Genomic DNA, 63,064 nt, shown 5'->3' on the forward strand with positions numbered 1-63,064 from the left:
CCATCTCTGATCATCTTCTACCTTTCCAAACGTATATAAGTACTATCCCTGAGAACTTTCTTTGCCACTCATGTTAGACTCATTTGTCTGTGTAACCTAGCCAGTTCCTGCAGCCCTCCTTAAATGAAGGGATGTTAGCTCTCCTCCAGCCTTTTGACTGCTCACAAAGATGCAAAAATCTCTGTCTGAGGCTGGGTGGTACTAAGCTGTGAGGAGGATGCAGTTGGATTTGGGACAATATAGACAAGCTAATCGGTATGTTGAAATGGGGTGTGGAGTTGTTATTTTTCTTCTAAATAAACTTTCCTATACTGGCTTGCATTTTTGTATAATCATTTATATACATGTTAATTTTTCCGGTAACTACAGTGGTTGCTTCTATATTTTTCTAGAAGTTTATTGGTTTTCAGTAGCAGGTGTCACTGTACTTGAATCTGGCTATTTTATAGTTAAGTATCATTGCAATGTTTGGTTATCTCCAGGCTGAGACAACCACAACTGTTTTTTTTTCCCTTTGACTGTTCTTTCTTCTCTCAGCTCTGTGTTCAGTGTTTGTTCTTGTAACATTTAATAAAACAGCTGCAATGAACAAGTTTGATGCCTCATTCTTCTGAAGAACCTTTGGACCACAGAGCCATCATGATCCAACAGGTGAGGGCATGGCAGGTGGAATATAATGCAGGAAATTATCACATGACTTACTTTGGTCGGGGAAAAAATTAAAAAGTGGAAAGCAACAGACTCAAAATGCTGGAGGAACTCAGCAGGTCAGACAGCATCCATGGAAATGAATAAAGAATCGACATTTCGGGTAGGGGAAAGAGGCTGGCTGGAAGATGATTGGTGAAGCCAGGTGGGTGAGAAAGGAGAAGGAAGAATCTGATAGGAGAGTGGACCATAGGAGAAAGGGAATGAGCGGGGGGTGTCCCAGGCGGAAGAAATAGGCAGGTGAGAAGTAAACAATCAGAGTAGGGAAGAGAGGAGTGGTGGTGGAGGGGGGGGAATTTGTTTACTGGAAGCAGAAATCAATATTCATGCCTTCAGGTTGGAGGGTACCCAGACAGAACATAGGGTGCTGCTCTGAGAGGGGCCTCATTTTGCCACAAGGTGAGGCCACGGACCGACACATTGGAATGGGAATGGGAAGTAAAATGTTTACCCACTCGCAAGTCCCACATGTGGCAGTTGCTGCTCGATGAAACTCTCCAAGTTATGATGGGTATCAGCAACGCAGAGGCTGTATGGGAGTACCAGACGCAATAAGACGGCCCCAGCAGATGCACAGGTGAAGTGCTGCCTCACCTGGAAGGACTGTTGGGGCTGAATGGAGGTGAGGGAGGAGGTGTATGGACAGGTATAGCACTTAGACCGCTTGCAGGGATATTCTCAACAGGGGTCCATGAAGCTGACAAGGCACCTAATAAGGCTGGTAAGGAAGTGTACGAGGTTGCTGCCTTAAAATAGGAACACTACATATATCAATCTTGGTAAATCTATCCTGAGAACAGGTCACAATTTCAGTTGAGCATTGATGACAAGTTCACGTTAGTCATTGCCATGCAATTATGCAGCACAGGAGACAAGCCCTTTGACCCAACTCATCCGTGACAACCAACGCTGTGTATCTGAGCTAGTCCCATTTGCCTGCTATTGGCCCATATGCCTCTGAACCGTTCCTATCCATGTACTTGTCAAAATGTCTTTTAAGTGCTATAATTGTACCTACTTCACTCTAGTGTCCCTCATCCTTCCCTTTCTCGCATGGTCCACTCTCCTCTCCTACCAGATTCCTTCCTCTCTAGCCCTTTACCTTTCACCTATCACCTTCTAGCTAGCAGTCCTTCACCCCCCACCCCACACCAACCACCCTTCTATTCTCTTGTGTTTAATCACTTGCTATGTACACTGTTAGGAATTTACTTTGTCATCTCACCTGCTCACGCACCAGAGATTGAGAGATACCTGATCAGAGCATGTGGAAAAACTGCCTGCAGCTAGAGAAACTATCAAACATTCGGGCTGTGAGAGGAGTCCCAGCGATCAAAAGTAGATTGTCACAACTGTAGTTGATTGTTCCTAAGTACTATAACGCAGCTATTATAATGGCTGCCTCTGAGTTCACTACTGAACCCGATGCCTGTGATCACTACTGAACTCTCCTGCTTTGTGTGTGGGGCTTGCACACTCAATGAGCAACTGTATTTCCTCAGGGTGCTCCCGTTTCCTTCCACATCCCAAAGACAGCAACTTGGTTAATTGCCCACTGTGGTTGCTCCTAGAGTGTAGATGGGGGTGAGGGTGGGAGCTGATTTCTAAATAAGATATGGGGGTGGTGGGGGGGGGGGGGCTATGGAATCTAGTGGGCCAGAGGACTAGTTTCCAAATCGTCATGGAGCATTACAGCACAGAAAGAGGCCCTTCGTCACATCCAGTCCATGCTGAACTGTTATCATGCCTAGCCCCGTTGACCCTCACCTAGACCATATCCCACTCGCATCCACCACGTACTTATCCAGACTTCTCTTACACTCTGAAATCGAACCTGCACCCACCACTTCCACCAGCAGCTCGTACCACCCTCTCAATGAAGAAGCTGCCCCTCAGGTTCCCCCTTAAATATTTCACCTTCCATCCTAAATCTACGTTCTAGTCTCATCCAACCTCAGTGGGAAAATGCGAACACGCGGAACTCTGCAGATGCTGGAAATTCAAGCAAAACACATCAAAGTTGCTGGTGAACGCAGCAGGCCAGGCAGCATCTCTAGGAAGAGGTACAGTCGACGTTTTGGGCCGAGACCCTTCGTCAGGACGAACTGAAAGAAGGTCTAGTAAGAGATTTGAAAGTGGGAGGGGGAGGGGGAGATCCAAAATGATAGGGGAAGATAGGAGGGGGAGGGATGGAGCCGAGAGTTGGACAGTTGATTAGCAAAAGGGATATGAGAGGATCATGGGACAGGAGGCCTTGGGAGAAAGAAAATCGGGCGGGGGGGGGGGAAACCCAAAGGATGGGCAAGGTGTATAGTGAGAGGGACAGAGGGAGAAAAAGGAGGGAGAGAGAAAGAATGTGTCTCCATCTTCCCGCCACCCCACTAGGAATAAGGTTCCCCTTGTCCCCACCTACCACCCCACCAGCCTCCAGGTCCAACATATTATTCTCCGTAACTTCCGCCACCTCCAACGGGATCCCACCACTAAGCACATCTTTCCCTCCCCCCCCCTGCATTCCACAGGGATGGCTCCCTACGCGACTCCCTTGTCCATTCGTTCCCCCCCCCCCCATCCCTCCCCACCAATCTCCCTCCTGGCACTTATCCCTGTAAGTGGAACAAGTGCTACACATGCCCTTACACTTCCTCCCTTACCACCATTCAGGGCCCCAGACAGTCCTTCCAGGTGAGGCGACACTTCACCTGTGAGTCGGCTGGGGTGATATACTGCGTTCGGTGCTCCCGATGTGGCCTTCTATATATTGGCGAGACCCGACGCAGACTGGGAGATTGTTTTGCTGAACACCTACTCACTGTCCGACAGAGAAAGCAGGATCTCCCAGTGGCCACACATTTTAATTCCACATCACGTTCCCATTCTGACATGTCTATCCACGGCCTCCTCTACTGTAAAGATGAAGCCACACTCAGGTTGGAGGAACAACACCTTATATCCCGTCTGGGTAGCCTCCAACCTGATGGCATGAACATTGACTTCTCTAATTTCCGCTAACGCCCCACCTCCCCCTTGTACCCCATCGTTATTTATTTGTACAGACACATTCTTTCTCTCTCCTTTTTCTCCCTCTGTCCCTCTTACTATACCCCTTGCCCATCTTCTGGGTTTCCCCCCTCCCCCTTTTCTTTTTCCCTGGGCCTCCTGTCCCATGATCCTCTCATATCCCTTTTGCCAATCAACTGTCCAGCTCTTGGCTCCATCCCTCCCCCTCCTGTCTTCTCCTATCATTTCGGATCTCCCCCTCCCCCTCCCACTTTCAAATCTCTTACTATCTCTTCTTTCAGTTAGTACTGACGAAGGGTCTCAGCCTGAAACGTCGACTGTACCTCTTCTTATAGATGCTGCCTGGCCTGCTGCATTCACCAGCAACTTTGATGTGTGTTGCTCAGTGGGAAAAGCCTATTTGCACTTACTCTATCTATACCTCTGATAATTTTGTACACCTCTGTCATATCTCCACTCATTCTCTTATGCTCCAAGGAATAATGTCCTAACCTATCTAACTTTTCCCTATAACTTAGGTACTCAACATCTGGCAACTTCCACGCAAATTTTCCAAAACAGATTTTTCTGTCAGAAATCTCTATTAATAGCAATCTACTTCAATCATGATAGTCATATGATCTATTTCCTGTGTGGTCCAGAATGCTCCTTCAAACACATTTAATTAGCACACTATGATCTCTGAAAACAAGGTCTGTTTTTATTGTCACTGGGAACAGCCCAGTGGCCCCGAGGCACTAGTGTTCTGACTGACTTCAGTTGAACAGATTATAGACATTTTAAAGTTAAAATAAATAATTATAATTGAAGAAAGGCAGCTAATGGGTAGAGTATTGAATTTCCTGGCCTCTCTTGTCAACTCTCCTACCCCACACCCCAATTTTCCCTCACATCAAATTCTCTTTCACTCCTACCCGAACTTCTTCCCTACTCTCCCCTCCCCCACACTTTCATTTGCTCACCCCAATTCCTCTGACTGGAAACAGACTTTGCCATACCAATGGGAAAGTTGAAGAATTGAGCTGGAGTCACCCTCCATTCACTGTTCAGAGATATCAAACACATTCAAATTCATACTGATGGTTTTATTGATTTTATTCATTTTCCAATAAAAAATAAAGAGGATAGTGTCCAACTCAGATATTACACTGGATTTAGAGCCTTCTTATACTTCTCCCCAGTTCTGTTGTAACAAGCTGTGTGCGTTGGCCATACTTCACTTGTTGAACATACATGCTGCTTTACCAACACAACCACCACAGCCACAACTCTAACCATGCATGGTTGTGACTGTGATCACAAGGCTGTGTCAGTATCTCTCTCTCACACACACACACAGAAACACCTTCCTTGGTTCACATCATGGGTGAATGTCATCGGTTTACACGTCTGCTTTCATCGTAGTAATTAAAAATAGACTTGGTCTGAGAACAGGATGTTCCTTCAGTCAGTTAGAATTAGATACTTGAAAGCACAAGGCTGCTGATTCAGTTGTTTGTCAATTTGACCCTAAAAGCAGGGAAGAGCAAAGAGTGAGGCCCTTTAAAATGCACACACATTTCATACTCCCAGAGGTCATATTAGATAAATGTTTATTACAGGCAGACCAGGTAGTGAGGATATCACCACCCAGATAGGCCTCACTGCCTACTGCTGGTCACTGCTATAGGTATCAGTTAAACCAATTCAAATGTCTCCAACATAGTGTTCAGCATGCTGCTCTGTTAATGCAGCAATGCTGGTTACTGCTATACATACTAGTTATACCAGTTCAAATGTGCAGTGTTAAGTGTTCAGTGACGCTGCTCTGTTAATGTGGCAATGCTGAGAATTACTGGGGGGAAAGTGGGTACAAAAGACAGACAAAGGCTGAAGTCTTTGCAACTGGTGACTGTGTCTGGCAGATAGAGTCATAGAGCACGACAGAAGAAAAACAAGCCCTTCCATCCTCCAGTGCATGCCAAACCTATTAATCTGCCTAGTCTAGGCAACCAGCATCTGGGCCATAGCCCTCCATATCCCTGATATCCAAACTTCTCTTAAACGATCAAAATGAACCTGCATCCTCTACTTCTGCTGGCAGCTCATTTCACACTTGCACCACCCTCTGAGTGAAGAAATCCCTCCCCAGTTCCCTTTGAATATTTCACCTCTCACTCTTAACCCATGACCTCTAGTTCCAGCCTCACCTAATCTCAGTGGAGGAAAAAAGCCTGGTTGAATTTACCCGACCTATACCTGTCGTAATTTTGTATACCTCTATCAAATCTCCCCTCATTTTCCTACCCACACTCCAGAATAAAGTTCCTAAGCTATTCAGCCTTTCCCTATAACCTAGATCCCTATTTCCCAGCAAGATCCTCGTAAATTTTCTTTGTATTCTTTCAATCTTACTGACATCTTTCCTGTAGGTTGGTGTCCTCAACTGCACACAATATACTACCTCAGCTTCTTGTGTGATCTCCACTGATTAACAGCACAGGTCATAGCTGATTCTGCTCAGTTCACGGGATATTGGGATGCAAATGGACAAAATGTGGGCCATGGTCCTTGATCACATCCCAGTTTGTGCCAGAGCCAGCCCAGTCTCCAGGCAAGTTGCTCCAGTGCAGCTGGTGAGGGAGAAAGTTGTCCAGGTGTACACCTTGTTCATAAAGTAAGTTCAAATCCAGTCAGGACAATCATCATTTTACATACATTTAAGGGCTTAGGATAATTCTCCTCAGCTTCTGTTTGTTTCGATGGTGCAGATACTCAGTTACGATTAGTGATAGGGACGGCTATTTCATATCCAAGAACGAAGCAGCAAAGGGAGTGAAAAGGCCAAGTAACAATAAACGTGAAGCTCTGCTAGTGGCCACAGCAAAACTAACATTACACTTCCGGTCATTACATGAGGCATTCTTATAAATAATCCATTTGCTTTCAGGATATGACCTTGAAGTTAAACTGTGGATAAAGGTACGACTATGCTAGGTTGAGGAATCTAGGACAAGACGACACAATACAAAAATCACATCCAGGCTCTCCAGTATGACACTAGAAAACACAAGTACAAAAGGTAATCAAAAGGGAGATCAATTGTTAATTTTACTACCAATTACTTTTGATAACTGATGTGGAGGAAGCAGGTACGTGGAGTTAGGTCACAAACCAGCCACAATCTCCTTGAGGAAATCTGCAGATGCTGGACTACCCTGATGAAGGGTCTCAGCCCGAAATGTCGACAGTACCTCTTCCTATAGATGCTGCCTGGCCTGCTGCGTTCACCAGCAACTTTCGCGTGTGTTGGTTACAATCTCCTTGACTGGTCTAAACATGTTACCATTTGGAGCTTCTTTTACAAATAAGTTATATTATTAAGGCTAATAAATCCTCCACTTTCTCCTTGGCAGTTGACTGACAGTGACGTACATGATGCTGAAATGATTTCTGGAACATTTCCAAGACCACCTATTTCCACCTCGATTCAATCACCCACTTCCATCCCCGCTCTATAAACCGGAGGTCACTGAAGCTCTGTCCACAATGTCCGAATTCTTTAGATCCCCTTCACCCAGCATCAGATGCTTGTGAATTACAGTATCTACTAGTTAAGCACAGCCCTAAGTTTAAAATTCCCACTGATGTTTTATTATTTCCACATGGTGCTGGAGCAGTGCGATAGCATTATGGTCAGCACAGCACTTTACCATCCAGGCCATCTGGGTTCCATTCCAGCCCGCAAGAGGTTTGTACGTTCTCACCGTGATCTTGTGGGTTTCCTCCGGGTGCTCCGGTTTCCTTGTACGAAGACGTACTAGTTAGTGGGTTAATTGGTCATTGTAAATTGTCCCCGATTCGGCTGGGATTAAATCAGGGATTGTTGGGCAGTGTGGCTTGAAGGGTCTACTCCCCACTGAATCCCAGTAAATAAAACTCTCCCTCCTAGCTCCATCCAGCCCATAACTGTAAACTACTCCAAATCTGACCACTGAAATATCCCAAGTCTCAGCTGCTCCACCACCTCAACCCTCCAGGATGTACTCCGTGGAATTCCCTTTTGAAATCTCCACCTGATATCCCAAGCGTCACAAATGATAGTTTTCCTAGGTTTCTTTAAGAATGCAAGCTGTTGTTGCAAAACTAATTATAATGACTGAAAGCTTTGTATAATATCATTCCTGTAGATGTCCAAGATCATTTATAATCTTTTCAACGAGCCTCAAACTTCTGAAGTTCTCACCACCCTCCCCAGGATGAGTTTTATTATTTTTCAGTATACTAAATTGCATCTTAAAATTAAGCTTGGTCATGCACTTCCCTCAGTTTAATTCCTCTGTCAATGCAATGAAGGGCATTGTTTTCATCTCAGGTTCAACTGCTTGTCATGCAGATGATCAACTACCCTGTTAGGAAGTGGGCTGTGATCAGACAGGGTGTGCACAAGGTTGGATTCGCCCAGCCTTTCCCGATTTGGGGTATGTCCCGGAGGAGTCTGGCTTTCAGTGCAGGAACGGCAGAGAGTGAAGGACAGGACATGCAGATCATGGAAACAGGCCCTTCAGCCCATCTGCTCCGTGCTGACCAAGATGCCTACACAAGTCAGTCACATTTGGGGCAGAACAGCGCAAGCGATCGTTGACGGAGATTCAATTCTCACCACTGTCTCTAAGGAGTTTGTACGTTCTTCCCAGGGCAGCGTGGGTTTCCTCCCACATGCCAGACGTATGGGTCAGTATTGGTAAGTTCTGGGCATGCATGCCATGTTGGCGACACGCGGAGGCTGCCCCCGTGGCAATCCTTGCCGATCTGATTCGACACAAAAGATGCATTTTACTGTGCACGTGTGAGAAATAACGCACTTGGCTAATATCCCATCTCCTTCCCATGTCCCCATTCAAATGTCTTTAAATCATTGTTACAAGCTTTTTTTTTAAAAACTGCCTTTACCAATTGTTCCAGGAAAGAATTACGGAATACAGATAGCTGTTAATGACAAACAGGGCACTGCCAGACATTGGGCTCAAGGCACTGGATCACCCTCTGCCTAGCTGAAGGGTGCAGCGGGCTCTGTGACACACTCCTGCTCTCAACTTCGCCACCGCTCTGCCCAAACTGTGGCCGCACTTGGGTGATTCTTATTGTAAAGATCTGTTTGCTTGAGCACCACCCTGACTCTGACCAGAGGCTAGAGCAGCATCCTGACATTTTCCTGCTTCACATCTCCATATACAAACCACATTGACTTTCAGTGCAGTTGCAGGAGACCCAAGGAGAGAGGAGACACTCTTTAAAAGTACACAAACGACATCTGCCAGGGTTATGCTGGGACAAATGTATGTTCTCCATCGCATTACAGATTGGTGCAGGACAGCGTCCAAAGACCTACAGCCTCAAGTCAAATAATTTGCCAACTTGATTTAAGTTCCAAACAAATTCTGAAAACATTTATCTCATGCACCGAGGCATTAGATTGCAGGCATGTCCCAAGTTTCAGGAGTTGGATTATTTATCTTCCTGCCACCTTGTATCCTTCCCTTCCCCCACCTTCTTACTTTAGCGTCTTCCCCTTTCTTTCCAGTCCTGATGAAGGGTCTGGGTCAGAAACATCAACTGTTTAACCCCCTCCATAGCTGTTGCCTGACCTGCTGAGCTCCTCCAGCATTTTTTGTTCCTCTGGATGTCCAGCATCTGCAGAATCTAGTGTTTGAGATTTAGTTTCTTGTTCATTTTGTGTTAAATACAATTACTGAACAGACGACATTTACATCCCTGTGATGTTTTCAGGAGTGATTTTTCCTGTGTTGCCTCAACGGCAATATGCAGACAGTTTTGTGTTTACGGACGTAGAGCATGTTGTCAGTCCTTTTCCCTGATACCACACCTGGAGAGGCTGGGTAACAGGGCCTTGTCCACCAGTGGAACCGCAGGCACAGAAGCAACATGGTCTAGAGGGCTCAAGGACAAAAATCACGCAGACAAGATCATCAGCTAACCGCTTGTCATTGAACGACAGAAGCAAACACATGGTGTTGCATCCCTCCAGACCCCAGAAGATCCAGCTCGGTTACACGGAATTAACAAATGCAGAGTCTGAGGACTCTGCGAAGAGTGAGGTCCTGCTCAGCAAATACAGAAGAACTCAACTCTCTCAGTCACTTGTGAACTCGCTGGTGTCTCGTCAGGTGGGATGATCTAGTAAATCCCTTCTCACACACAGAGCAAGTGAATGGCCTCTCCCTAGTGTGAACTCGCTGGTGTCTCAGTAAATTGGATGACCGATTAAAGCCCTTACCACACAGCGAGCAGCTGAAAGGCCTCTCTCCGCTGTGAGCCCGCTGGTGTGTTTGGAGGTTAGATGACAGAGTGAATCCTTTCCCACAGATGGAGCAAGTGAATGGCCTCTCCCCAGTGTGAACACGCCTGTGTATCAGCAAGTCCTTTGCACTTTTAAAGCTCTTCTCGCAGTCAGAGCATTTGAAGGCCCTCTTATCAAAGTGAACAAGTTGGTGTGTCAGTAGGTGGGACGAATTTGTAAAACCCTTCTCGCACAGGGTGCAGGTGAATGGCCTCTCGCCAGTGTGAACCCGCTGGTGTGTCCTGAGATTGGAGGACTGTGTGAACCCTTTCCCGCACACGGTGCAGGTGAATATCCTCTCCCCCGTGTGTACCCGCTGGTGTGTCCGAAGATTGGATGCATGAGTGAATCCCTTCCCACACACAGAGCAGGTAAACGGCCTCTCTCCAGTGTGAACCCGCCGGTGTTGGATGAGATGTGATGACTGCCTAAATCTCTTCTCACAATGGGAGCAGCCGAACGGTCTCTCATCAGTGTGAACAAGTTGGTGTTTAATTAGGTCTGCAGAGATTTTAAAAGAGTTCCCACAGTCAGAGCATTTAAATGGTCTCTTATCACTGTGAACCCGCTGGTGCAGCTGGAGACTGGATGACAGAGCAAAACCCTTCCCACATTCGGAACAAGTGAATGGCCTCTCTCCGGTGTGACTGCGACGGTGTGTTTCCAACTGGGATGGGTAACTGAACCCCTTCCCACAGTCCCTGCATTTACACGGTTTCTCCATGGTGCAAGTGCCCTTGCATCTCCCCAGCGTGCCTGTGCCTAATCTTTTGAAGCCTTGATCACAGTTTGAGTTTCTCTCCGATGTGAGAAGTGTTAAGTTGTCCGATTTCCAATCAGATCAGGTCTTTTCCCACAGATCTGCACTTTGGAACGCTCTCAGGGGTGTGCATATCCCCGTCTCTCGGTGTTTTTCCAGCCAGCATGATCTCTGAAATGGTTCCCACGGCAATGATATTCAGATTGTGAAAAACCTCCAACAGGTGTGACGTTTAGTTTGGAATTCCTGACCACAAATCCTCTGCTTCTGCGGTCTGCAAGAGTTTCGAAAAATCATTGTTAATAATTCAAATCAGATAATTCTATGTTCCGTGGAACAGTTTAATTCCACAAATCTAAACCCAATCCACTAACTCCAGCTTTATGCTTCATTATTCTCCAAGACGTAGAAAATTCAATCTGAACGGTTCATACCATTTGCTCCCATCCTCTTTTCTTCATCAACATAACTACGTTCCTAATAAGACTAACTTTCGTGATCCTGAATTACACTGTATGACTATTTTCCGAGTAATTAAGTTTCTTCATACCTGCCCAACAGATATATCGACTAATAATTAACGATGCCGTGTCGTTCTACTCTTTGCCACTGAGTCTGCATTATTTAAATCATTACTTTTAATTTGAAGGCCTCTGCTATCGTACCCCCTCCATGTATGTTTAATAAACAAGTTTACCTTCACTCTCTAACCCTGCATTTCTAGTATCTTCTCCTGCAGCTGAATTTGATCCCTACCAGGACTCCGGTTCGCTTCTTCGCCCGCTGACTACAACCATAATACACAGAGACTACTCCGATTGAAGCATACAACTCGGCTGGGGCTCAACTCCACACCCACCATAGGTCAATGAGGTGATTCAGCCAATCACATTTCACGGAAAATACAGAAGTCCCGGCAACAGAACACGCGAACGATTACAGACGCGCATGCGCCCTATCAATTACTGCACAAAGATGGCGTACAGTTACGCATTTCCCTGCTAATGACCGACTCAACTCTTCACCGCTTTGTAACCGAGAAGGATATGCGTCCTCAGTTCGATCCTTATTACCGGCACTGAACATTTATAAAATTTCACGGTCCGCGCACCATTTCAATTCGTCCCCTGCGTCGGTCAGCTCCCTCTGCCAGCAATCGATCGACAACCTCAGTCCATCCCTACGGGTCCTAACACACATGCTCACAACACGACTCACACATGCGCCTTTGACAATGACGCTCAGAGCAGGCCTTCTTGCAGCGCTGCGAATTCTGGGAAGATCCACCGCCATTGAACTGCCCACCCCACTCAGGATTCCAGAGTTTGCTATAATGTCGATCTCGACCCCAGAAGGAACAAATCAACGCTAATCGATACACGTTACCGAAACATAAATTGTCCAGCCCAGCAATAGAAGCCAGCATGATTTCTATTTATCTTATCATCTACTGCTGCAGGATCATTTTTAGATGCTTCACCGAAAAAGTTGAGCACCCAGCAGGCACACGAGGGCTGTTTGAACTAATGGTTGACCATGTAGTAAAAGCCCGTCTGTCTCTTTTACCGTTCATGAACGTGACTGTTCCAACGCTATAATCAAATCCATTGACCTCATACAGCCTCAACAATATATCCTTGCTTTTATATTCTAGTACTCTTGAAACAAATACTAAAATAGCATTTGCCTTCCCACCACCAAATTAACCCTCAAATTAACCTTTAGGGAATCCTGCATAAGGACTCCTACATCCCTTTGCACCTTGGATTTTTGAATTTTCTCACCATTTAGAAAATAATCTAAACTTTTATTCCTTTCACCAAATTGCATCACCATACTCTTCCCAACACTATTCCATCTGCCACTTCTTTGCCTATTCTCCTAATCTGTCTAAATCCTTCTGCAGCCTTTCTGCTTCCTCAACACAATCTGCCCCTCCACCTATCTGAAGAGTGGAGTGATATTTGCAATTTTCCAGTCCTCCGAAACCATGCCAGAATTAATAGATTCTTGAAAGGTCATTACTAATGCCTCTACAATCTCTTCAGCTACCTGTTAGAACACTGGGGTGTGGTCTATCAGGGCCAGGCAACATTTTACCTTCAGACCTTTCAATTTCCCAAGCACCATTTCCCTAGTAATAGCAACTGTACTGACCTCTGTCCCTTGACACTCTTCAACTTCTGGCATACTATTTGTATCTTCATAGTGAAAACTGATGCAAAATACTTATTCAGCTCATCCGCCATTTCCTTGCCTCCTGTTATTAATCTTTCCAGTGTCATTTTCCAGCAGTCCAATATCTACTCTCACCTCTCTTTTATTCTTTATATATCTGAAGCTATATATAGCTTAACTTTATATTTCATCCCTCTCCCCATGGTATTTTAGTTGCCTTCTGCTGTTTTTTTTTAAATTTCCCAAATCTTACTATACTATATTCCCTCTCTTTTGCTTTTATGTTGGGTTCACCTTCCCCAGTTGCATCATCTTACTTTAGAATACTTCCTCTTCCTTGAGAAGTATCTATCCCATGCCTTCTGAATTGCTCAGAGAAACTCCAGCCATTGATGCTCTGCCATCATCCCTGCTAGTGACTCCTTCCAATCAACTTTAGCCAGCTCCTCTCTCATGCTTCTGTAATTTCCTTTACTGCACTATAATGCTGATACATCTGACTTTACCTTCTCTCTCTGAAATTGCAGGATGAATTCCATCATATTATGATCGGAGGGCGGTATCTAACTCCCATTAGGGTCTTCTTACCCTTGCAGTTTCTTAACTCTATCCACAAGGATTCTACATTTTCTAACCTCTTTCTAAAGATTTGATTTCAGTTTTTACCAGCAGAGTCACTTCTCCTCTTCTGCCTACCTGCCTGTCCTTTCGGTAGGGTATCACCTTTCAGTCATGACTCAGTGATACCCACGTTTTACCTGCCAATCTCTAATTGCACAACAAGGCAATCTACCTCATTTCATATACTGTGAACATTCAGATATAACACCTTCTGTATTTGTCACCCTTTTCAATTTTGACCACTTTTACACCACAACTCATTCCACTGGCTGCAATTCTGCCCTATCATCTGCCTGTCACTATAAACTACCCCTGCTTGTAAACCAGCGCCCCTGTCCTCAGCCCTATCACTCTGGTTCCCATCCGCCTGCCAAATTAGTTTAAACCCTCTCCAATTGCTCTAGCAAGGTTATGGCTCCCCTCTGGTTTGGGTGTAGCCTGTCCCTTTCGTACAGGTCATTCCTTCCCCAGAGTGGATCCCAATGATCCATAGATTTGAAACCCTGCCCCCTGTACCAGTTCCTCAGCCACACATTCATCTGCCGAATCTTCCTCTCTTTTCTTTCCAAAGTCATTGGTGTCAATATGTACCAAGGTGTCTGGCTGCTCACCCTCCCCATTTAAATTGATGTGGACATGATATGAGATGTCCCCAACCCTGGCACTTGGGAGGCAACGTACCATCTGGGATGCCTGTTGTGTCCACTACTCTTCTAACTATGGAATCTCCTATCACCACTGCATTCCTTCTCTGTCCTTCTGAGCCACAGCGCCAGACTCATTCATCAATGTAGCACAGTAAGAGTTGGAAAGCATTACCAGGTAAGGCTTGGAACATGGACTGTTCCACGTAGCCAATGAAAAGGAAGACATAGCTGTGAGACATGTGAGTGTCAATGGCTATATCTTGAGTTTGGAGAAAGTGGAAGGAGCTGAATGAGAAATTGATGAGGTGAGGACCAGTTTCGCCACACAGGAGGGTGACGGTGAAGGGGAACTGCTTGGGTTTGTTAGTTGAAAAAGAAGTGGAGAACTTTAAGGCATTCTTGATGGAGGACAGAAGCATATTGGGACTGGACATAAACATTTCCTCCAGATTTTTGTGTATTGCTCCAGATTTCCAGCGTCTGTAGTCTGTTGGCTGTTAATTTCAATCCATTTTTTATCGACATATAAAAGCCACGAGATACAAGTGGCTAAAGACTGCGTTATAAATTTTAAAAATAATAATATTCATAGTCATAAAAATTGTGAGATACTAATTGTCATGTAAATGCAGGGATCTATTATTGTGGTAATGACTCCTGGAAAATAATACAATTGGCAGAGATAATGCAGATTCACGAAAGGGAAAGCTAAATTTCAGATATAAAAGCTTTTTGATCAAGTAGCTGGTGGGGTATAAGGTGGAACAATGGGATTTTTTGCACTTGGATTTCCAAACGCCATCCAATAAAGCCGCAGTCGAAAGGTCATGACGAAGGAATCGTGGAGATGGAACACAGTGGTGTCACTTATACAACCACTCCAGTGCCAGTGACTTGGGTTCAAACCCAACCTCAGGTGCTGGCAGTGTGGGATTTGCATGTTCACACTGTGTCTACACGGGCTTCCTCCACACAAAGACATGCAGGCTGGTAGATTAACTGACCACTCTAGATTACCCCCAGTGTGTCGGTGAGTGGTAGGCTCTAGGGGAAAATAGAACATACAGCATTACAGCACAATGAGCCCCTCTATTACTCGGGGTCGACCATGGATGTTGCAACCCAGCTGCCTACGTGATACACAAACCTTGGAGATCAAGCTGTTGCCCATGTAGCAAACCTCTCCTCTCCATACATCTGATGAACCCAAAGGAATGGCAGAGACCTATACGGTTTGGCACGCGCAGTGTTGCAGGAGTTGCCAGTCAGCATCAAACTCAACACAGGATTGCCTTGAAGACTCCAGCTCCAGATTTTTTGTTCCTCAGAGTTTAGTCCCGAATCCTTCTCCATGAGCGGGTACAGTCACAAGGCAGCGGAGGTTTGAGATCAGAGCTTTCCTTCTCGTAGACGAGCTGCCAACTACGGCAGACGAGCCCCTTCAGCCCAAAGCAACCTGTTTTAAAGCGCCAGTAACCCACCTTTGCCCCTTTTCCTGGCAGAAGAAATGGTTCCACCAAACTTAGTAGCTAAGCCAGACATAAAGGCCAAGAGTGGACTTGGCTGTCAGAGGCTATTTGAGCCGCACATCATTGGGAGTATTTAATAGGTAGTGGCTGCATATCCTCACTACTGCCCCCAGTGATAACAACCTTAAGGAACTGTACAGTACAGTCCCTTTATCCCATGATGTTGTACCAAAATTTTAACCTACTCTAAGAAAAATCTAACCCTTCCCTCCTTCATTTTCCTTGTGGTGGTTGAAAGTGCTCCAGACACCTACCACTTTCGGTGTAAAACAACTATCTCTAATATATCCCTGATACTTTCCTCCAATCACCATAAAATTGTCGTTCTGACGTGTCAGCCCATGGCCTCCTGTTCTGCCACAATGAACCACTGTCAGGGTGGAGAAGCCACACCTCTTATTCCATTCCAGTAGCCTCCAACTTGACGGCACAAACATTGATTTCTCCTCTGGTATTTTTTTCTTTCTTTATTTCATTTTCTGACCCCCTTTCCTCTTCTATTCCCCACTTTGGCCTCTTACTTCTTCTCTGCCTATCACCTCCCCCTACTACCCCTCCTTCTTCCCTTATTCCCATGGATCATTCTCATTTCCCATCAGGTTCCTTCTTCTCCAGCCCTTTACCTTTCCCACCCACCTAGCTACACCCCTCATCTTCCAGCTTGTCCTCCTTCCCCTCCTCACAACTTTTTATTCTGGCTTCTTCCACCTTCCTTTCCAATCCAAGTGAAGGGTCTTGACCTGAAATGTTGACAATTTATTCATTTCCATAGGTGTTACCTGACCTGCTGAGTTCCTCCAGCATTTTGTTATGTTGCTGTGGATTTCCAGCATCTGTAGAATCTCTTCTGTTTATGATTTGCAGCTGCACTGTGAAGTGTCTTCAAGGTATGCCTATCCTGAAGAAGTTTTAATCTTCTCTTTGTCGGGGATTCATTAAAACCCTCTCTCTCTGTGATCTCTGCTGCCACCAACCCTTTGTCTGTGTGCTCACCACCATCTTGTTCCACATGGCTCCCAGCTCCCTTTTCAGCTATCCCAGTTCAAACCCATCGATGATCCCAGGTACCTGCATTCAACTGACTACTCCAAATTCTATTCCCCACCCTCTCCACTATGCAGACACCTCCAGGCCTCTCTCTCGTCTGCCTGCCATGGACATCTCCGACATTTCATCCCCGCCTGATCCGGGCCTTCAACCACCAGTTCTGTGCCTTCCTCGCATCCTGGTAGGATCAGAAAATCACCCATCTCCAGATCGCAGATGCCACTGTTTCCAATGACCACAGATGCCTTCAGCCCATGAATTACGTGGCCTTTAACTCCAGCTCCAGCCTGAACTTTGATTTCCACCACTTTCAGGTCAAACAACTAATGTGCAAAAGACAACAAACTACAAATACAAAAGGAAAAAAAAGCAATAAATGTCAGGAAAATGAGATGAAGAGTACTTGAAAATGAGTCCATAGGTTGTGGGAACAGTTCAGTGATGGGGCAAGTGAAGTTGAGTGAACCTCTGGCTCAAGAGCCTGATGGTTGAGGTGTAATAGCTGTTCCCAAACCTGGTGGTGTGGGTCCTGAGGCCTCATCCTGATGCAGCAACAAGAAGAGAGCATGGCCTATATGGTGGGGGTCCTTGATGATGGATGCTACCTTCCTGCGACAGTATTCTGTGTGGATGAGTTCAATGGTAGGAAGGGCTTTACCCGTGGACTGGGCTGATTCCACAGGATTTTCTATACAATATTTTTGATGTCATGCCTTCTTCATAATGGCACTTACTGGAAACAGATCCTCTGACATGATAACATCAAGGAATTTAATATTGCTGAATCTCTCCACCTGATGCCCTGATGAGGTCTGGTTCATGACTTTCAGTTTCATCCTCCTGAAGTCAACAATCACCTCCTTGGTCTTGCTGACATTCAGCGAGATTGTTGTTGTGGCAAAACTCAGCCAGGTTTTCAGTCTCCCTGCTGCATGCTGATTTGTCACCACCTTTGATTCAACCAACAACAGAGGAGCCACCAGCAAACTTAAATATGGCTTTGGAGCTATGCTTAGCCTCACAGTCATAGGTGTAAACCCTCAATAGTACAATGAGAGCTATGTCATAAAGTCATACAGCATGGAAACAGGCCCTTTGGTGAAACTAGGAACCACGCTGACCAAGGCATCCATCTAAGATAGACCTATTTGCCCATATCCCTCTAAATCTTTCCTATCCCATCCAACTCTCTTTTAAAATGTTGTTAATATACCTACCTCAACCCCCTCCTCGACAATTTGTTCCATGTACAGTCGTGCCAGCGAGGTAGGCACATGTCATAATAACTTTTGTTGAGAGGAACATTATTAAGAAATGGAAAAATAAGCAGCTGGATTTTGATTTCTGATGATATGGAAGGCAGAAAATGGAGAGTGTTATAAAAGTGCAATGTTGGGTAAAGAAGAGTCATCCAAGTACACATTTCAGTACAAACTAGTAATCAGGTACAAAAAAATTCTGATGGAATATTCACATCTAAAGTAAATGGAGAACTTTTATCTTAGCTATCTAAAGCCTTGTTTACATCTTATTTAGAATGCAAATGGAGCTTAACGCACATTCACTGGAATGAAAGCAGGCGCTAATGCTCTAATTTTGAGAACAGATTAGATAAACTGAGCTCATTGCCCTGAATATTGATACTGGTTTATTTCAGGGATTTTGTTTTGGAGGGAATTCATAGGGTGGATGGAAACTTTAAGCACCAGTAAGGAAGTAAACCATTACAACAAACCAAAGAGATTCTGCAGGTGCTGGAAATCCAAAGCAACACACAAAATGCTGGAGGAACTTCCAGTGAATGAGGAGTGCAATAGAACAGAGGGATCTGGGAATAGATCTACAATTCCTTGAAAATGGCATCACAGGTAGATAGGGTCATAAAGCGTGCTTTTGGCACATTGGCCTTCATAAATCAGAGTATTGGGTACAACAGATGAGATGTTTTTGTTCGGTGGTAAGAAGTTGGTGAGGCCATATTGGGAGTATTGTGCACAATTCTGGTCACCTACCTACAGGAAAGATATGGTGCCACGATAGCATAGTGGTTAAAGGAACACTATTACAGCTGGGAGCTCCAGTTTCCTCCCACTGTCCAAAGACCTCCTGAGTAGGTTAACTGGTCATTGTAAGTTGTCCGTGATTAGGGTAGGGTTAATCGGGCTTGTTGGGTGTTCCTGGAGTGGCCTGGCTCGAAGGGCCGGAAGAGCCTACTTCATGCTCTAGTGCTAAATAAATAAATGCAACCAGACTTCCTCCACTGAGGTAGAACTAGAGGCCATGAGTTAAGGGTGAAAGGTGACATATTTAAGGGGAACCTGAGGAGGAGCAAGTGTGGAATGAGAGGCCAGGGGAAGTACTGGTTATGGGTTCCATTGCAGCATTTAAGCGCAGTTTGGATAAATATATGTGTGGGGAGGGGGTATGGAGGGCTATGGACCAGGTGGGACTACGCAGAGTAACAGTATGGCACAAACTAGATGGGCTGTTTCTGTGCTGTAATGCTCTATGACTGACTCAGCAGGTCAAGCAGCATCTATGGACGGGGAATAAACAGTCGAGGTTTCAGACAAGACCCTTCAGCAGGACTGGAAAACAAGGAGAAAGAAACCAAAATAAAGAAGTTGAGGGAGGGGAAGGAGAACAAGCTGACAGGTAAAACAAGGTGAGTGGGGTAAGGTGGCTGGGGGGAGGGATGAAGTGAGGCGATGAGCACATGAGGAGAAGAGGTGTGAGGGGAGCCAGAATGGGGAATAGAAAATGACAGAAAAGGAGGAAGGAAGAAATTGCTTCATTGACTGTGAAGATCTCCCATCCACTACCACCAGCCTCCTTGTTCCCCCGTGCTGCAGTGCTCCTTTCTACCTCCTACTCACGACCCACAAACCTGACTCTCTGGGTGGGCCCATTGTTTCTGCCTGCTCCTGCCCCTGCCCCATTGAACTTGTGTCTGCTCACCTCGACTCTATTTTGTCTCCCTTGGTTTAGTGCCTCTCCACCTACATCTCTGACAATTTACACACTCTCAATCTCTTTAGTTACTTTAAGTTCCCTGGCCTTGATCGCCTCATTTTCGCTATGCATATCCAGTCCCTCTCATCTCCTATCGGGAAAGCCTCAAAACTCTCCAGTTCATACTGGACAACAGACATAATCATTTCTCCTCCACCACCATCCTCCTCTATCAGGCAGAACTGATTATCACCCTCAACAACTTCTCTTCCAGTTCCTCCCACTTTCTCCAAATTCTTGGGAACCAGCACAAGCCCAAGCTATGCCTATTTCATCCACTGATACAGAAGAGTCCATGCTCCAAGCCTACATTGCTGGGCTCCCTAACTCTTCCTACACTAAATTAGCAATTGCACTGGTGTTGCTTCCCACAGCCATGTTGAGCCCAACAATTTCATCAACTTTACCTCCAAGACCCACCATGCCCACAAATTTACTCGGTCCATTCCTGACATCTCTTTCTCCCCTTTCTCAATCTGTCACCTACTCTGGAGACAGACTATTCACTAACATCTTTTATAAACCTATTAACTCTCACAGCTATCTTGACCTCTTCCCACGCTGTCACTTGTAAAATGCTATTTCCTTTTCTCAGTTCCTCCACCTCCACAGCATCTGTCCTCAGGATGAGGCTTTCCATTCCAGAACATCTGAGATGTCCTCTTTCTTTAAAGAACAGTGTTTCCCTTACACTGCCACTCATTCTGTCCTCACCCACATTTCCTCCATCCTCATCCCATCTTCCCACCAACATAACAAGGTTAGAATTCCTTGTCCTTACCTACACCCCATAAGCTTCACATCCAGCTCATCATTCTTCGTAATGTCCACCATCTTCAAAGGGCTCCTACCACCAAACACATCTTTCTCTCCACATTCCCCACCCTGGCCTACACTCTGCTTTCCACAGGGATCACCATCTATCTAACTCATTTGTTCACTGATCTCTCCACTCCTGGTACTTATCCCTGCAAGTGGGACAAGTGCTGCACCTGATCCTACACCTTCTGCCTCACCAACACTGTCCTCCCAGTTGAGGTGACACTTCTGTGAATTTGTCGGGTTCATCTGCTGTATCAGGTGCTCCCGGCGTGGCCTCCCCTATATCGCTAAGACAAGACAGAGATTGGGGGATTGCTCCAGTCACAACAAAAAGGTGGAAGTTCCTGGTGGCCACCTTTTAAAATTCTATTTCCTACTCCCACTCCAACATGTTGGTTCATGGCCTCCTCCTCTACTGTCACAATGAGGTCACTCTCAGTTTGGAGGAAAACACCTCATATTCTGTCTGGGTAACTTCAAACCTGAAGGCATGAAGATTGTTTCTCTGACTGCTAGTAACTTCTCCCCCTCCTCTTTCTCTCTTTTCCATTCTCCATTCTGGCTTCCCTCTTAACCCTTCTCTTCTCCTCACCTGCTTCTCGTTCCCTTCCTCCTTCCTTTTCTCTCATGGTCCACTTTCCTCTCCTATCAGATTTTTTCTTCTTCACCTGTTCCAGTGTTGGGCACATGGCCAAGTGGTTAAGGCATTTGTCTAGTTACCTCAAGGTTGCTAGTTTGAGCCTCAGCTGTGGCAGCGTGTTTGTGCCCTTGAGCAAGACACTTAATCACACATTGCTCTAGTCTGTGCGAGGAGTGGCGCCCCACACAGACTTCCAATCTGCGCCTTGTAAGGTATGAAAATGCCCGACGCGGGCCTCTCATGAGTTCGTGTCCCCCCCCCACCTGTTCCGTCCTAGCCTTCATTCCCTCCCCCCCCCCCCACCACCTTCCTCCTTATCTGGTCTCACCTATCACCTGCCAGCTTATATTCTTTCCAGTTCCCCCACCTTCCTATTGTCTTCTCCTCTTTAGTGCTGATGAAGGATCTTGGCCCAAAACATCCAACTCTCTATTCTCCTTCATAGATGCTGCCTGACGTGCTGAGTTCCTCCAGCATTTTGTGTGTAAAATATAATTTTGCTTACAGGGCAAAAAAAAAATCATCCCTTGCTCAAGTTAAAAATAATGAAATAAGGAACCATCTACTATGAAAATCAATTGACAACAAAGTAGTATTTTTAAAAAGAAGACCAGTTGATTTTTGTTCAGCATAAGTTAAAATATGTATGGCTCCAAATCAGATGAAGGTAAGACACATATCAGCTGTGATCTCAGTGAATACTGGACCAGGTCATTTTCTCCTGCTCTTATATTCGGTCTCCTGGATCTGACTGAGCCTGCCCCAGGGTACTGAAGGAAATCATCTGCAGAAATATGCTGCAATTCATCATAGATGAAAGAACAGTTAAATTCTTCTGAATTCATTATAGTTAGTCAATGTCGATTTACAAAGTTAGCGTAAGAAGGCATTTGGTATGTTTTCTTTCTTTGGCATTGAGTATAAAAGTTGATGCAGCATGTTGCAATTGTACAAAATATTGGTTAGATCACACTTAGGGTATTGTGTACAGAAATTAAATTCTTCATTTAATTTCTTGGTCACCACATGGCAGGAAGGAGCAAGAGAGAGTGCAGAAGAGATTCACCTGAACTGCTGCTAGAATGGAAGGCTATAGTTGTAAGGAGAGATTGGATAACTGGATTTATTATTACAAGAATGTAGTAAGCTGAGGAGTGACTGTACAGATTGTACAAAGACACAGAGAGGACAGTCAGAAATGTTTTACAGGGGGTTCTACAGTGGAAAGCATGGATTTAAGGTGAGAGTTAAAAAATGTAAAAGAGATTTGTGGAGTAAGTTTTCGTACTGAGCGTGGTGAATATTTGGATTGATCTCCCAGAGGAGGTAATGGAGTTGACAAAGTTATTTGGACAGATACTTGATTAGAAAAGAAGTAGAAGGATACAGGTTTAATTCTGAAAACTGGGGTTAGGCATCATGATTGGCAAGGATGAGGTAGCTGTAAGGACGCAGTTCTGTGCTATATATTTCTATAATTCTAAGATTAACATTTGCCTAACTGACAAAGAACATTACAGTACAGGCTCTTCAGCCCATAATGTTGTTCTGGCCACTTAACCTACTCCATGATCAATTTTACCCTCCCCCCCTACATCGCACTCCATTGTTCTATCATTCATCTAAGAGTTCCTTAAGTGCCCATAATGTATCTGCCTCTATCACCATTCCTGCCACCACTGCACTACTCTCTGTAAGAAATTTACCTCTGACATACAGCCAGTCACCTTTGTATTAACCAATTCCATCATGGAAATAAAAAGTCTCTGGCTATCAACTCGATCTATAGCTTCCACCATCGTGTACATCTCTATGTCACTTCTCATCCTCTTTCACTCCAAAGAGAAAAGCCCTAGCCCTCAAAAGCAGCTGTTGCTCTGTTTCTGCGATCACAAACTAGTTGATTCAGGATTATCAATAGACTTCCAGCAAAGTTCAACAAAATACTAGTGATAATAGCAAAAGCACTCAAAATTTAGCATTTACTAACAAAATGAGTTGTACTTCCATCATGATTGAGGTCCTCACAAAGCACTTCGCAGGTTTGAATGGGCGCATCTGTAATCTAGAACTGCAGCATCACGCCCTTATCCCTCTGACTCTTCACCTTACCTCTCCATGCTGTGGCGAATCCCATATTCTCACCCCATTGAACAAATTCTTCCTTTAATTTCTTGCTGAATGTCTTGATTCAACAGTTTCCAATTCTGTTTGTGCTGGAAGAAGCTCTCGTCAACTTTGCCAAGTATTCTGTAATTTTAAAGGCTCGCAATTTTGTACTTTAATAAAGAAAAGAGCCTCGGATTGTGCTGACTGATTAACAGTAGGAGATACTGGCAGAGGGAACTCAATTATATAGTAATTTATAAGTATAATTAGTGAGAGTTTTGGAAATGATGGAACAATGGCATTTTGACACAAATACTGCAATGCTGGAGCATACAAAACCAGATAGTAAATTGGCTTCTCTTAAGTAGGTGGAATAATGCTCAGTTCACACAGAATCTTCAAAAATCTTCTGGAGAACTATGTTCATTTCTGGTATTGATCTTCAGATGATACACTGGGTCCAGTGAACCTTTGCTACATTAATATCAAGGCTTGAAATACCCAAGCTGACGTGGTGATGCACTTGCATTTGAATGACAGAGTCTGATACAGATATCCACAACAACAGTGATTTAACAGTGTAGAAAAAAACATTTTTGACATTATATGAAGCTTAAATGAAAAGTTATGAGAGAATAAAAACATATAACAAATAAACTCTTCTCCGGCATCAAACCGGGTATAGATATTGATTATAACTGACGTATTGATGGCAAACTCTGCCAGCTTCTTCAGGGATGAGGCCTGTACCGGGCTTGAAGCCTGAGAAGAGTTTATTTGTCATATATGCTGGGAAACCATTAGATCCTTTTTCAAAAACATGTAACTTTAGATATGCCAGAAGAGAGATTAGTATGTATCCTATTGTGGATAGCTCTCTTGGATGAGAGAAATTTTTATCCCATTCAATTCAAACATCTTAAAGACCCAAATTTTAACAAGTTGTGACATTCTGAGATAGAAACCACTCACTTCATCTTCGGGACATAAAGGTCCAACATGTTATTGAAAGGAAAAGCAATTTATTCGCCAAGTACAGTGCATCAATAATGTTAACAGTTTAACAGCAACACAATCAAATGCAGACTGTCAGAGTGATAAGGGAGCAACAACCAGAACTGAACACAAATTCAGCAATCATTTATGAACTCGTTGGTGTGTCTGCAGATTGCATAAACGAGCAAATCCCTTCCCACACACTGAGCAGGAGAATGGCCTCTCTCCAGTGTGAACCCGCCGGTGCATCAGCAAGTGGGATGACTGAGTGAAACCCTTTCCACACACAGAGCAGGAGAATGGCCTCTCCCCTGTGTGAACTCGCTGGTGCACCAGCAAGTTGGATGAACAAGTAAATCCCTTCCCACACACAGAGCAGGAAAAAGGCTTCTCCCCTGTGTGAATTCGCTGGTGAGTAAGCAGGCTGGACGACTGGGCAAATCCCTTCCCACAGATGGAGCAGGTAAAGGGCCTCTCCCCCGTGTGAATTCGCTGATGCATCAGCAGGTTGGATGAACATTTGAACCCCTTCCCACACATGGAGCATGTGAAGGGTCTCTCCCCGGTGTGAACTCGCTGGTGTTTGAGCAGATGCGATGACTGACTGAACCCCTTCCCACAGTCCGAGCAGGAGAACAGTCTCTCTGCAGAGTGAGCTCGCTGGTGTCTCAACAGGTCCTCTGAGCTCTTACAGCTTTTCTCACAATTAGAACAATCAAAAGTCTTCCGGTCACTGTGAACCCGTTGGTGGGACTTTAAGTGGGAAAGCTGTGCAAACCCCTTCCCACAAACAAAGCAGGAGAACGGCCTCTCCCCGGTGTGTGCTCGCTGGTGTGTCAGCAGGTTGGACGAGCGGGTGTACTGCTTTCCACACACTGAACAGATGAACGGCCTTTCCCCAGTGTGCACCCGCTGGTGAATCAGGAGGTCGGACGACTGAATGAAAGCCTTCCCACACACCGAGCAAGTGAATGGTCTATCGCCAATGTGGTCTCGCTGGTGTCTCAGCAGGTTGGAAGAATAAGCAAACCCCTTTCCACAGAGGGTGCAGGTGAACGGCCTCTCTCCAGTGTGAAGTCGCTGGTGTGCCACCAAGTTGGATGACTGAGTGAATCCCTTCCCACACACTGAACAGGTGAATGGCCTCTCGCCAGTGTGAACTCGCTGGTGCCTCAGCAGGTCAGATAACTGACCGAACTGTTTTCCACACATGGAACAGGTGAACCTCTTCTCCTTGCTGTGAGTGCGCCGATGGGTTTCGAGATCAGATGTGTCACTGAATCCCAACCCACAGTCCCCACATTTCCAAGGTGCCTCCATGATCCAAAGTCCTTGTCCTTCTTCAGGACAAACAATCAAATGAAGCCTCGTCTACACAGACAGTACAGTTTCACACTGCTGTGAATGGTTAGATGATTATCAGGCTCTGTAACAAGCTGATGTCCTTTCCACTGAGTGCATTAAATGCTTCTCACTGTTTTTCCAGTAACATTGATGTCTGAAATCTTTTACCAGAAACAGGACAAATTAAAATTTCTCCCTTTATATTCAAAGAGTGATAAGATCGAAAGTCAGTCATATTTTGATGTGAAGTTTGGGTCAAGTTTTCCATCTGCAAATTCTTTGCTTATTATACCCTGCAAAAAGGAGTTAATGAAAGTCATCACTGTCCAGAATTAAGAAATAAGAACAGACAAGCCTACATTGTTCCCTTGCAATCTCCTGTAACAATTAATCCATATCTCATATAATTACTTCTCCCTACACTGAAATTCAAATTTTTACATAATTTCCTCCACTCTCAGTTCACTTCCCACTGCAGAAGGCATGGCTGGTTCTGTTCCAAACTCATCACAGTTCAAAAACCAGCAAAGGTATTCAGGAATGAGAGCACAATCCACACCATCTCTCTTGGTACAAAGTGAATCAGACCACCAATAATGATTAGAAACTGGTCTTGTACCAATCCAATGCAGAGTGCAAGCACGAATGGGTTCATGGTAACTAAACTGATACCTTATGAACTAGCCATTATTAAACACGAAAGCAACATTCCAAAACTGTTACATCACAGCAGTCTGGAGGTGGAAAAGCATCAGTGAGGGATTCATCAAGAAATATTTTAAAGCAGAAGTAAGAGGCCATTCTATGAAGTTGAAATATTCACATTGAACCTAAGGGAGACCTTCTTCACTCAGAGGTTGGTGCGAGTGTGGAACGAGATGCCAGCAGAAGTGGTGGATGCAAGTTTGATTGCAACATTTAAGTTTGGATAAATGCATGGATGGAATGGCATGGAGGGCTATGGTGCAGGTTTGAGCTGATAGGACCAGGCAGAATAATACCAGCATGGGTTAGATGGGCTGAATGGCCTGTTTCTGTACTGTAGCACTCTAAACTTGATTAGGAAGCTGAGAAGTTCAGTATGTCATCAAAAACTTTTACAAATTTGTATAGATGTACAGTGGACAGACTCTAACTGGTTGGATCCAAGCTTGGTACAGAGGCTCCACTGCACAGGACTGCAAGAGGGCTGCAGAGGATTGTAGACTCATCTAGCTGCATCACAGGCACAACCTTCCCCACCAGTGAGGACATCTTCAAAAGGCATGCCTCAAGAAGGATCCTCATCATCAGGGACATGCCTTCTTCTCATTACAGCCATTGTGAAGGAGGTACAGGAGCGCAAAAACCCATACTCAGTGATTCCAAAACAGCTTCTTCCCTTCCATTATCCGTATCCATGAACGCTATCCTGTTTTTCTTGTTTTGCAGTACTGTATTTATTTTGTAACGTATCGAGATTTTACACCTTTGAAGTGTACCTCTGCTGCAAAACAAATTCCACATCGCAGGTCAGTGATAATACATCAGAATCTGATACAAATATATCTTCTGAAAGTACTTTTGTTGTGAATATCTAATAAAACCGCCAGCAATGCAGTCCAGACTTTAAGCCCAATCGTTCGCTGCATAAAGATGTTTCCCCTCATGTCACTTCTGCTTCTTTTGTCCTTCACCTTCATTTCAAACCCTGTTTCTTGACCTTTCCACTCATGGCAACAGCTTCTTTCTGTCTCATCCAGACCCCTGATGATTTTAAATATCTTTACCAGATCCCACCTTAATCTTTTCTGTTCCAAGAACACCAGTTTCTCCAGTCCATCCATATAACTGGAATCTTCCCGACAATCAGATTTTCTGAACTCTCTTACTGACCTGCAACTCTCATAAATTCCACAATATGACAGTTTTAAATGAACTAGTTGCTCCCCCTTTCTTTCTCCCGAGGCCTCCCGTCACATGACCCTCTCCCTTCTCCAGCCTCGTATCCCTTTTGCCAATCAACTTTCCAGCTCTTGGCTCCATCCCTCCCCCTCCTGTCTTCTCCTATCATTTCAGATCTCCCCCTCCCCCTTTCAAATCTCTTACTATCTCTCTTTCAGTTAGTCCTGACGAAGGGTCTCAGCCCGTAATGTCGACTGTACCTCTTCCTATAGATACTGCCTGGCCTGCTGCGTTCACCAGCATTTTCTCTGTGTGTTGCTTTTATACATTTCTTCCTTGTTTTTGCATTTGAGGCCACTGTTCAGAAATCAAGGTCCCGTTTCATAATCTTCTCTGCCACATTTAACACTTTATCCACTTATACCTCTTTCTGATCTGGTTTATATAGCCTCTCCTTATTCTTCCTTCAGATTGTAACCACCTGCATTTTTCTCTCTTTTTAACCTAACTCCTAAAGTCTGAGATTCAGATTCATTAATCACAGGTACATCAAAACCATGTGTCAATTGCGTTAACAATCAACACAACCCAAGGATGTGCTGGGGCAGCCCCCAATGCCACCTCACAATTAAGTGCCAACACAGTATGCCCACAATGATTATTCTATTGTTATCCACTTCTCAGTTCTCTTGCCTTCAATGATATTATTTGATGAAAATTTGATAATTGGGCCCTGCTACACCTAAGTCCAAGTCAACAGAAGTCGTAGTTTGGGGCACACGGTAGCATAGTTGTTAGTGTAGTGTTATTACAGAGCCAGTGACCCAGGTCCAATTCCACCACTGGGCGCAAGGAATTTGTACATTCTCCTTGTGATCACATGGTTTTCCTACAGATGCACCAGTTTCCTCCAATATTCCAAACACATATGGGTTAGTAGGTTAATTGGTCACATGGGCTGCAGACTCACTGGGCCAGAAATGCCTGTTACTGTGTTGTATCTCTAAAATAAAATGTACTAACCCCTTGGGGTCAATACTTCAACTGGATAATTACATCGATTATTTGGATAAGTACATGGACAGGACAGGTTTAGAGGTATCTGAGCTAATCGCAGGCAAATTGGAATAGCTTAGTGAACAGCATGTTTGGCATGGACGAGTTGGTCCAGAGGGCTTATTTTCATGCGGTGTGACTCTACGAGCACTGTACGCTTCCTTCTACTCCAAAGACACTGCTTCATAACTACCCTATTTCCTGTCACTTGGGGCAATTTTCTGTGATTGTTGCCACTCTGCATTTATTCCATATTTATTTTAGCAACCCCCCCCCACACCCGTGGTTTCTCCTGCTCTGCAGTACACTCTTACTCAGCCTTGCTACTGCAGCCATCTGTCATTCCTTAATCTGTAAGTCCATTTTATTCCATGATGGGTTTACATGTCTAGGGAAGCATTTTGGATTTCCATTTATGCTTGTTAGCAATCATTTTTCTGATATTCTCTTGGAGTTTTACAGTACATCTTTGATTCCAATTTATGCAGTCCTGATCTGACCTCATCCATTGAAATGAGCCCTTCTCCAATAGAACATACTTTTGTTCCATCTCAGAGGAGTCCAAATCCTTATCCACAGCTGTTTTTCCTACATCTTCCCCTTCTTAGTCTACTTCTTTCCAAAGGACACCTGAAACACCTCCTCCCATACTAGATTCAAAATTTACTGGTCAAAATTTAATTTCCTGAACATATTCAATGCTTCCTCCCCATGAATTTCACTTGACAGAATAAACTTTGATAAAATTAGGCAGCTCAATCACGGGTACTAGCCTCTATAGCATCCAAGACATCTTCAAGGAGCAATGCCTTAGGAAGATGACGTCCATCATTAAGGATCCCCATCACCCAGGACATGCTCTCTTCATACTGTCGGGAAGGAGGTACAGAAGCCCGAAGGCACACACTCAGCGGTTCAGGAACAGCCTCCTCCCCTTGGCCATCCGATTTCTAAATGGACATTGAACTCATGAACATCACCTCACTACTCTTGTATTTCTGGGGTTTTTTGCACTACTTGTTTTAACTTTAACTATTTAATAGACATATACATACTTACTGTAATTCCGTTTCTTTTCTCTATATTTATTTATCATGTATTTCATTGTGCTGCTGCCATAAAGTTAACAAATTTCACAACATATGCCGGTGATATTAAACCTGATTCTGTTCTGCCATTGAACTATTTGGAAATCCTGATGGTTCAGAATCAGGCTTACTGGAGCCTCAGAGCACGTTCTTCCTTCCGACCAGATCCCACGCTCCCCTCTGTCTCACTGTTCCCACACATCCTTCCATTGCACTGGTGCCTGGTTCCAGCACTCCTTTCAAAGGTATCCAGTTCACTTGTAAATTTAATACAAAACAATGTAACATCTAAAAAAAAGTAGCACAAGAGACTGCAGGTGCCGTCATCTGGAGTGTAAAAAAAAGCTACTGGAGGACCTCAGTGGGGGTAGGCAGAGGGATGGCTGATTTTGTCAGGTCAGGTCAAGTCAAGTGTCAAAATATCGTTCATCCTTCTGCCTACACAAATGCTGCCTCCCCACTGAGTTCCTCCAGCAGATTGTTCTGAATTAAAATGTGTTGGGGTATCACTAGGTTTAACATACAATGGCCTGGAAAATCTAGTAGCATTAAAGTTTCAAGTGCTGAGTTACTAAACTTTGTAATACTGTACTATTCCAAACAACATTTGGAAGTTATCACTATTGCTCAGCTTTTTTAACACCTGTTTCTCTGCAAATTTGCACTTCTACATCCTTGCACGAACAGGCATTACATAGGATATCTCATTAGTATAAAACTACACTACTGCTTCTTAATTCTCATCAGATTCATTACTTCACAAAACCATGAAAAAAAACACACCTTTGCTGAATTCCCCACTACAGGAAACATCGCCTCCGCGTCCAGTCTATACTCTTGATAGGTTTCAATGAGATCTGCCACATGTGTTATATGCTTTCTTCACCAGTCAGTCTGCCTACTTCACTTCTGTATGTACTTGTACCCCAGGTATCTCTATTCCATAACACTCCCCTGCGCCCTGTTATATCCTGCCCTGGTTTACATTATCAAACTTCAACACCACAAAATTAGGTTAAATTCCATCTGCCATTCCTTTGCCCACTTCCCCAGTTGAGACATTCCCAACGGGCAAGACAATAGAAATAGACTGAGTCAAATGATGATAGGTAGAAATGGCCAGTTAGAGTGAGCTCCCTAAGGTTGGAGAATTCGATACTGAGTCCACAAGATGGCAACTTGCCTGGATGAAAGAACTGTTGTTTATCAAGCTTTTAGTGACTCTTCCAGTGGTCACAGTCTGAAAGGTCAGAATGAAAAGTGCGATGGAGAATCACAATTGTAGGCAACTGGAAGCTCAGGGTCACTCCTGCAAACTAAACATAAGTATTCCACACAGGAATTCAAGTTCTCCAATGTATACACAACATTGTGACACCAAATGCAGCCCTGTAGGCTGGAAGAAGTTGGATCTCTTGTGGCTGCATGGGAAAATGCAATAAGGTGAGGAGTGGTTGGTGGGTTCGGAAGAGTAGACCAAGAGACGGAAATTCTGAAGGGAGAAGAACATGTCTTGTGATTTCAGTTTACATCATCTGAGTGCAACATCTCATTTCAACAACCTTCCCACTGGATTGGGCAAAGCTATACTGCCCATGGGAAATGCACGCTCCAAAACCCAGCTCATGTCAACCTCAGTCACTGAGCTGCAGTATTCATGTGACATCTGTGTATGTTCAGGTCCAGAAGCATTATGTCTTTGTCAGTGTCAACTGTTCTGCTGGAGCAATGGGACTGTGGGTCTCATCACTAAGCAGAGTCTTCCCCAAACTGCCTCCTACAATAAAGGTGCAGAAGACTCTAGAAAACATATGGACGGACAATCTGCCACTCCCAACTCTCTTCAAAGGCTGACATCAATGATGAAATTCACTACAGCTTTTATTGCACCAGCAAAAGAACGCTTGAAGAAACCACGCAGAAGGCAATACACCATGTTGCAAGGTGTTTGATGCTTCCCAAACCAGGCGTCTGAAAGCACTGGAAAATGCTGCAAATGCTTTTTCTACAAACCCTCCAAACCCTCTGCAGGGGATGTGAACCAAAGTCCGTGCCTCTCTCAGTAGTGAGCTTCTGTTTATATTTAACCAGCTCCAAAACACAGGCCATGTTGTTCACATGCCTGACATCAGATTCCCAAAATTAAACTCTCTACCCTAAGTTTGCTCACGCCAAACGAATGCTGGGTGAACAGCGGAAATATGCAAGGTGTTCTCAGCAACTCCTAGAAAACAAAATTAACATCCACATCAACTGTTGGAAATTAGTTGCGCCTGACTACTTTAAAACGGAAGGGCAGCAATCAGGCCATTGTCAGGAAGAGAAACGTCCTTCAGAAGAAGTACACCAACTTCCAGCACTCGCAAATAACTCTTGCCCCTCACACAGGTCAGTCTGCAGATCCCACAACGACCTCATCCCCAGAACTTACAAGTCATCCTCCACCTCAGACAACATCACCTGTTTCTTAAACTAAATAGATAACCTTCTTAACATTTCTCTCAGCAGCACTGCAGTATGCACTTGAATCGATGATCAGCTCTCATCTTTGCCCCCTTACCTTGCTCTGCATTTAGCATCGGTCCTTTTACTTTTTAAATCAGCTCTCCATCACCAGCATCTGAATACGTCCCAACAGCCACCACCCAGCTTCACCCCTCTCCCAACACCTGCCAGCATGTACTCCTTCCCCATACCCCACCTTCTTATCCTGGCTTCTTGCCCCTTCCTTTCCAGTCCCGATGAAAGGTCTTGGCCTGAAACAGTGATTGTTTATTCCTCCCATAGTTGCTGCTGAGCTCCTCCAGCACTTTGAGTGTGTTGAACTAAATGCTCTTGCAGTTCTCCCATCATGTTTAATATTCTTTGCAAATGTACTTACATGCCATGCACTGTAAACTACTGTATCTAACACTTGCAGTTCTCTTCAAAAGTCTTAGGCACGTATATATAGCTATGGTGTCTAAGACTTTTACACAGTACTGTATCTGTCAAACTGGAGTGGAAAGCGAGTTTGTAAATCTGGCAGGAGGAAAGGATGTTGGGAATGATGAGGATGGAGTGCTGCAGGAGGGGTGTGGAACAGGTGGCAGTGCCAGGGCTGGAGGGTGGTGCAGATGCAAACACACCCAGCCCTGAAACACCTGACCAAGGGCATCAGCCTACCCTTGCAACATGCAGGATGGTAAGTTAGTTGGTCACTGCAAGTTTAAGGTGAGCAACAGAATCTGGGGTGAGTGGGTGGGGGGTATGGAGTTGGAGAGAATAAAAATGGAATTTTTGTAGAATTAGTTAACTGTGTGCTTTACAGTCAGTGAGGTTTCAGTGGACAGGAATAACCACAGTGTTCATGCTGTATGACTCTATGACATTCAGGCATGGCTGATAATTGACTAAGCACATTCATGCCATGCTATGGGTATCTCAAAGAGGGAGAACCCAATCACTATTATCAAACCCCTGAATCAGAGACTGAGAGTGAACTGCTGAGGTAGGCCCTAACCTTAACCTGTAACAGAGGTCAGAGGCTGAATATCCTGTTTTGAGTGCATTGCCCCTGCCTTCCCAGAGCCTTTGCAGTATCAAATCACAAGTCATTAGGAATGCTCTCCATCTTCATCATCCACCACCAACGATGCAGGCAGAGTAGCTGAATCCAGGCCCAGACAGACCACCACCACTACAAATACCTATTCCTTCCAGCAACAATGTACTCTGGTTGTAGTCTGTACATTCGGCAAAATCCACCATAAACGAAACACGCTACCTGCAATACTAAAGCCACAGCGGCAACTGAGAGGTCAGAAGGGCAGACGCATGGGAAGGCACCAGTGCAGCTCCCTCCCCAAGCCACGCACAATCTTGACTGATATACGTTGCTAATGCTCCATCATTGCTGCAACTCACCAGCCAAAAATGCAGTGACAGAACCTCCGACTGAACAAACAAGAGGTTAAGAAAGGCTCCATACTCTCAAGACAAGCTTGGGGTTGGGGACAGATTGGTGAAGGGACATAAAAACCCAGCCTTACAGTCTATCAATGCAAAATAAAACATTTTCTAACATTTCCCACTGAACATATCAATTATGACTTACACATCTTCTTCAACACTTTCATCCATCATGCTTCATTTATCTTTCATTTTTATACATTTAGTTCCCCACTCTTTCTTCCGACAAACTTCATAACTCATGACTTTTTTTCCTCCATGCATTTCCAATCTATCTCAACTTTTCTTCCTTTCCCTGCTTCTTACCAGCTGCCTTTCCCCTGAAGCTCCCAGCTCTAATATATTCTGGACTATTTATTTTAGAAAACATTGTCTTGACCTTTTAGTTACATTAGTTCAAAGTAAATTTATTATCAAAATACATACGTCACCATATACAACCCTGAGATTCACTTTCTTGCAGGCTTACTCAATGAATGTCAATGGTGTCTTCAGCCTTATCTTAAAAAAAATTGAGATTTACAAAGGCAGAAAGAATCAAAATGAAGAAATTTGGGTAAGGAATTTTAGATTCTGTATTATCCAAAAGCTAAAACCCTATCACTTGTTAAAACGCCATCCACTTCTCTCAGTTCCTCCGTCTCCATCACACCTGCTCTCAGGATGAGGCTTTTCATTCCTGAAATAATGAGATGTCCTCCTTCTTCAAAGAAAGGGGCTTTCCTTCGTTCACCATCAATGCAGCCGTCACCTGCGTCTCCTCCAATTCGCACATCTGCCCTCACCCCATGAGCGATAGGGTTCCTCTTGTCTTCATCTGCCATCCCACTAGCCTCCATTCCATAACTTCTGCCATCTCCAACGAGATCCCACCACCAAGTACCTCTTTCCCTCCCCCCACACTTTCCGCAGGGATCGCTCTCTACCCAACTCCCTTGTTCATTCGGCCCTCCCAGCTGATCTCCCTCCTGGTACTTATCCTTGCAAGCGGAACAAGTGCTAGACCTGCCCTTACACGTCCTCCCTCAGAACCCCAAGCTGTCTTTCCTGCTGATGTGACACATCACCTGTGAGTCTGTTGAGGTCACCTACTATATCCGATGCTCCCGGTATGGCTTCCTGTAGATCAGTGAAACCCAACGTAGATCAGACCATTTCGCCGTGCACTAGTAAAAGTGGGATCTCAATTTCAATTCTACTTCCCATTTCGACATGCCAGTCTGTGGCCTCCTCTACTGCTGCAATGAGGCCTCACTCAGGTTGGAGGAGCAACATCCTATGTTCTGTCTGGGTAGCCTCCAACCTGATGGTATCAATATCGATTTCTTGAACTTCCGGAAATGCACCCCCCCCCCCCGCCGTTTCACCATTCCCTTTTCCCCTCTCACCTTATCTCCTTACCTACCCATCACCTCCCTCTGGTGCTCCTCCCCCTTCCCTTTCTTCCATGGTCTTCTCCCCTCTCCTATCAGATTCCTCCTTGACCAGCCCTTTATCTCTTTCACCTCTTAGCTTCCCAGCTCTTTACTTCACCCCTCCCATCTAACCTATCACCTAGTTCTTCTTCCTTCCCTCCCCGCAACCTATTTTGACTCATTTTTTTTCCAGGCCCTAATGAAGGGTCTCAGGCCGAAACGTCAACTGTTTACTCTTTTTCATTGATGCTAACTGGCCTGCTGAGTTCCTCCAACATTTTGTGTGTGTAATACTCATTGATTTCCAGGATTTGCAGTTTTTCTCGTTTTGTGTGTGTTGAAGGGAAAGTCATGTTCATTTGTGAAAACGACGAATAAAGTATATTTGAAGTTTTATGGCTCGTTTCGCCTTAATTTCCAGTCTTTTCCTGGTCTATCGCGATTTCTTTTAGATTTAGGGACGCTCTCTGCTCTTGATCGCTTCCATTTAAGGACGCTCCCTTTAGTTAAAGGTCCTATTGCGCACGCGCTATCTTGCCAACCTCTGTTTCTGGAGATTGGTCAGGAGCGAAACTGGAGAAAGGGAAAGGCAGCGGCCAGTGGGGAGGGAATGTTCATCATTTTACATTGAGGTCCGAAGTTAAAGGTCCCGATTTAATATTCGTCCCTAGGGTTGCACGGCTTCTTTATGGAACTGAAGACCTGCTGGAGTTTATTAACCGCCCTGCCTCTCTTACCTCCTGCGTCACTCTTTGTCGCCGTGGTTCGCGCATGCTCAGCAGCTGCTACCCCAGAGTGAGAGACGTGCAGGTTGGACGAATGGAGAGCGAGGATAGTGTCTGGACGCCAAAGCGCCCGTCTGTCCAATCAGTGCGGCGGGGGGGCGGGATTCCGCCTGGATAAATCACGAGTGGCTGAACTCCTGCGTTTCTGTTGGCGACCTTCAGCAGGTTGAAACTTATTGACTGAAGAAGAGTTGCACGGTGTTGAGAAAGTGATCACTGGAAAGTCCTCATTCAAACTGCCTTTAGAATCCTAAAATAAATATACAAAGAGAGCTATCGATACTGTCCTCTCCAATATTTTCCCTCCCCTTTTCCTCGACTACCTATCATCTTCGCCTGGTGTTCTTCCCTCTTTCCTTTCACCCATTTTCCTCTCCTCCTATCAGATTCCTTCTTCTCCAGCGTCTTCGCCCTTCCTTTCCGTCGATGTTGCCTGACCTGCTGAGTTCCTTCAGCATTTTGTGTGTGTGTTGCTCCAGTGGATGCATCACAGCCATCATCAAGCCACCTCCGAGAGAAATCTAGGCTATAGCACCAACCATCGATTTGACTAATGTCTTTGATTTTATCCGTCAAGAGGGATTGTGGAAAATCGTTCTCAATTCATCTCTATTCTATTATGGTAGGAAGACTAATTCTAACCAATTCCTTAGAATCATATAACTGAGTCCAGTACTGTATAGGGTCTTCCCCAGATAATAAGTGCCGGTTTACATACGACGAGTATTTAGCAGGTCAGCAGAATGAACGGGCTGGAATTGTCGGCGTCTGCAGACATCTTCTGCCAGGTGGGAAAGACGCATTATACCTGCATCCACCCCGCTCCACCTCCCCTCGCCGCAAAATTCGGAGGGCTGCCAGCGTCGAGCAGCCTCACTAGCTCAACTGGTGTCAGTAAGGACAGCTGACCCCTACGTCACAGTTGTTTCTGTGCATTTCCGATTTATAAACGGTTTGGATTGTGGTAATATCGAGTGTAGCCATTCTAAACTCCTAAACCTAAGCCAATACGCTATCCTCTCATATCCCTTTTGCCAATCAACTGTCCAGCTCTTGGCTCCATCCCTCCCCCTCCTGCCTTCTCCTATCATTTTGGATGTCCCCCTCCCACTTTCAAATCTCTTACTAACTCTTCTTTCAGTTAGTCCTGACGAAGGGTCTCGGCCCGAAACGACGACTGTACCTCTTCCTAGACATGCTGCCTGGCCTGCTGCGTTCACCAGCAACTTTTATGTGTGTTGCTTGAAATTCCAACATCTGCAAATTTCCTCGTGTTTGCGCCAATACGTTAAGTCTTGTTAGATATAGGCGTCTTTATACGACAGAGATTATACGACATCAATCGATAGTTCGAAGACTAATTTACTTAACGACTTTAGTCTTTATTCAGCTGCAAATTATCACTATTTCGAGTGGAGGAGGTACTTCCAGCTGAAAAAAAAGATTAAACGCAGGTATTTGCTTTAAATGGCGCACATATTTTTATATTAACAAAATATACTTTATTCAAAAATAAAATTATGTACAATAAACCATTCAATGACTCTCAATCCTTTACAGATATTTCCATTACGATCTATAAATTTCCACACTTTTAGCCACCCACGTGGATTCTGTTGTTTCATCTTTCCACACCACTGTTGAGGGGTATACTCCCCACCATCCACTCCAGCGGGAGAAGAACCCTAAACCGTGGTCCTTCCCCACCGGGCCTTTGCGGTGGCTGCACCAAGTTTCAGTGCGTCCCTCAGCACGTACTCCTGCAGCCGAGAATGTGCCGGTCGGCAGCATTCTCCCACGGACATCTCCATGTGCCAGTAAATCATCAAGTTTCGGGCCGACCAAAGAGCGTCTTTCACCGAGTTGATGATCTGCCAGCAGCACCGGATGTTGGTCTCCCTGTGCGTCCCCGGGAACAGCCCGTAGATCAGAGAGTCCTCTGTTACGCCGCTGCTGGGGATGAAGCGGCTCAGATATTTGAGGAGTAAATTCTAACAATTATAATTCTATAAGAGAATTTCCAAACACAAGTATAGTTCTAACAAACTAGAAAAACACACCAATCGGTTGCAGGCAGCAAAGTCGCCCATCCCAGAAAGAGATCCTTCTCGGGCTGAGGCTGAGTAGTAGACTCTGTCTTCATCTCTGGAGCTCCTCATCGCCCTTATTGCCTTTTGATGTTAATAACACTTTTTTCTTTGGTAATCATCGAGTAACAACCTCATCTGCATGCGGTATTTTCACAATAGTGTTGACCACATCAGGTGGCAGAAGCCTTTGATTAAGTAACATGGTCAGTATTGTTTCTCAAGAGAATTGTTAAATAGTGGGTGTTGTGTCTGTGTACAACGACATATCCATTAAATAAAACACTGACGTGGGAGATGGTTCTATGGCTTTAACTGGTGAACTTCACATTGCAGCGAGAGAGAAAACAATGCGCATGCGTACATCAATACAGAGGGGCGGGGTCATTACTCCAAAAGAAATAGATCCATGTATCACACTTCCTCCCCCTGAGAAATTAATGCACCGTAAAACTGTACAAAACATTCAATTCCCCCTTCACAAACGTATATTCCAAATAAACATGCTTTCAGAATAACTTCAAAATTGTTCAGTCTTCTGGGTGGCTCTCTGCCTCTTTCGGGTTCGCGCCTCTGGACCTGAGGAGAGACATCAGGTTTGGTAGGTGTGTTGTCTAAGGCAATGTTCTCGGTTTCCGGTGTCACCTTTCTATCAGTAACATGATCATCACCGAGAGGTAAGGCAGGTGACTGTAACGTGCCTGTCTTGTTGGATGCATTCGAGTCAGGCGTGTTCTACAGTTGACCATCCAGTATCTGGTCCACATGACATCTCCATATCGGATCTCCAACATCCACTGTGTATTCCAGAGGTCCACTTCTTGCAGCTATCCTACCAGGTGTCCACTTGTCTTTGCAGTAACCACGCGGTGGGACTTCCTGTCCAATCTCGAAGCTTCTTGATGCTTCACTTGGCAACCGGCTGAACTGTTTATTCTGTACTTCCCTCCGGAGGTCTGGTTTCAGGAAGTCTATGCGAGATCTCAGGTTCCTGCTCAGGAATGGTAATGCAGGTGTTTGATTTGTCGTCATGTCAATAGAGTTCCGATACACAAAAATGAAGTTGTCCACCTTGTACAGTAGAGAAATGTCCTCCTTGTCCGTCACCTTAATGGACTTCTTGAAGGTTTGGATAAACCTTTCAGCTAACCCATTCATTGCTGGTTGGTGAGGAAATGACTTGAAATGTCTGATCTAATTTTTCTTAATGAACAGTCAAAATCTTCTGACATGTATTGTGGTCTGTTGTCCCTCACAATTTGTTCAGTTAAGCTGTTCCTGGTGAAGATTGTCCTCAGAGCGGAGATAGTCTTTGCTGAGGTGGTTGACTTCATTGGTATAACCTCCAGACACTTCAAATGAGCATCATCAGCAATCAAGAACATGGAGTCCATGACTGGCTCAACAAAGTCAATATGTACTCTTTGCCATTGTGAAGACGGCCACTCCCATGGGTGTAACAGTGCCTGTTGGGGTGCATTTGAACTTTTTGGCATCCCAAACGGCTTTAGACCAAGTTTTCAATCTATTTATCTGTTCCAGGCCACCTCACGTAGCGCTGGACGAGACTCTTCATCTTGAATGTACCCAGAAGTCCTTGATGCAGATTTTCTAACACTCTGGTGCACAGTTTAGGGGGGACCACAACATGAGATCCACACATCAGTGTTCCTTGGCATACAGACAGTTGGTCTCGTCTCGCTGAGAACTCTGGAAACATCCTGAGCTGGCCATCCTTGCATGGTGATTCATAGACTTCTGACAAAGTCGGGTCATTCCTTGCTTCCCATTGTATTTCAGAATTTGTTACTGGCAACTGGTTCACTAATGCAGTGTGGAACATTTCTGCTGGGTCACAGTATGAAGACATCTCTTCTTCAGTTGCCAATAATGGAAGACATGACAAGTCATCAGTGTTGTTATGTTGCTTGGTACCCTTGAAATCTATGTCATAAGAGTGGGCTCCGAGGAATACTACCCAACATTGTAACAGGGTAGCAGTCATCACTGGAATTCCTTCCTGGGATTGAAAATGGACACAAGGGGTTAGTGATCTGTCACCAGCGTAAACTTTTGACAGTAGAAGTAGTGGTGGAACCTCTTTATTCCCCTTACTAGACCAAGGGCTTCTCAATCGATCTGTGCATAGTTGCATTCAGTGCTTGTAAGTGATCTTGAAGCAAACACAATTGGGTGTTCAGATCCACCTTTCATAATGCGTGACAAAACCGCTCCAGTGCCAGAAGGGGACACATTGCATGCCCAAGTATGACCTGAGTTGTGACACATTTTCCAGTTTGGGTGCCTGTAGCACTGCTTCAGTCTTCTCTTGTGCCATATGTAAGCCCTGCTTGTCAATGCCACATCCACAATATGAGATTTCATTTTTGAAAAACTCACATTTCTCTCTCTTTGCATGCAAGCCACACTCACTCAGCTTTGTAAGCACTTTACCAAGGTTCTGGATATTGAAATTTTGCCAGTCATGATGATGTCATCAAGGTAACATTGTGTCCCTGGGATATATTGGAACACTTTCTCCATTGCCCTTAGCCAAATTACTGGAGCTGATACGATGCCAAAGATGAGATGAATAGACTGGAACAGACCCTTGTGAGAGTTGGTTGTGAAGAATTTCCTGCTTGACTCCTTAATCTCCATTTACAGATAGACAAATTAAACTTTGAAAACCTCTCCCTGTCTGCCAAGGATGCAAAAATGTCTTCTATTTACGGCAGGGGATACTGCACAGCATGCAGCACGGGTTGGTGCTCATTTTGAAATCCCCACATATGCAAACAGCTCTGGACTTTCCTTTCTTGAACACCAGGACAATAAGCATGGCACAATCGCTCCACTCAACCTTGGAGAGAATTCCAGACACCTCCAAATTCTGAAGTTCAGCATCCACTTTCGGACGTAGTGCATAAGGCACTGGATGTCCTTTATGGAATCTTGGTGTTGCTGCTTCATTCAATTTAATTCTGGCCTTCATGCCTTTGAGTTTACCAATCCCCTTCTCAAAGACCTTCTTATTAGCATTAACCAGCTGTGCCAATCTTTGGTTTGTGCTGCCATTTGGGCTGCATTGCCTGTTGATGCCACACTGAGTGCCAGTCTAGTTGAATTTTTCTCAACCATTCACGTCCAAAAAGTGCTGGCACTCCACTTTACAACATATAAAGCTCTAACTGTTATATTTGGCCTCCATATGTCACATTTACTTTCAGTTTGCCTTTGGGAGCCAACTTCTCACCTGTGTAAGTCTTTGGCATCACTGAGGTCTTCTCTAATGGTATCTTAGAAAACAGTCTGTTGTAGTCAGCCTCTGGAATTAAGGACAAAGCTGACCCTGTATCCAGCTGCATTTTCAGTCTCACATCAGACTCATCTGTTATGATCCAGATGGTTTTGTGATCTGCTTCAGTTATACTAAACAGTTCTAGGCAAAACAATTCACCTTTGTCAGACTCTATGTTGTCTGATTCTGTTTTACATTCGGTAACCTTATGCATTTGGTTAGTTTTGTATTTGAGACATTTTACTCGGTTGTGCTTTTTGGCTGCCTCGCACATTCTCTCTATGTGACTTTGTCTGTGACACTTTCTTTAGACTTGTCTTTGAACCAACAGTTATTTGTGTCATGGGAGTATTTGCCACATCAATAATAACTTAGATTTTTGCACCATTCAGGGACATTTTGTGCATTTCACATTGAAACTTCCTTTTCTGTAGTTCTGCTGCATCCTTTGCTGCACTCTTTAACTATACAGTATTGCAATGGTCATTGCTGAATCTTTGCAAAGTTCTGAGAAAGTAGAGGTGCTGCATGCCTTCTTTGTAATGGCAGCCACCTGCTAGATCAGACCAAGCACAGATTCCCTGAAATGGTAACCCCAAGGAATTTAAAGCTGTTGACTCTCTTCACCTTTGATCCCCTAATAAGGACTGGCTCATGATGAGGAAGATCAGAATGGTAATCTATACGTGGCACCCAAAGAGATACAGGAGATCTTAAATGGATTTTTGCACTTGTATTTACCCAGAAAACAGACTCAGAGATTTTATAAGGGAGGCAAAGCATCAGCAAGGTCATGGACCCCATGCAGATTACAGAAGAGAAGGTGTTTGCTGTCTTGAGGCAAATTAGGGTGGATAAATCCCCAGGTCCTGACAAGGTATTCCTACAGACCTGTGGGAGGCAAATGCAGAAGTTGCAGAGGCCCGAGGAGAGATAAGAGGTGGCTGAAGAGATTGTGGAGGCATTAGCAATTATCTTTCAAAAATCACTAGATCCTGGCATGATGCTAGAGGACTGGAAAATTGCAAGTGTCACTCCACTCTTTAAGAAGGGAGAGAGGCCAGCTTTCCTTCAAGAAAGGAAATTATAGGCCAGTTAGTCTGACTTCAGTGGTTGGGAAGATGTTGGGATCAATTGTTAAGGATGTGGTTTCAGGGTACCCGGAAGCACATGATAAAATAGGCTGAAGTCAACATGGGTTCCTTAAGGGAAAATCTTGCCAGACAGATCTTTTAGAATCCTTTGAGGAAATAACAAGCAGGATTCACAAAAGAAAATTGGTGGACATTGTGTACTTGGATATTCAGAATGCCTTTGACAAGATGCCACAGATGAAGCTGCTTAACAAATTTAGAGCCCATGATATTATGGGAAATATACTAGCATGGATAGAGCATTGGCTGATTGGCAAGAGGCAAACAGTGGAAGAAATAAAGAGAGGCATTTCTGGTTGGCTGCTGGTGACCAGTGGCATTTTACAGAGGTCTATGTTGCGATTGCTTCTTTTTACATTATATGCTAATGACTTGGATTACTGAATTGATGGCTTTGTGGACAAGTTTGCAGATGATAGAAAATCTGAGGCGCAATGGAACTTGGAAATCCTTGTGCAGGATTCTTTAAAGGTTAATTTGCAGGTTGACTCAGTGGTGAGGAAGGCAAATACCTTAGAACACCTGGAGAATAAAGACGCATATGAAAGGCTCCTTTTCATTGACTACAGCTCTGTCTTTAATACCATTATGCCAAATAAACTTTACTTTACTTTAAGCAACACACATCAAAGTTGCTGGTGAATGCAGCAGGCCAGGCAGCATCTCTAGGAAGAGGTACAGTCCACGTTTTGGGCTTTACTTCACTTTATTGTCGCCAAACAATTGATACTAGAACATACAATCATCACAGCGATATTTGATTCTGCACTTCCCGCTCCCTGGATTACAAATATTAAATATTAAAGATAGTCAAAAGAGTAAAAATTAGTAAATATTAAAAATTTAAATTATAAATCATAAATAGAAAATACAAAATGGAAAGTAAGGTAGTGCAAAAAAACCAAGAGGCAGGTCCGGATATTTGGAGGGTGCGGAACAGATCCGGGTCAGGATCCGTTCAGCAGTCTTATCACAGTTGGAAAAAGCTGTTCCCAAATCCGGCTGTACGAGTCTTCAAGCTCCTGAGCCTTCTCCCGGAGGGAAGAGGGACGAAAAGAGTGTTGGCTGGGTGGGTCGTGTCCTTGATTATCCTGACAGCACTGCTCCGACAGCATTTGGTGTAAAGTGAGTCCAATGACGGAAGATTGGTTTTGTGTGACGTGCTGCACCATGTTCACAATCTTCTGCATCTTCTTTCAGTCTTGGACAGGACAACTTCATACCAGGTTGTGATGCACCCTAGAAGAATGCTTTCTATGGCGCATCTATAAAAATTAGTGAGGGTTCCAGGGAACAGGCCAAATTTTGTTAGTTTTCTCAGGAAGTAAAGATGCTGGTGGGGCTTCTTGGCAGTGAACTCTGCTTGGTTGGACCAAGTCAGGTCATTTGTGATATTGACCCCGAGGAACTTAAAGCTTTTGAGCTGTTCCACTTGCGCATCACCGATGTAAATGGGGTCGTGCGGTCCGCTACTCCTTCTGAAGTCAACAACCAATTCCTCCGTCTTGCTGACGTTGAGGGATAGGTTATTGTCTTTGCACCATGCCACCAGGTTCTTAATTTCCTCTCTGTACTCAAACTCATCATTACCCGAGATACGGCCTACAATTGTTCTGTCATCAGCAAACTTACATATTGAGTTTGATGGAAACTTGGCTACACAATCATGGGCGTACAGTGAGTACAGCAGGGGGCTGAATACACAGCCTTGTGGGGCACCGGTGCTCAGAGTGATTGTAGAGGAGAGCTTGTCCCCTATTTTTACAGCCTGGGTCCTGTCTGTGAGGAAGTTGAAGATCCAGTTGCAACTGAGAACCTGAGTGCTAAGGCCCAGGTTCCGGAGCTTGGGAATCAGTTTATTTGGAACCATGGTATTAAAGGCAGAGCTGTAGTCAATGAAAAGGAGCCTTACGTATGCATCTTTATTCTCCAGGTGTTCTAAGGAGGAACGTAGATCCAGAGAGATGGCATCTGCCGTTGACCTGTTGCTCTGGTTGGTGAATTGCAAAGCGTCGAGGTTGACCGGTAGGCTGTGGTTGATGTGTGCCAAAACCAATCTCTCGAAGCACTTCATAGCAATTGATGTCAGAGCCACAGGTCGATAGTCATTCAGGCATGCCACCTTCCTCTTCTTCGGCACTGGGATTATCGTTGCCTTCTTAAAACACGAAGGGACCTTAGACTTAAGCAAGGAGCAGTTGAAGATGTCAGCAAACACTCCAGCTAGCTCGCACAGGCCCAGAGAACCCGTCCTGGGACGCCATCTGGGCCCATCGCCTTCCTTGGATTTATCTTCAGGAAAGCCCTTCTAACTTCCTCCTCGGTGATGATGAATCTCGATGCCACCAGGTCTGGTTCATCCGAAGGGAGCGAGACACTCCTCTTCTGTTCGAATCTTGCGTAGAATACGTTAAGTTCACCAGGAAGAGAATTGCCACAGTTATTGATATTCCCAGCCTTTTCTTTGCCCCCAGTGATCTCATTTAGACCCTGCCATAGTCTACTGGCATCCCTCTGATTAGCCTGGGCTTCCAACTTGGTTTGATATTGCTTCTTGGCGCCCTTAATAGCTTTCCGGAGTTCATGCCTGGATTCTGCGTAGCGACTGGTATCCCCAGACCTAAAAGCCACAGCTGTAGCCTTTAAAAGGGACTTGACCTCATAATTCATCCAAGGTTTCCAGTTAGGGAATACGCGGATCATCTTGCGAGACACACAGTCCTCCATGCATTTCCAGATAAAGTCCGTGACAGCTGAGGCATACTCATCGAGGTTAGCTGCCAAGTCCTTGAATACTAACCAGTCCACCGATTCAAAGCAGTCACGGAGGACCTCATCCGTTTCCTCCATCCAACACGACACTACTTTTGACACCGTGACCTCCCGCTTCAGTTTCTGTTTGTAAGCCGGGAGGAGGAGTACGGCCTGATGGTCTGATTTTCCAAAGTGAGGTCATGGGACGGAATGGTAGGCATCCTTGACTGCTGTGTAGCAGTGCTCAAGTATATTCGGGCCTCTAGTGGGGCAGGAGATATGTTGGTATAACTTTGGCAGGCCTTTCTGAGGTTGGCCTGGTTAAAGTCCCCAGCTGTAATGAGTAAAGCCTCTGGAACCTGGGCCTTAGCATTCAGATCCGCAGCAGGATTTTCAGCTTCCGTACAGACAGGACCCAGGCTGTAAAAATAGGGGGCATGCTCTCCTCTACAATCACTCTGAGCACCAGTGCCCCACAAGGTTGTGTACTCAGCCCCCTGCTGTACTCACTGTACACCCATGATTGTGTAGCCAAGTTTTCATCGAACTCAATATATAAGTTTGGATGACATCACAATTGTAGGCTGTATCTCGGGCAATGATTAGTTTGATTACAGAGAGGAAATTAAGAACCTGGTGGCATGATGCGAAGACAATAACCTATCCCTCAACATCAGCAGGAGGAAGGAATTGGTTGTTGACTCCAGAAGGAGTAGCGGACCGCACGACCCCATTTACATCGGTGGTGCGCAAGTGGAACAGCTCAAAAGCTTTAAGTTCCTCAGGGTCAATATCACAAATGACCTGACTTGGTCCAACCAAGCAGAGTTTACTGCCAAGAAGGCCCAGCAGCGCCTTTACTTCCTGAGAAAGCTGAAGAAATTTAGCCTGTCCCCTAAAACCCTCACTAATTTTTATAGATGCACCGTAGAAAGCATTCTTCTAGGGTGCATCACAACCTGGTATGGAAGTTGTCCTGTCCAAGACCGGAAGAAGCTGCAGAAGATCGTGAACACAGCCCAGCACATCACACAAACCAATCTTCCGCCCTTGGACTCAGTTTACACCGCACGCTGTCGGAGCAGTGCTGCCAGGATAATCAAGCACACGAGCCACCCAGCCAACACACTTTTTGACCCTCTTCCCTCTGGGAAAAGGCTCAGGAGCTTGAAGACTCGTACGGCCAGATTTGGGAACAGCTTCTTTCCAACTGTGATAAGACTGCTGAATGGAACCTGACCCGGATCTGGGCCGTACCCTCCAAATATCCGGACCTGCCTCTCGGTTTTTTTGAACAACCTTACTTTCCCTTTTCTATTTTCTATTTATGATTTATAATTTAAATTTTTAATATTTACTATTGATTTGTACTCCAGGGAGCGCGAAGCACAGAATCAAATATCACTGTGATGATTGTACACTCTAGTATCAATTGTTTGGTGACAATAAAGTATATAATTGCGATCTTAGCATTCATTTTGAGCATTAGAATATAAATTCTAGGATGTAATTTTAAGACATTGTTAGGCACTGGCAAGGCCTTACTGTGAGTATTTTGAGCAGTTTTGGGCCCATTATCCAAGAAGGGATGTGCTGACACTGGTGAGGGTTCAGAAGAAGTTCATGAAAATGATTCCAGGATTTAATGGCTTATCATATGAGGAGCTGTTGATGGCTCTGGCCCTGTACTCATGAGAATTCAGAAGAACGAGGGGTGATTTCATTGAAATCTATCAAATGTTGAAAGGCCTCAATAGAGTAGATGGGCAGAGGATGTTTCCTATGGCGGGGGAATCTAAGATTAGAGGATACAGCCTCAGAATAGAAGATGTCCATTTAGAACAGGGATGAAGAGGAAGTTCCTCAGACAGAGGGTGGTGAAACTGTGGAGTTTGTTGTGGCTGTGGAGACCAAGCTATTGTTTGTATTTAACGTAGTGGTGATTGGCGCTGATAGGGAAGTAGATCAAGCATAATAAAATGACAGAACAAATCTGATGGGCCAAAAGGCCTAATTCTGCTCCCTAGATCTATGGTCTTTTGGTCTTATATTTAAATCATCCTTAGTGACAGGTGAGGTCCCAGAGGAGTAGAGGATAGTTAACGTTCTTCCACTGTTTAAGATGGTTCTAAAAATAAACCAGGGAATTATAAACTGGTGGGCCTGACACCAGTAGTGGGAAAGTTATCAGAAGGTATTCTAAGGGACTGGATATGTGAACATTTGGATACACAGTGACTAATAAGGGATAGTCAACATGGCTTTGCATGGTAGGTCATGTCTAACCAATCTTATAGAGTTTTTTTGAAGAAGTTAACAGGGAAGTTGATGAAAGCAAGGCAGTGGATGTTGTTTACATGGACATTAGCAAGGCATTTGAAAAGATCCTGCATGGGAAGTTGGTCAGGAAGGTTCAGTCACTTGGCATTCATGATGAAATAGTAAGACTGGGAATGTAGTGGACAGCAAGGAAGACTATCAGAGCTTGCAGCAGGATCTGGACTAGACAGAAAAATGGCCTGAAAACAGGCAAGTGGAATTTAATGCAGACACGTTTGAGGTGTTGCACTTTGGTAGGATGAACCAGGATAGGTCTTGCATTGTGAACAGGAGGGCACTGAGGAGTGCAGAACAAAGACGTCCGGGAATACAAGTCCATAATTCATTGAAAGTGGTGGCATGGGTTGATAGGGTAATAAAGAATGCTTTTGGTACACTGCCCTTCATAAATCAAAGTGTTGAGCACAGTAGATGGAATGCTATGTTGAAATTGTATAAGACATTGGTGAGGCCTAATTTTGAGTATTGTGTGCAGTTTTGGTCACCGGCCTGCAGGAGAGATGTAAATAAGGTTGAAGTAGTACAGAGAAAATTTATAAGGGTGTTGCTGGGTCTGGAGGACCTGATTATAAGGAAAGATTAAATAGCTTAGGAATTTATTCCTTGGAACTAGAAGACTGAGAGGAGATTTGATAGAGGTATGCAAAATTATGAGAAGTATAGATAGGGTAAATGCAAGCAGGCTTTCTCCACTGAAATTGGGTGGAACTAAAACCAGAGGTCTTGGAGTAAGGGTGAATGGTGAAAATTTTAAGGGGGATATGAGGGGAGGTGTCTTCACTTGGAGGGAAATGAGTGTCAAACAAGCTGCCAGCGTAAGTGGTCCATGTGAGCTCAGTTTCGATGTTTAAGAGGAAATTGGATAGGCACACGGATATTTGGGGTATAGAGGGCTATGGTCTGGGTGCAGGTCAATGGAGCAAAGCAGTTTAAATGGGCTGGCATGGACTAGATGGGCTAAAGGCCCTTTTTCTGTGCTGTACTTTTCTATGACTATGACTCTATAAATAAAGAATGAAATTAAACTATGATGTCTGACTCTGAATGTCTGTAGCAACACAACGGGAAAACTGGGTTAATTATGAGAATATACTGGGGAAGACATTAAAGTGCATAGACATACTGCAGTGACAGCAGAATGACAAGCCATTGTTTGTGTGTGTATGTGTGTAAGGAGTGCATTTACTGAGTGCTCTCTGTCACAAAGGCAAATGTAACAATAGTCATAGGGGATTTCAATATACAGACAGATTTGGAAAGCCAGGTTACTTCTGGATCACAAGAGAGGGAATTTGTAGAATGCATATGAGATGGCTTTTTAGAGAAGCTGAGGGAAAAGCAATTCTGGATTGGTATTGTGTAATGAACCAGATTTGATTAGGGAGATTAAGGTAAAGGAAACATTGGGAGGCAATGATCATAATAAGATCATAAGATATAGGAGTAAAATTAGGACATTTGGCCCATCAAGTCTGCCCTGCCATTTCATCATGGCTGATCCATTTTCCCTCTCAGCCTCAATCTCCTGCCTTCTCCCTTTATGCCCTGACTATTCAGAAATCCATCAACCTGTGCCTTAAATATACCCAATTATAGCCTCCACTGCTGCCTTTGGCAAAAAATTCCACAGATTCACCACCACTAAAGAAATTCTTCCTCATCTCCGTTCTAAAAGGACAATCCTCTATTCTGAGGCTGTGTCCTCTGGTCTTAGACTCCCCCAGCATAGGAGACAGCCTCTCCACATTCACTCTATTGAAGCCTTTCAACATTCGATACGTTTCATTAAGATTCCTCCTCATCCTTCTGAGGCCCAGAACTATCAAATGCTCCTGATATGATAAGCTTTTCAATCCTGGGGTCATTTTTGTGAACCTCCTTTGAACCTTCTCCAATGTCAGCACATCTTTTCTTAGATAATGGGCCTAAAACTGCTCACAATGCTCCAAGTGAGGTCTCACCAGTGCCTTACAAGCCTCAACATTACATCCTGGCTTTGATATTCTAGTCCTCTTGAAATGAATACTAACATTGTATTTGATTTTCTCACCACAGACTCATCTTGCAAACTAACCTTAAGGGAATCCTGCACAAGGACATCCAAGTACCTTTGCACTTCACGTTTTTGAAATTTCTCTCCATTTGGAAAATAGTCTACACTTTTATTTCTTCTGTCAAAGTGGATGACCATACACTTCCTGACCCCATATTCCACTTGCCACTTCTTTGTCCATTCTCCTAATTTGTCCAAGTCCTTTCGTAGCCTATCTGTATCCTCAATACTACCTACCCATCCACCTATCTTTGTATCATCTGCAAACCTGGCCACAAAGCCATCAATTTTGTTATCCAACTCATTAGCATATAACATTAAAAAGAAGCAGTCCCAACATAGACCCCTGTGAAACCACTAGTCACTGGCAGACAACTAGAAAAGGCTCCCTTTACTCCTACTCTTTGCCACCTGTCAATCAGCCAATGCGCTATCCATGTTAGTATCTTTCCTATAGTACTCTGGGCTTGTAGGTTGTCAATCAGCCTCATGTATGGTACCTTGTCAAAGGCCTTCTAAAAATCCAAGTACACAACATCCACCGATTCTCCTTTGTCTATCCTGCTTGTTTTTCCTTCAAAGAATTCCAGCAGATTCGTCAGGCAAGATTTTCCCTTAAGGAAACCATACTGACCTTCATATTTTACCATGTGCCTCCAATATCCCGGAACCATATCCTCAACATCTTCCCAAATGCTGAAGCAAGACTAACTGGCCTATAATTTCCTTTCTTCTGCTTCTGTTCCTTCTTGACGAGTGGAGAGACATATGTAATTTTCCAGTCCTCTGGAACCACGCCAGAATCCATTGGTTCTTTAAAGATCATTACAAAAGCCTCCACAATCTTTTCAGCCAGCTCCTTTGGAATCCTGGGTGTTATCCACCTGGTCCATGTGACTTATCTACCTTCATCCATTTCAGTTTCCAAAGCACCTTCTTCCCTAGTAATGGCAACTTCACTCACTTCTAGTCCGACTCTCTCAAATCTCTGGCATACTGGCAGTGTCTTCCTTAGTGAAAACTAATGCAAAATACTTATTCAATTCACCCCCCACTTCCTTTTCCAGCATTTCTGCCCTTCAGCAGCATTTTTCAGCAGTAAATATCCACTCTCACCTCCCTTTTACACTTTATATAATTGATGAAACTTTTGGTATCCTCTTGGATATTATTGGCTAGCTCACTTTCATATTCCATTTTTTACTTCTTTACAGCTTTTTTAGTTTCCTTCCATTAATTTAAAAAGCTTTCCAATCCTCTAATTTCCCACTATTTTTGCTTTATTCTAAGCCCTCTTTTTGGCTTTTATGATGACTTCAACTTCTCCTGTCAGCCATTGTTACATCATCCTGTCTTTAGAATATTTTTCTTCTTTGGGATGTATCTGTACTGTGCCTTCCAAATTGCTCCCAGAAACTCCAACTATTGTTGCTCTGCCATCATCCCTGCTAGTGTCCCCTTATAATCAATTTTGGCCAGCTGCCCTCTCATGCCTCTGTAATTCCATTTACTCCACTGTAATACTGATACATCTGGCTCTAGCTTCTCCTTCTCAAATGGCAGGTTGAGTTCTATCATATTATGATCACTGTCTCCTAAAGTTCCTTTATTTTAAGCTGTCCAATTAATCCTGGTTCATTGCACAACAACTAATCCAGAATAGCTAATCCCCTCATGGGTTTAACCACAGCTGCTCTTAAAAAAAGCCATCTTGTAGGCATTCTATAAATTCCCACTTTTGGGATCCAGTACCAACCTGAATTTTCCAATCTAGCTAAATATTGAAATCCCCTATCACTATCATAACATTGACCTTTTCAAATGTATTTTCTATCTCCTGTTGTAATTTGTAAACCACATCTTTGCTACTGTTTAGAGGTCAATATACAACTCCTATTGATATCTTTTTACCATTGCAGTTTATTAGCTCTACACACAATGATTCTACACCTTCTGATCCTATGTCATCTCTTTCTAATGATTTGATTTAATTTTTACCAATGGAGTCACCCCACTTCTTCTTCCTATCTGCCTGTCGTTTTGATACAATGTGTTTCCTCCGACATTAAGCTCGCAGCTATAATCTTCTTTCAGCCACAATTCAGGGATGCTCACGACATCATGCATACCAATCTGTAACTGTGCTGCAAGTTCATCTATCTTAGTCTGTATACTGCACGCATTCAAATCTAACACCTTCAGTCCTGTATTCACCCTTTTCAATTTTGCCTCCCTTTTACATTGCAACTCATCCTTTTGACTGCAATTTTGCTCTATCATCAGCCTCTCCTTGCTGCCCATTTCCCTTCCTTCTCCAGACAGTCACCCAGTTGATTTGATACAATATGAAAGAATTCACTCAGCAGCTTGAGAGGGAGAAGATAAAGTCAGATGTATCAGCATTACAGTGGAGTAAAGAGAATTACAGAGGCATGTGAGGGAGCTGCCGAAGTTGGTTAGAAGGGGCTGATGGCAGAACAGCAAAGGTGTAATTTCTGGCGCAATTTGGAAAGAGCAGGATTGATACATCCCAAAGGTGAAGAAGTATTCTAAAGGGAAGATGAGGCAACCATGGCTGACAAGTGAAGTCAAACACAGCACAAAAGCAAAAGGGATGGCATATAAGACAGCAACATGTATATTTTTTTCAAGATAGACAATTGGGAAACTTCTAAAACCTAACTGAAAGCAACTAAAAATACATGAAGAGAGTAATGATGACCAAATTACCAAATCACCAAATTACAGGAAGGATATAAATAAAGTTGAAAGAGTGCAGAGAAGGTTTACAAGGAAGTTGCCGGGACTTGAGAAACTCAGTTACAGAGAAAGGTTGAATAGGTTAGGACTTTATTCCCTGGAGCGTAGAAGACTGAGGGGAGATTTGATAGAGGTATATAAAATTATGATGGGTATAGATAGAGTGAATGCAAGCAGGCTTTTTCCACTGAGGCAAGGGGAGAAAAAAACAGAGGACATGGGTTAAGGGTGAGGAGGGAAATGTTTAAAGGGAACATTAGGGGGGGCTTCTTCACACAGAGAGTGGTGGGAGTATGGAATGAGCTGCCAGACGAGGTGGTAAATGCGGGTTCTTTTTTAACATTTAAGAATAAATTGGACAGATACATGGATGGGAGGTGTATGGAGGGATATGGTCCATGTGCAGGTCAGTGGGACTAGGCAGAAAATGGTTCAGCACAGCCAAGAAGGGCCAAAGGGCCTGTTTCTGTGCTGTAATTTCTATGGTTTCTATGGAAATATGAAGCCAAGCTAGCCAATAATATCAAATGAGATAGCAGAAATTTTTAAAACAGAAATGTAAAGAGTAAGTGAGAAGCAAGAGTGGATATTGGACGCTGGATATGACACTGGATAAGTAGTAATGAGGTACAAAGAAATGGTGGACAAAGTTAGTAAGTATCTTGCGCCAGTCTTTACTACAGATATGCTAAAAGTTTGAGAGTGTTGAGGGCCGATGTGAGTGTAGGTGCAATTACTAAGGAGAAAGTGCTTGGGAAGCTGAAAGGTGGATGACACCACAGGGTTCTGAAAGAGGTAGCCGAAGAGATGGTGGAAGCTTTAGTAATGATCTTTCAAGAATCACTAGATTCTGGAATGGTTCGAGGGACTGGAAAATAGCAAGTGTCACTTCACTCTTTAAAAAGGGAAGGAGGGAGGCTCAAGAAAAGACATTGAGGCTAGTTACTTGGCACTTACTTTCTTTACTCACCAGGACATCAGAGATATCCTTCTTCTTCAAAGAACTGGGTTTCCCTTCTCCTACCATTGATGCTGCTTTCACCCGCATCTCCTCCATTTCCTGGACATCCACATCTTCTCAGTGCCCAAACAGTGATAGTTCTTTTTGTCCTTACCTGCCACCCCAAGAGTCTTCGCATCTGCCACATCATTCTCCACACTTCCACCATCTCCAAAGGGATCCTACCATCTCTACCTCCCTCCTCCTCCCCACTTTCCACGTTCTGCAGGGATCACTCCTTCTGTAATTCCCTTGTCCATTGTCCTTCCCAGCACTTAGCTCTGCAAGCAGCTTAAGTGCTCACCTGCCCATTCACCTCTTCCCTCACCTCCATTCAGGGTCCCAGGCAATCCTAGGTGAGCCAACAATTCTCCTGCAAACCTGCTGGGGTTACCTGTCGTAGCTGATGCTCCTGATGTGGCTTCCTCTAATTAGTGAGCTCCGTCATAAATTGAGGGACCATTTCGTCAAGCACCTCTGCTCCATCTTCCAAAAGCAGAACTTCTCGGCAGCCCTAAATTTTAATTCTGATTCCCATTCCCAATCTGATGCATCAGCCCAGGCCTCCTCTTGTGCCATGATGAGGCCACCCTCAGGGTGGAGGAGCAGCACATTATATTATGTCTGGGTAGACTCCAACCTGATGGCATGAATATCAAATCTTCTTTCCGATAAAAGTATTTTCCCTCTCCCTCTCCGCTTCTTCTGTTCCCCACTCTGTGGCCTTTTACCTTTTTCACCTGCCTATCACCTCCCCCTTGTGCCCTTCCTCTTTCTCTTTCTCCTATGGTCCTTTCCTATCAGATTCCTTTATCTCCAGCCCTTTCTTTACCTTTCCTCCCCATCTGGTTCCACCTATCACCTTCTAGCTATCCTTCTTCCCCTCCCCCAACTTTTTATTCTACCTCTCCCTTCTTTTCCAGTCCTGAGGAAGGGTCTCAGAGGTGTTGCTCCTCCCACCTGAGTTCGGCCTTACTGTGGCAGTGGAGGTGGCCATGTACAAACATGGCAGAGTAGCAACGATAAGTATATTGGAATGGTTACCCACTGAGGAATCCTGCCTTTCATGGCAGATTGAGTAGAGGTTCTTGACTGTTGGAGCCATTTATTGTATCCAGTGCTTCTCCAATCTGCATTGATCTCACCAATGTAGAGCGGGCCACGGACACACCTGTTGGAATGGGAATTGGAAGTTCAGTTGAAATGTTATATGTCTTATTACACATGAAATTCCTCCTTATCTCTGTTCTAAGGGATATTCTTCTATTCTGAGGCTGTGTCCTCCGGTCCTAGACTCTCTCACTATTGGAAGCATCCTCTGCATGTCCACTCTATTTAGGCTCTTCAATATTCAGCAGGTTTCAATGAGATCACCCCTTATTCTTTTAAACTCACCTTAAAATGTATTAGCTGTTTCCACCGGAGTCTCTCACCAGCTTAGATAACTGAGAGAATCTCTTCGTAAGCACAGAGCAGAGAATGGCCTATCCTCAGTATCAGGTACCAGCAGAATGGAACAAGTCTTCTTCTTGTGATCACTCAAGTCGAATATGATGCTCTAGGGTTGTCTATTAGTGAGTCCTCAGGTTTTCGTAGAGGCCAATCACCATGGGACTTAATCCAGAATGTTAGGATCAATTCCATTAATGGACCACACCTGTGCGTAACTTTGTTTAGTATTGGGAAGCTGATGCACAGGCACATGCCATCCTTGACAGATAAGGGTCAGGGTCCAGTGGTATAAAATGAAAGATGACTGGGGACCCTACACTACTGCGGCTTTTCTCCACCTTCACTGCCATTGTGATATGTCACCATCTTCCACCAGCTCCACTGTTGAGGTGTTGGTTGGTTTGCTATTTGCCTGGAACCTTCCCCTTGACTTTGTCACCATGGTTGACCCTATCAGGAGCTAAGCACCAGGTAGCTAAGCTCCAGATGGTATTGCTCTCGAATATCTCAGGAACTTACACGCCTCTCCACCATGTCAAGGTGATGATCCTAGGAGAAGGGAAGAACAGGCAACCATCTCTCCACACACTGAGAATGCCCGTGGTCTCTTCCATCTATTACCGTGTTTCAAAAGGCCTGATATCATTGTGAATGCCTCCCATATACAGAGCAGGTATCCTCTAACCAGGGTGAACTGTGCCGTGTGTTAGTGAATGAATGATCTCTCCCTGCTGTGAAACTGCTGGTTGCTTGTCAATTGTTTGAACAAGTTCTTTGTGGGCAAGCCTTTAGGTTCAAGCATGGTTCACTTCATTCCAGTTTAGTCCCAAACTGATTGAAAGTGGAAACATGAAGATTTGGATGACTATGGACTTAGAGCTACAGTAGAATTTGACAAATCCTGTATCTGCATCTTCTGTCAGGAGAGGTGAAAGGGCAACCAAAATGTGGGACTTAAAGATTGAATGTCTTAAGAGGGAGTTGCCCGACCTGGGAGTCTCTTCTAGGTCAAGAGAGGATTGTTGTGTGGCATATTCACTGAGGCGAGCAGCTTGTAGGGCTCCAGGGAGGTCACAGATTCAAATCCTGCAAGGTTTGGATCACATTTCACTCTTCCACTTCTCAGAGGTTGAGCAGGTGACTGTAAGCAGTCTATTAAGTCACTGGTTTGCACAGTCCTGGAAAACATGAACCTTGGTCTGCATACATTTTGGGAATTTATACCCTCAGGGTCTCTCTAAAGAGGAAGCGCAGAGGGTTAGGTCTCATACGAGGAACTTCCAAGAGTCATTCTAGAGCCCAAAAGAGAACTGCCTTCTCTCAAAAGATCAGCCTTTTGGGCTGGATGGACTTGCTGTGGAGTTTGTCAGGATTCTTGGGGGTGGGGGGCACAACTTGGAAGCCCTGGGGCAAATGTGGATGACCATGAAGATACCTTTCACGAACCATAGGACAGTTATCAACCTGTGTAGGGAAGGAGTCACATTTGATTCCTCGGTGTACCAAGAATGCACAACACAAAATGGAAGCTTGTAAGTCAAAATGGTGTCAGTCTGGAATGTGGGAATGTTTTGAGAAAGTACAAGGGAACAATGTTTTGAGAAGGTGTAAGTTCCAGTCTACAGTCTTGAGAGTAAATAAAGGTGAAAACATGTTTGAGTGGGAAAGAATTAGAGGCCTTTATAAGCATCTGTTAGTCTCATGAGACCACGGATTTGCGCCTTGGAAGGTTTCCAGGGCACAGGCCTGGGCAAGGTCGTATGGAAGACCGGCAGTTGCCCATGCTGCAAGTCTCCCCTCTCCACGCCACCGATGTTGTCCAAGGGAAGGGCATTAGGGCCGATACAGCTTGGCACCGGTGTTGTTGCAGAGCAATGTGTGGTTAAGTGCCTTGCTCAAGGGCACAACACACCGCCTCAGCTGAGGCTCGAACTAGTGACCTTCAGATCACTAGACCGATGCCTTAACCACTTGGCCACGTGCCAACACAAAGGGTCTTAAAGGGTATATAAAGGGGAAATTTCTTTCTGAGAGGGAGAATCTCTTCGGCTGGGTTGCGACTAGTGCTTAGAGTTGATGACAGAGACAAGAACATCGAGAGAGGGCGAGGGTATGGAAAGAAAGACTTGAAAAACTGCCAGGCTCTTGGCTTGGTGATTGGTTGATAAATATTATTTTGTCTCTTTTATTCCTTTATTAACTATTTTCCTTCCTTCCTGTATTTATTCTTTATATGAATCTAAAAAGTAATCCCTTATAACTTTAAATACGTATGCAGTGCCCCCTTTGTTTGCTGAATCACCTTCTTGTGCTGAATCAGAAATGAACAAGAAATAATTTTACAATATTTTTGGTTACAAATTGGTGCAGTTAGCAGGATAGAACACAGTGTTCTGCAAACAACAGGGTGTACTTGCGGGCATGGACAGACTACCCATGGCTTTGAAGAACCAGACAACATGTTGTCTGCATGCTGCTTTCCCTCATTTGGGAGGGCTGAGATGGAGAGCAGCACTGGAGATACCCTGGGGATGGGAACCACTCTGCTAAACAGAAGGGGAATGAGAGTACAGCTTGTTGGATCTTGTTGTGCACTTTGGAAAAGATATATGACATATATCAGACACCATGGTCACCAAAGTCCACATCAGATATGGTACCTGGACAGACATCAGACAGCAGGGCATTGAATGGTCACCCTTACTGAGAAAGTTGTAACCTTGGAACACCAAATTGACTGAACTGGCCAATGAACGAGCCTACAAAGCTGAAACCACCCCAGCATCCCAGAAAATTTGGCAAGACTGAGGGATCAGGATTAGTATCCCACCAAGGGAATGTCGCTAATGGCAGAGGGTTGGGTCTCCCAAAAGTTGGAATGGCAATGTTTCGTCTGGTCCTGACACTCAATATAGTGATGCTCTTCAGGGACCCCCACCGGGCTCAGTAGTTTCACACATGAGAATCTGATAGCACAAACCTGCCACAGTCATAAAACAACTGCCCTGGATGGTGAACACACAGTGCAAGAGCAGAAGGGGGCTATGAAGGATAAATATACACAAAAGACTGGGAAATCCCTTTCTACATGGTTAATTTGATTATGGGATACTGGGATACTGGTGCTGACACAGTGCACCCAACTATGGAGAAGACTAACGTTTTAGTTCCTCCTTCTACACAGGGTAATATTAATGGTCAGATGAGAAATAAGAACGAGGTGCCCACGGATTTGCTTGTGCAACTTTGACAGGCGGTATTGAGGGTTTACCTTTCCGTAATAGACTAGGAACAACAGGGCGCACCTTGGCACACCGTAGAAGAGAGAATGGTGACGTTTTGATCTGTAGCTCAGCTTACGAGGGCTTACCTTATTCACCATCATCGGCTACAGTCCAGGGATTCCCAACCTGGGGTCTACGGACCCCTTGCTTAATAGTCTAAGACATTAAAAAGGCTGACTACCAACTCCAAGTGAGTGTGGGCAGTATGGCCCAGAGGCACCTTCTTGGGCACGTTTCCAGAAATGGAGAGAAGAAGGTTCAGGGCTCTACTATCTAGAGGAAGTACAGAGGGAGGGGATGGGCTTGGTAAGGGAGATATAGGCAAGTCACCCACGGCTGACTTGAGGAGAAATACTTCTGACACTGTTGACAGTAGAAGCTAAAAAGGAAAAGATTCATGACAATCCATGGGAACTATGTACGCCTCATGGAAACATCATTGTAATAATAAGAAAGTTGAGTCTAGTACTCCTCCCATGATCCAGGCTGAGGCAGAAAGAGTAGCTGGGGCATCGGGATCAGTCTAGAAGGGTGCAACTCTCCCCAGTCTGTCACCGAGGGATTCACTAAGGGTCCCAAGGCAGTCAACCTTTGAGTGGTTGGTCATGACTAGAATGAACTCCTGCCTCAGTAAGGACCTGGACCCATTGCAATTTGTCTATCACCACAGTAGGTCAATGGCAGATGCAATCTCAGTGGCTCTTCACATGGCTTTAGACCACCTGGACAACACAAACACTATGTCAGGATGATGTTAATCGACTAGAGCTCAGCATTTAATACCATCATTCCCACAATCCTGATTGAAAAGTTGCACAACCTGGGCCTCTGTACCTCCCTCTGTAATTGGATCCTCGACTTCCTAACCAGAAGACCACAATCTGTGCGGATTGGTGATAATATCTCCTCCTTGCTGATGATCAACACTGGAGCACCTCAGGAGTGTATGCTTAGCCCACCGCTGGATTCTCTCTATACCCATCACTGTGTGGCTAGGCATAGCTCAAATACCATCTATAAATTTGCTGCCGATACAACCATTGTTAGTAGAATCTCAGATGGAGATGAGAGGGCGTACAGGAGTGAGATATGCCAACTAGTGGAGTGGTGTCACAGCAACAACCTGGCACTCAATGTCAGTAAGACAAAAGAACTGATTGTGACTTCAGGAAGGGTAAGACGAAGGAACACATACCAATCGAAGAAGGAAGTCTGAGAGTCGGAGCGGGAGTGCGGAGGAAGACATTTTTGAATTTTTCAGGTTTTTTTTCCATCGGCGTTCAGAGAGGCGGGACTGCGCAGGCGTGTGACGTCGGGCAGTGAAGTGCGGAAGATTTAAAAGGAACAGAGCCTCATACAGCGGGCAGCAGAGTTTGCGGGCTGCGGAGTGAGCCGGGAGCAGAGTGAAGGCTTAAGGGCTTCAGCTCAACGGGCTTAGGCGGAAACGGGTGAGGCAAGGAAGGTTTGGTATTCATTTTCTGTTGTTATTTGAGGAGAGGGGCAGTATGAGTGTGAGGGCAGTTTGTTGTTCTCGGTGCCGGATGTGGGAGGCCCTGGAGTCTCCAAGCCTCCCGGACGTCCACATCTGTACCAGGTGCGCCGAGATGCTGCTCCTAAGGGACCACGTTAGAGAAGTGGAGCTGCAGCTCGATGACCTTTGTCTGGTCAAGGAGAGTGAGGAGTTGATAGAGAGGAGTTACAGGCAGGTGGTCACACCGGGGCCACGGGAGGCAGACCAGTGGGTCACGGTTAGGAGGGGGAAGGGGAAGAGTCAGGTAATAGGGAGTACCCCGGTGGCTGTGCCCCTTGACAATAGGTACTCTTGTTTGAGTACTGTTGTGGGGGGGACAGCTTACCTGGGGGAAGCGACAGTGGCCGTGCCTCCGGCACAGAGTCCGGCCCTGTAGCTCAGAAGGGTAGGGCAAGGAAGAGGAGGGCAGTTGTGATAGGGGACTCGATAGTAAGGGGGGTTAGATAGGCGATTCTGTGGACGTAGTCCAGAGACCCGGATGGTAGTTTGCCTCCCTGGTGCCAGGGTCCGGGATATTTTTGATCGTGTCCAAGATATCCTGAAGTGGGAGGGTGAGGAGCCAGAGGTCGTGGTACATATAGGTACCAATGACATAGGTAGGAAAAGGGAAGAGGTCCTGAAAGGAGAATATAGGGAGCTAGGAAGGGAGTTGAGAAAAAGGACCGCAAAGGTATTAATTTCAGGATTACTGCCTGTGCCACGTGACAGTGAGAGTAGGAATGCGATGAGGTGGAGGATAAATGCGTGGCTGAGGGATTGGAGCAGGGGGCAGGGATTCAAGTTTTGGATCATTGGGTCCTCTTTTGGTGCAGGCGTGACCTGTACAAAAAGGACGGGTTACACTTGAATCCTAAGGGGACCAATATCCTGGCAGGGAGATTAGCGAGGGCTACTGAGGTGACTTTAAACTAGAATGGTTGAGGAGTGGGAATCAAATTAAAGAGGCTAGACGAGAGGAGGTTAGTTCACAACAGGGGGATAGGAACCAGTGCAGAGAGACAGAGGGGTGTAAAATGAGGGTAGAAGAAAAAAGTAGTAAGGAGAAAAGTAAAAGTGGCAGGCCGGCAAATCCAGGGCAAGCATCAAAAAGGGCCACTTTTCAACATAATTGTATAAGGGCTAAGAGAGATGTAAAAGCGTGCCTGAAGGCTTTGTGTGTCAATGCAAGGAACATTCGTAACAAGGTGGATGAATTGAAAGTGCAGATTGTCATTAATGAATATGATATAGTTGGTATCACAGGGACATGGCTCCAGGGTGACCAAGGATGGGAGCTCAACATTCAGGGATATTCAATATTCAGGAGAGATAGACATGAAAGAAAAGGAGGTGGGGTGGCGTTGCTGCTTAGAGAGGAGATTAACGCAATAGAAAGGAAGGACATAAACCAGGAGGATGTGGAATCGATATGGGTAGAGCTGCATAACACTAAGGGGCAGAAAACGCTGGTGGGAGTTGTGTACAGGCCACCTAACAGCAGTAGTGAGGTTGGGGATGGTATTAAACAGGAAATTAGAAATGTGTGCAATAAAGGAACAGCAGTTATAATGGGTGACTTCAATCTACATGTAGATTGGGTGAATCAAACTGGTAAGGCTGCTGAGGAAGAGGATTTCTTGGAATGTATGCGGGATGGTTTTTTGAACCAACGTGTTGAGGAACCAACTAGAGAGCAGGCTATTCTAGACTGGGTATTGAGCAATGAGGAAGGGTTAATTAGCAATCTTGTCGTGAGAGGCTCCTTGGGTAAGAGTGACCATAATATGGTGGAATTCTTCATTAAGATGGAGAGTGACATAGTTAATTCAGAAACAAAGGTTCTGAACTTAAAGAAGGGTAACTTTGAAGGTATGAGACGTGAATTAGCTAAGATAGACTGGCAAATGACACTTAAAGGGTTGATGGTGGATATGCAATGGCAAGCATTTAAAGATCGCATGGATGAACTACAACAATTGTTCATCCCAGTTTGGCAAAAGAATAAATCAAGCAAGGTAGTGCACCCGTGGCTGACAAGGGAAATTAGGGATAGTATCAATTCCAAAGAAGAAGCATACAAATTAGCCAGAAAAAGTGGCTCACCTGAGGACTGGGAGAAATTCAGAGTTCAGCAGAGGAGGACAAAGGGCTTAATTAGGAAGGGGAAAAAAGATTATGAGAAAAAACTGGCAGGGAACATAAAAACTGACTGTAAAAGCTTTTATAGATATGTAAAAAGGAAAAGACTGGTAAAGACAAATGTAGGTCCCCTACAGACAGAAACAGGTGAATTGATTATGGGGAGCAAGGACATGGCAGACCAATTGAATAATTACTTTGGTTCTGTCTTCATTAAGGAGGACATAAATAATCTTCCAGAAATAGTAGGGGACAGAGGGTTCAGTGAGATGGAGGAACTGAGGGAAATACATGTTAGTAGGGAAGTGTTGTTAGGTAAATTGAAGGGATTAAAGGCAGATAAATCCCCAGGGCCAGATGGTCTGCATTCCAGAGTGCTTAAGGAAGTAGCCCAAGAAATAGTGGATGCATTAGTGATAATTTTTCAAAACTCTTTAGATTCTGGACTAGTTCCTGAGGATTGGAGGGTGGCTAATGTAACCCCACTTTTTAAGAAAGGAGGGAGAGAGAAACCGGGGAATTATAGACCGGTTAGCCTAACATTGGTGGTGGGGAAACTGCTAGAGTCAGTTATCAAAGATGTGATAACAGCACATTTGGAAAGCGGTGAAATCATCGGACAAAGTCAGCATGGATTTGTGAAAGGAAAATCATGTCTGACGAATCTCACAGAATTTTTTGAGGATGTAACTAGTAGAGTGGATAGGGGAGAACCAGTAGATGTGGTATATTTGGATTTTCAAAAGGCTTTTGATAAGGTCCCACACAGGAGATTAGTGTGCAAACTTAAAGCACACATTATTGGGGGTAAGGTATTGATGTGGATAGAGAATTGGTTGGCAGACAGGAAGCAAAGAGTGGGAATAAAGGGGACCTTTTCAGAATGGCAGGCAGTGATTAGTGGGGTACCGCAAGGCTCAGTGCTGGGACCCCAGTTGTTTACAATATATATTAATGACTTGGATGAGGGAATTAAATGCAGCATCTCCAAGTTTGCGGATGACACGAAGCTGGGCGGCAGTGTTAGCTGTGAGGAGGATGCTAAGAGGATGCAGGGTGACTTGGATAGGTTAGGTGAGTGGGCAAATTCATGGCAGATGCAATTTAATGTGGATAAATGTGAAGTTATCCACTTTGGTGGCAAAAACAGGAAAACAGATTATTATCTGAATGGTGGCTGATTAGGAAAAGGGGAGGTGCAACGAGACCTGGGTGTCATTATACACCAGTCATTGAAAGTGGGCATGCAGGTACAGCAGGCGGTGAAAAAGGTCAAT

The 63,064-nt window shown here is 44.6% G+C and overlaps 2 protein-coding genes across 5 annotated transcripts; both read right to left on the reverse strand.

Moving 5' to 3' along the window:
* Nucleotides 1-4,811: 4,811 nt before the first annotated feature.
* LOC134352830 (zinc finger protein 79-like) lies at nucleotides 4,812-12,013 on the reverse strand. Of its 3 annotated transcripts, none has more exons than XM_063060318.1 (2): nucleotides 11,941-12,013; nucleotides 4,812-11,103 (listed from the first exon to the last, which is right to left on the reverse strand). In XM_063060318.1, the coding sequence occupies exon 2, from the start codon at nucleotides 10,791-10,793 to the stop codon at nucleotides 9,867-9,869; it is 927 nt and encodes a 308-aa protein (XP_062916388.1). In that variant the 5' UTR covers nucleotides 10,794-11,103; nucleotides 11,941-12,013; the 3' UTR covers nucleotides 4,812-9,866. The 3 variants fall into 3 exon arrangements, with proteins under 3 accessions (XP_062916388.1, XP_062916389.1, XP_062916387.1); XM_063060319.1 differs by lacking the exon at nucleotides 11,941-12,013 and adding an exon at nucleotides 11,586-11,677; XM_063060317.1 differs by lacking the exon at nucleotides 11,941-12,013 and adding an exon at nucleotides 11,527-11,671.
* An 11,825-nt stretch (nucleotides 12,014-23,838) lies between these two features.
* Nucleotides 23,839-36,023, reverse strand: LOC134352827 (zinc finger protein 229-like). 2 transcript variants are annotated; one of them, XM_063060310.1, is made up of 2 exons: nucleotides 35,906-36,023; nucleotides 23,839-26,067 (listed from the first exon to the last, which is right to left on the reverse strand). In XM_063060310.1, the coding sequence occupies exon 2, from the start codon at nucleotides 25,748-25,750 to the stop codon at nucleotides 24,572-24,574; it is 1,179 nt and encodes a 392-aa protein (XP_062916380.1). In that variant the 5' UTR covers nucleotides 25,751-26,067; nucleotides 35,906-36,023; the 3' UTR covers nucleotides 23,839-24,571. The 2 variants fall into 2 exon arrangements, with proteins under 2 accessions (XP_062916380.1, XP_062916379.1); XM_063060309.1 differs by having other exon boundaries at nucleotides 23,839-27,260; nucleotides 35,906-35,949.
* Nucleotides 36,024-63,064: the final 27,041 nt, after the last annotated feature.

This window comes from Mobula hypostoma, chromosome 10 (genome assembly GCF_963921235.1).
Source record: "Mobula hypostoma chromosome 10, sMobHyp1.1, whole genome shotgun sequence".
NCBI lineage: Eukaryota > Metazoa > Chordata > Chondrichthyes > Myliobatiformes > Myliobatidae > Mobula > Mobula hypostoma.

Bases quoted from the DNA above. Each gene is read 5' to 3' on its own strand.
- LOC134352830 (XM_063060318.1), bottom strand. From the start codon at position 10,793: ATGGAGAAACCGTGTAAATGCAGGGACTGTGGGAAGGGGTTCAGTTAC.
- LOC134352827 (XM_063060310.1), bottom strand. From the start codon at position 25,750: ATGGAGGCACCTTGGAAATGTGGGGACTGTGGGTTGGGATTCAGTGAC.